Source organism: Epinephelus moara, chromosome 6 (assembly GCF_006386435.1).
Source record: "Epinephelus moara isolate mb chromosome 6, YSFRI_EMoa_1.0, whole genome shotgun sequence".
NCBI lineage: Eukaryota > Metazoa > Chordata > Actinopteri > Perciformes > Serranidae > Epinephelus > Epinephelus moara.
In genome coordinates this window covers 22,551,235-22,623,323 of record NC_065511.1, presented here as the reverse complement: position 1 = coordinate 22,623,323, position 72,089 = coordinate 22,551,235, and the positions used below count along the sequence as shown (strand labels likewise).

At 41.0% G+C, this 72,089-nt stretch overlaps 3 protein-coding genes across 4 annotated transcripts in view; 1 reads left to right on the top strand and 2 right to left on the bottom strand.

Annotated features, from left to right (window-relative positions):
• hacl1 (2-hydroxyacyl-CoA lyase 1) overlaps positions 1-1,726 on the bottom strand; it is a 7,498-nt gene extending 5,772 nt beyond the window's left edge. For both annotated transcript variants that reach the window (XM_050047623.1, XM_050047621.1), the window contains exons 1-6: positions 1,516-1,726; positions 656-760; positions 517-557; positions 350-430; positions 171-243; positions 18-95 (exon numbers count right to left, since the gene is read on the bottom strand). In XM_050047623.1, coding sequence (XP_049903580.1) covers positions 18-95; positions 171-243; positions 350-430; positions 517-557; positions 656-760; positions 1,516-1,566 — 429 coding nt within the window. In that variant the 5' untranslated portion in view covers positions 1,567-1,726. The remainder of the gene's footprint in view (positions 1-17; positions 96-170; positions 244-349; positions 431-516; positions 558-655; positions 761-1,515) is intronic.
• Positions 1,727-4,982: 3,256 nt separating this feature from the next.
• ankrd28b (ankyrin repeat domain 28b) lies at positions 4,983-24,620 on the bottom strand. The gene is made up of 28 exons (XM_050046978.1): positions 24,416-24,620; positions 19,865-19,948; positions 19,286-19,364; positions 18,052-18,122; positions 17,744-17,944; positions 15,786-15,873; positions 15,068-15,210; positions 14,645-14,857; positions 14,143-14,221; positions 13,911-14,025; positions 13,626-13,708; positions 12,241-12,304; positions 12,050-12,118; positions 11,810-11,950; positions 11,522-11,633; positions 11,385-11,411; positions 10,402-10,476; positions 10,095-10,296; positions 9,902-9,989; positions 9,694-9,811; positions 9,210-9,429; positions 8,800-8,887; positions 8,620-8,703; positions 7,317-7,462; positions 7,119-7,201; positions 6,871-6,953; positions 6,607-6,698; positions 4,983-5,420 (listed from the first exon to the last, which is right to left on the bottom strand). The coding sequence occupies exons 1-28, from the start codon at positions 24,440-24,442 to the stop codon at positions 5,137-5,139; spliced, it is 3,159 nt and encodes a 1,052-aa protein (XP_049902935.1). The 5' UTR covers positions 24,443-24,620; the 3' UTR covers positions 4,983-5,136.
• A 19,318-nt stretch (positions 24,621-43,938) lies between these two features.
• Positions 43,939-69,432, top strand: hdac9b (histone deacetylase 9b). The gene is made up of 11 exons (XM_050047558.1): positions 43,939-44,469; positions 51,792-52,033; positions 52,400-52,568; positions 54,852-54,975; positions 55,091-55,212; positions 60,801-60,932; positions 61,283-61,398; positions 62,853-62,975; positions 64,267-64,444; positions 64,580-64,794; positions 67,423-69,432. Exons 1-11 carry the CDS (start codon positions 44,361-44,363, stop codon positions 67,756-67,758), a joined length of 1,866 nt encoding a protein of 621 aa, XP_049903515.1. The 5' UTR covers positions 43,939-44,360; the 3' UTR covers positions 67,759-69,432.
• The last annotated feature ends 2,657 nt before the right edge of the window (positions 69,433-72,089 follow it).

Here is a 72,089-nt window from a genome sequence, read left to right as displayed (position 1 = left end):
TTAAGCTGGTATATTACCTTCTCTATCACTGAGGGGATGGCTTCCAGACTGCTGGGCCTTGCAGAGAACTTGCTATAAAGGCGACATGCTTCCACCTAGCGACAATTGAAAAACAGGGTCAATTTGATGAAGCATCAGCTGACAAAAATCCACACGAAGGCATGCATTACCTGAGGAAACTCCTGAAAGGCTCCTGCTGTTTCCTGGTTTCGATCCGAGGAGCCTCCAATAACAACCACCGGCCTGCACAAAGGCAATATACACTTGATAAACGACGTGACCAGGGTCCACAGGAACCACGTCAAAACTGTACATGCACCACAAGCTGCATCAGTTTATCAAGTCATACCAGCAGTTGATGTTAGCGTTGGCCATTCCACCCAGAGCATGAATGAGTCCAGGTCCAGACACCACCAGGCAGGCACCTGGTCTGAATACAACCAACCACAAGATAAGGCAACATGTAAAATGCATCCAGCTGCTCCGTTTACTCTGTTGAGTTAATAAATGTCTTACCTTCCAGTGAGGTATCCAACAGCAGATGCTGCATAGCATGCCTGTTGGGTGACAGAATTTATTTTACATTAACATATCCTTGTGTTCTTAAGGATTATAGATACGGGTAAGCGATGTACCAGAATATTAAGTGCTTTACCGCTTGTTCATTACGCATTCCCACATATTTGATCCCTTCAGCCTGAGCAGCCATGGCCACTTCCATGATAGGAACACCAACGATCCCAAACATATACTCCACTTTCTGCAGGTAGAGAAAATGTGCTTTTACAAACTGACACTGCAATGTAGGTACACCATTCATCATTATCCTCAGCCTATATCAGTAATCAGTGCTTAGGGAGGCACATATCCTGAACCTTCAAGCTGACACTGGATAATGCCAAATTGTCGATTACACAGCACAAAAATTAATTTATTCCGTCCTCAAAATACTAAAATACTTCATCATCAAAATACTGCAACCTGACTATTTATTATTTGGCTTGGTTACACTTGGTTTACTGTTAGAAACTGGCTGACTTTATGTGGTTTTGCTATGGTTTTTCAACTAGTCTGATTTTATCAGGTTTTATAATGTGAAACTATTGTTTTTATTACTTTTATTATTTATGAAATGAGTGAATTTGGGCGCCTCCAATGCAAGTGCTCCCCTGTATGGTGTCTATGTGTCTGTGTTTAGGGGTGTATGTTGTATGATGCAGCGGCTTTGAGTCCAAACCAAATTTCCCTGTGGACAATAACGTATACCTTACCTTACTTTACCTGTACTAGTTTTAAGAAGGAGTGTGACTGCACATAAATTAACTGCATTTTACAGGATTAAAAGTTTAAACTTGACTGCGCAGGACTTGAACTTTGACACACTTTTTGCATAACGTGCATGCGTGGTCACACTGTTACCTTTCAGTGCAGACACCACTGCTAAGTTAAGTTAAAGGTAAAAAGCAGAAGTTAAAAACTTCATACATATCCTCAATGTGTTTTAAACGGTCTTACCTGAGCCTTCAGAGACTCAGCTATCAGCTGAGCTCCTGTCACGTCGTCCATGGCTGTCCGCAGGCTGTTAGCTACGGTTTGTTACACTGTTGTCTGTCTGCAGAGGTACAAGTGAGGCCAAATTGTTATAAACTGTTATAACTACAGCTACACGAACAAGTTATTGACCCTCGTTTGCTTCAATCCTCTACCTTCCCCTTGAACCCGCCCCATTCCTATCGCTTCCGGGTTTCAAGCCAATCAGAAGCGCTACGAGCGTGTGACCTCACACCAAGGAACCAATAATATTATAGGTTCCTTGTCATGATTCATAAACACTATTTTGCAGATCACTACATGCAGAAATATATTTATAAAGCATGAACACAAACTGCTTTTTCTTTGATGAACATTTTGAAACTGGTTTATAGCTTTTTTGGCGTTATTCTCACACCAAGAAATTCTGAAAGGACTTCTGCAGATTTATCAGGGACCTTATCTGTAAAGACTCTACTTTATTATGGGAAAATGTGGTGTTAGGTTTCCTCAGGTACCCAAGAAGACAACGTTTTTATTAAGTAATTTAGTAATGATTCTGGCAAAGTATTATATCCATATGTAAGTTTAGCAATAATAAACCTCACTACACGAAATTGCTCTTTGATTCCACCAACAAAAAGGCTATTAAGACACTTGCTATCTGTATGTCTTATAATATCTTTGTGTAGTGCGATATCTCCCTGGCTCTGTTATTGATATGTTTGTGTTCTTTCAACTGGATCACTGCTACACTTGAAGAATGAAGAACGAAGAATGTTACCTCGCCCCACACAAGGAACATTACACATCCTCTGGCAGGTAAATTTAGCACTGAATATAGTAATGCAGAGCCAACTGTACTCACCTCACAGGCTACTGTTTACACATACATTTAAAATGAAAAATTCAAACTTAAAAATGTGTTGAATCTCCTTTGTTATTTGTTGTGCAATTCTAAATTTAATTCTGCTATCATACTTTAACCTGCCTCAGTTGAATGTGTATATCAACAGTATTTCAGATTAGTTAACTATTTGTAGTTTAGTTACTGGTTTAACTACAGTTTGCAGTGCTTCTGTGGCGGTTTAACTGCATTAAAATCTCAGTGGCCTTTTAGTTAGTTACGTTATCTGGGTTATGTAGTTTATGTACTTAATTACAAACTACATATTCATAGTATTGTTGTGATGTATTTTGTCATGCAATGGGGCACAATGCCACAGTGTACTAGCCACAGGTGTCATTTAATTACAGTCACCTGCTATTTTATATACTATGAATTTCTCTAATTGCTCAGCATTTTCCTGATTCCACCCCAACAATTACCCTCAATATTCTCTTTAAAACTCATCCTCGGGCTGCCGTGACCGTTTTAATGTAGTTTCCTGCAGATAAATTACACAACTGATCATAACAAATGAAAATGCAAATGACATATAATACCAGCTTTAAAGACTTTCAGGCAATGTCTTAAACAGCTCTAAATCGTATTGTTTAAATCATTGCCGTTTTAGAATAAGGCTGATGAGTACATCAAAACATCTTAATGAATCATGACTCTTGCCATTGTCTGCAATAATAACTGATATGTGTGGCCAAGGCTGAACACACAACAAAAAAACTTTACAAAACATAAATAGCACATTGTAATAGATGAGAGATTAATCAGGGATCAGTACGAATAAAATCTGAGGGATAATGTTAAACTGATAAATATCAGCAGTCACAATATTAAGAGTAAAGCTTTAACACCAGTGCATATTAGTTACCCTAAAAATATAAAAAGGAAAAAAATGATAGTTCACTCATATTACTGCCTTGAAATGAGCTGTACACCATTGTTATGCTGTTTGTCTTTTGACTTTTCAAAATCTTAAAGCTGTTAGTAATGACACCAACTATGGCTCTTTTCTGTTGACATCTCCCAGTAAGCTCTGACAACAAGCCCACATGAACAATACCATCAACCCATAATTGAAGCAGCTAAATGGAACATCATTTATTAGATTTTCACTCATGCTTTACACAGTGACATCTCAAAATGTGTCAAACTGCTTCAAATGCATCATGTAGTTTGACAGAATCAAAAGGCAATACTCCAAAGAAGACTCATGTTCATTATTAAATAACTCATTTCTTTATTACTCATAAAATATACAGCAATCTCAGTACTGAAAGAATTCATTGGAGCGTTGAATTCACAGTCATAATTTCTATGTACATGCTAGTTTCATCCCTCTTCAAGAAAAAGCAAGGAAAAGGGAAAAAAAACGTCTTTTCCGTTCTACAGAAACTAGCAAATGTATTGTACATATTTCCAGTTAAAAGGATTTTTTTCAACAGACAGAAAAGGGGGAGATTTGAATCATGGTAGGATCGAGTGGTTTCATTTTTTCCTGTAGTTAAAGCAAGCAAAACCTGTCAACAAACATTGACTAATATAAGAGCAAAAAATATCATTCAAACAGAAGGAAAATCAAACGCTGCCCTATCATTGGTTTACAGTGTTTCTTCTCACAAAGCTGAGCCTCAGATACCTCAGTACAGGATCAGTGCTTCTTAGAAATGTCTCATTACTTACCTAGTGCGCATCACTGTACTTTCACAGCTGCCTCAACAAACTCATCACTTCTCAGTAACTAATGAAGGCACAAAATGAACACATAAATAGGAACCGAAATTACACAAATAATTTATTCTTGAAAGACTAAACCGCAATGGACAGGTCAATATACAAAGGTAAGGTCGATCAACTTAAAAATTACCTGGTGCACATATCAAATGTTTTTGAATGACTCAGGTCAGTAAATCAGATTTTTTCCCCCCTAAAGAGTTTAAGACATGAACATGGGTATATTAAAATTTTGATCTGAAAAAATAAATGATTTTCCGCCTGTAGGATTTACAGACTTGATGACAAGTGCATTCTGACAGATGTAGTGTGCGGATATCAACCTTCTCTAACTCATCAAGACATTTCAAAAATGAAAACTGGCTCCTTTTCCCCCCAACTAACTAATAAACCCCAAAAAATTCTCAGTCGCATTTACACAGTTAAAACTGGGTTAAAACACATCCATGTCTTTTGGTCCCTGTCGGTTTAGCTCTCTGTGAAGTGCTACCATCCCTCTTTAGCAAGTTATTGCCGTACAAAAGTCGCTGTCCGCCCAACGAGTACAGTTTTTAGCACTCAAGAAGTCAGTGTTGGTAAAGCAGCGGTTACTGAGGTCCAGTATCAGCTGAAGGACACCTGGTGCTGGATGAGGTCTGGATGAGTGTGGGCCAGCCTGCTGCACCTCCTCCCTCTCTTGCTCTCTGGTGGGGAGGGGAAAGGGGGGGGGGGGGGGGGGGGACTCTTCTTAATATTACAATAACTTCACTTTTAATTATTTGTTTGTATGTTTTTAAGGACATCAGTGTACAGCAATATGATTTTCTTCCNTCGTTTGGGGGGGGGGGGGGGGGGGGGGGGGGGGGGGGGGGGGGGGACTCTTAAGGCTCCTGTGGGGGCTTTTCTTTCTTCTTCTGCCCTCCCAAGCTGGCGGTGGGTGATTTTTAAGACACAGTGTGTGTGTTTATGCATTTGTCGCTCCCTCCTGCCCCTCAGTACGTCTCAGAGTCTGAGTCATTGAGCTCTTCGTCCTTGTAGAGGCCGTCGTGATGGCTGATGTTGTTGAAACTGCAGTAGGAGCTGTGCTCGTCGCGCAGCGCCGGCAGGCTGTCGAAGGTGACGCTCTTGGAGGGGCTGGTAGTGTAGTGGTTAATGGCATTGAAAGGGAGGGTGGGTGCCGGGGTGCAGGGGGACACAGGCATCATGGTGGCCAGGATGAGGGCTAGGCAGTCTGCCACATCTTTGTTGGGGGCACAAGCCAAGGCGGGTGTGTAACCTGAAACAATGACAGCAGAGTAGTGTTACATACTCTGTTAAAGTAATACACAGCTTCGATTTCAGGCATTGGTGTTTCATCTGTTTAACGTCCAGTGTGCAGGATTTAGCTGTGAGGTTGAAAAACTAAAATTTCTCCCCTTCACTCCTTGGAAGAGAACCTGCTCTGTATGCATACATAAATGGCTCATTAGAAGGTAACAAAAACACAACTATTTTTATTTTCAGGTGATTGTAAACTAATGAAAACACAGTTAGGAATATTATATATAATTTCTGCCAATTATTGCCTCTAAATCCTACACACTGAATTTTTAACAATGAAAGAAAAATCTGAAGGCTGTCCGTCATTTTGACAAGTTAGAACAATGAGGGCAATCTACAGTAATTCACACCCCCGTCCAGATGGTGGTGTGTGCATATTAATTGGCTATTATCTTATCTTGTCTTTGATCTCATGTGCATGACCTTGTTGTTTAGCAGTTTTAGCCATCACACTGGTAGGCTGTAATGCTACACAGCAATGCAAAATGTCTCTGCTGTGACTGCCGAAAAAAATCATTCATTTCCTGTATGTGGTGTTGGCATGAAAAGTGACCGCACAGTCAGTGTCTCTGGTCATCTTTTCTCCCCATGCCTTTATAAATGCAAAATCTATATGCCATATTGTTAAAAATGAATTAATGAAAATTAAATACTATTAAATATGTCATTATCATTAAAAAAAGATGGGTAATGATAGATTATACAACTCAAAATGAAGACAAGAAGAAAGTCTAATGCAGCCACTGCACTGGACCTTTAAATGATTTGGCAGTAATTACATGGCTTTTCAGATTCACTACACATAAAATCATAATGGGCCTCAAAATTTCTCATTAAGCTGATCTCAAAAATCCATGTAAGACCTGACTGAGGCATATTTTAATTGCTTGGTTATCAAATTATGATCCTGTTTTACCTGGTCTGTCTTATTATTTATTCCCTAAATGAACTTTATCCACAACATTAATCACGTGTTTTAAAAGGTTAACACACAGCTGAAATGTCTCAAGTGTTGAACTAATTTAAACTGAATATAAAAGCAGCCTGTATGCTTAGTTGGCCCTTTCTGACACACTTTAAAAAAACAAAATATATTAAAGACAATGGTTATTAGTAAGAGAAAAACAAGATTGTGAATTTACCGTTTTCATCAACTGCAAGTACACTGGCTCCCTTTGCAAGCAGCTCTTGCACCACCACAGTTAAACCATTTCTTGCAGCCACGTGTAGAGGCCTTAAAAGAAACATAAAACATGGATGCACCAACAGGAAAGTCAATATTGCGCAATTTATATCTCTACATTAATAATTCAAATCTCCAGAGTAATCTACCCACACCACCACTCCATTCCATCACTCAGATGCAGCAAGAGACCAGACACTAATGTCACATAAGTGATACATACGTCTGTAAGGCGGCGTTAGTGGCATTAATGAGGTTTCTATCTGTAATCTTCTCCAATATCAACAAGGCACTGGTTTCATGTCCCTGTGGAAAACAAGTAAAGTGTGATCAATATCAAAAACAACCTCACAGAATAAATATGCAGTAAATATAAAATGTTTATCGCACTGAAACACATGCTCGCAAGACAATGCTGTTTACTTGCAGCTGCAGAGTGTAAGAACAGTGCCACCACATGGCCATACGAACCTTACTGCAGGCGAGATGAAGTGCAGTGTTCTTCACAGCATCCTGCAGAGTGAGATCTGCTTTCGCACTGCTCACCAGCAGTTCTGATCGTCAAACACAGGAAACACATTAAAGTTAATTCAATACAGTGCTGATTATTACATCCCCCAGAGATATTTATTTTCCAGTCCGGTGGGTAAAATAGAAAAACGTTCATACCAACAGCGTTAGTCTGGCCATTTTCAGCAGCCATCATAAGCGGGGTCTTCCCTGCGGCGTCCACACTGTTGACCTGAGCATTGTGGCTCAGCAGCAGCTGCAGACACTCTACATGGTCAGTGAAGGCTGCTGCATGTAGTGGGGTCCTGTAAGAATAACATAAGAACAAGGCTCATTTTTATCATACAGTCATTATGTGAGCTTTTTATTACAGTTACAAATAAGGCCGAAACTAATCAATAAAATTGATTAAAATCGATGAAGAAAAAAAGGTTGGCAATAAATTTCATCACTGATTCACTGGGTTTATGTTATGACGCACGGCAAACACTGCAACAAAGTCTCCACTGTGTTCAGCAAGTGAGTGTGTCGCATCATGTAACATGGGACACTCTGTCCACACTGAATCCGCTGAATATGCACTTCTGTTACGTCATGTCATACTCCAGATCAGACTGGAGACGTTACTACTTAAAAGATGGGTAAGTAGCCTACTTGTTATCTTTCAACGTTTGTACTTTTTAAAAGAGAAAACTGCTTTTATAATGTTATATTTGCTGGAAATGACAAACAACATATCCAACAGCATGTAGGCTGTGATTAGCAACAGTCATTTACCAGAAACTCTCAGCTCTCTGGTGAACACCCTCTAGCCAGGTGCCACCTTATTTAGGTTATTGTAGTGAAATACGGAGGCATTGTACAGAGAACTCATTTCAGCTTCACCAATCAGCCGTTCCTTGTCCATTGTGGCACTTTCAAAGCGAGCGACAGGAGTAAATCGAGTCGCCAGCAGCGAGTTAGGATATGCCAATAGGAAACAATGCAGTCAAACTGATTTTGCCTCCGACACTTTCATGGCATCGCATTAACAGTGTACACTTTAGGTCGGACATTCATGCCATAAGTCAGAGACAGTCCACAGTAAATCATTAATTTCTTCACAACAGAAACTTGAGCAACATCTTATCAAATATATAATAGTTACATTTACCCTTTAATATCAGTGCATTTATACATTCCCAAAGTCCATTTTTTTTTATTATTGTAGTGACCTTGACAGTTTTTGTTTTTTTTTATTATTTGAAAGTTGCATTGTACAAGAAGCCGAGGAATAAGTTTCATTTTTTTTGTATAAAATGCTGAAAATAATAAAATTTGGCTTTCTTTTTATTTGGTTAAAAAAATCAATTAACTGAAATAATAACCAACAAGTTAATTGTTTTTTAAAATAGTCATTAGTTGCAGCCCTCATTTCATACCCCCTGAGGCTGTTACACTTGTGTCTATGATGTGTTTGTACCTGTTTTTACTGTCTTTGGTGTTGACAATGGCAGGGCCCAGAGTGTCTATCAGCATCTCGGCAGCGCCTTCGTTGTCATGGATCCTGAAAAAGAAAAAGACGTGCACAATTATGTCATCCGTTACAGGTCTTGTCCTGATGCATTCGCTGATCAAAAGAGGAGACGGCTCAAGATCTTACACAGCACAGTGGAGGGGGCTGAAAGAATTGCCTTCGGCCTTGTGAAAAACCTCTTGTTCCAGCAAAACCTCCACGCACGTATCGTGACCTGCGGGAAAGAAAGCATTAACCAGATCAGCCTTCCTCTGAGTGCTCACAATCAGCACTCTGTTAAAACATCTGTCCTTGCCAGCATGTGTCAACATTTAGCCTTTGGGTGCAAAAGGATTTTCATGAAAACACAGAATAAAGAACAGACAAAAAATAAATCATCCATGCCTATTTCATATCTACATTTGCTTGAGTGCTCATTTTTGCTTTCTTGGCAGCTTGCCTGTCTTTAAGAGCATACATTACCAAACATCTGATGTACATTCCCATAACTATATTGATTGCTTTTTAAGGAGCTCTTCAAAGCCTCATCTCTGTACCATTGTAGCAGGCCCAGTGCAGTGGGGTGTAGCCTTGGTTGTCTGTTAAGACAGGGAGTGTTTCCACTGATTGGGCAGCATGCAGCAGGCCTCCCAGTACCCCAATGTGTCCGCATGCCGCTGACAGGTGGACCGGTGTGCGTCCTTTACAATCCCGCACCAGGAAGTTGGCGCTGTGCTGAAGCAAGGCCTCCACGCATTCCTCGTGACCGGTCACCGCCTGAATCCAGATAACAGTAGATGTTAGTGTTATGACTGCTGACTGATCATATCCTGAATGATTATGTGTTTCAAATGTTTGATGAAAGCGGACCAATGTTTATTCCTTCTGTTGACATACAGGCAGAGCTGCACAGTCTAAATCAAAATCTGAGATAAGGTGACTTGCTGCCGTTAAGCAGAAAAAATAAATCCATATCCAAATGTGGTCCCTCAGTAAATACACATTATGTGTCTGTGTGTAAGAATGGGAACGTCTCCTTACCCCTCTATGTAGGGCTGTCCTGCCCCACTTATCTTTGGCTTCTACACTGGCTCCCTTATTTAGCAGAGAATACACACAATCTGTGTGTCCACTCAGGACTGACAGCATCAGGGGGGTTCTAGGAGACAGAAATAGAAAATAATGTCAGCAATGACTTTAGAACATGAGTAAGGAACAAATAAATACATCACAAACATATTTTACTTACTGTCCATTCCCATCTTGAATGTCGACTGCACTTTGAAGATCAGCATTTCCAATCAGCAAACGCAAACACTCTGAATGACCATTAGTAGCTACAGGGAAAGAATGAACACTTATTGTTCATTATATAATATTGTATGCAGGTCTGAAATTTCAGATGTAGGCAAACTCCCGAGCCATCAACTCCAGGTCCATACCTGCAGCATGGATGGGGGTTCGCTTCAAGGTGAAGTCCTTAACAAGGATGGAGGCTCCCTGGTTGATCAGGACGTCCACACACTCTACATGGCCCTTAAAAGCAGCCAGGTCTAGGGGCGTGCGCCCTTGGCTGTTTCTCACATCCAGATCCAGCAGAGACTGCACCAGAACCTCCATTGCTTGGTGGTGACCGTGGTATGCCTGTGTGATTAATTTACCATGAATATGTTACCATAAAGAAGCTGAAACTGAGGATAATGCCATAATAAGGATAGTAGGATAAACAGAATACATATGATTACTCACAGCAAGGTGCAGGGGGCTGACGGGGGCTCTGACATCCGAGTCATTCAGGATATCTGTCCCTGAGGTTTCCATTAGCTGAACAAACCAGGTACACAAGTTAGAACCTACTTCAGATTTAAGGATGCACTGATTGTGAAATCCTGTGCTGATACTGATTTAAAAATAACACTTTGGCTGACAGCCAATACCAATGCTTTGTTGCTGTTTCTCACCAAAAACTAAATTTTACAAGATTACATCTGAAAAAAATCATGTTAACGTTAATTTTTCGAATAGCGCTTGACACATAATAACCTAACTCTATGCAACCTCCATCAGCAGTTAGTTCAAGCTACCAGTCGCTTGGAGTTGATGACAACTAGCTCTACTTCTGCTGATGTCAACATGGATCTGCTGTTTAAAATGTACATTATCAGGCAACAATAGGGTGCATCCCCATGACGCGTCAATACTGAGATTACTGTGTCCTTTCATCCTGAAGGTGTCCTTGGATGTAAGATATCTATTTTTCCCCAAACACATTTTCTATTTTCTCCAGGACGACATTAGTCTGGAGCCCACTTTTTAGCCTGTGCAAAATTGATGGGACACAAAAGAAAAACATCGGCCGCTGCCATTGGTGAATGTCATTTTGTTTGCCAATAGGCTGATGGCAGTCAGCGAGGCGAAAAACAGCCAATATCGATGTTCAGCTGATAAATCAGTGCATCCTTAAAGTGCATTTAAATCACTTGCTTAGACGCTAAGCTCAGTACTACAGATGACCTTGGCATTGTTGCCTACTCTGAAGGCAAAAGTCAGAAAAAGATCAGCTCACTGTACTTATATCTACCAGCAAATTCAAAATAACAGAGCAACTTTTCAATCTTGCGAGATCTTGAGATCTTACTCAGGCAACGTAAAATAGCCATCACAAAGCAGAACAAGCAAACTATAAGAGACGAAAACTAGGAAGTAGAAAAAGAAGTACAAATTTAACTCACCACATCTAGGGGTGTTTCACTTGCAATCTGAAAAAGAGGGTGAAAGAAGTAGTAAAGCATTAAAACATTATAATAGAGCAATACATAAATACAGAGATGCTGATTGTTATGCATCGTGGATGCAGTGAATTTCTCACCAGCTCCAGACAGAGGCGATGTCCATACGCCGAGGCGTAGTGCACAGCGTTGTAGCCCTGATTGTCCCGGATCCCTGGATTTGCATCATTTCGCAGTAAATATTCCAGGCACCTGCAGAAAAAACAAAGAGGCTGTATTCAAACAACGTCATCTTTCAAGTCTTGAACCATTACTCAGCATAACCAATAACACAACTGAGCTGTTATCTATAAAAACCTCAAACACAACCTGCCTCCCACACAGCCACCCGCTCCTTTAACAAACTGAATTTTCAAAGTATTACTGACTTTCCATCTGTGTCAGAGGCCGCGGCGTAGTGGAGAGGAGTGCAGCCCCGCTCGTCTAGGTCATTGACGCTGGCCCCAGAGCCCACCAGAGCAAACAGGCACTGGTAGTTACAGTTGGCAGCAGCATAGTGCAGAGGGGTCCTGGAAAAGCAAACACAGCTCAGTTCCCTCTCCAAATCTAACAAAGAAACTGGGAGAGAACAATCTATTGATCCAAAGTCATAATTAAATGCCACAAACCTGCCAAAGCTGTCCTTTCTGTTAAAGTCTGCCCCAGTGTTGAGGAGAAGATTGAGACATTCCAGGTTTCTGAGGGATTATAATATAATGAACTGATAAATATAATAATATTCTTTTTGTTATAGGTCATGAACTAAACGGTAATGCTCCCAGTTAATATTAAACATGTTATTCAGCTGTCCTGTACTCACCCTCCAGCAGCTGCAGCATGTAAACAGGTCCTTCCAAAGTCATCAGGAGTATCAATATCAAATCCTGCATTAGAGAAAAGACAATGAACAAGATCCTGTATACTGTATATTAGGAGTGGACGACTAGACAAATCTATTGGCTATCTGTAATTGGCTGAGTACATCGGCAGTTGCTATTATTTGTGTGATTTTTGTCATTTTAGTTTACTGATTTATTTTATTGGTCTGCCTCTGAGGACTGGAGGAGGAGTGAGAGCCGCTGCTCAGCAGGCAGCTGCTAAGCTGGCTGTAGGCAGAGAGACAGCAGGGAGAAACATCATGTAGAGCCAGCATATTTCACAATCTAACTTGATGAATTAAAGGTCAGGTGAGTAGGATTATGGGGATATGTTGGCAGAAATTAAATATTACATAATAAGTATTTTTTCTTTAGTGTATAATCACCACAAAATAAGAATTGCCGTGTTTTCGTTACCTCAGAATGAGCTGTGTATATCTACATAGGGAGCTGGTCATTGTCTGCAAGGTCAGCCATGTTGCACTGCAATGTTTCTACAGAAGCCCAGAATGGACAAACCAAACACCATATAGAGGCCCCTCCACGATGAGCAGTGTCAGGAAAAAATTTGTAAGGTGAAACTGCTTTATTCAATGTTTTTCTAGTTTAAATCACTAGCTCCGTTTGTTTTGGGGAGGAAGAGACCTCTCCGGATAATTTGTCTCCCGGTAACAACCTCCGGAACATTTGGGCCTTAAGTTATCAGAGAAATATGGTGAGTCCACATTAGCAGGTGTCGGGCTAGCCGAAGGGACCTCTGCAGATAATTTGGCTCCAGGTAAAAAAATTTCCTGAACAATAGAATCTGAAGGAATCCCAACTAGAAGTTCACACTTGGCACATGGGAGACATTTCAGCTGGTTGCAATCTGCAGTCCTCACCACTAGGTGCCAGTAATTCCTACACACTGCTCCTTTAAGGGTTTATTTCGACCAAACCAAAGACGGTGATTGTTGTAATAGAGAAAAGACTAATATTGATGGTTTTGGTGAGTTTTTTAGTTTCTCTCAGGTTTGAGTGAAGTGTGCTTAACTATGAGTTAACAAGGCAATTAAGGTAGTTTCAGTTAAGTGAAAGAGATGAATTCAGAAGGTGCATGGTTGTACGTGTTTGTGCACACACACATGCATGAAAATATCGATAATCGCCAGTTGTTGGGCTGATGGAGGCCGTTGCCCAACCCTAATGTATATGAAGTTTTACAGTGCAGACCTTGTCAAGAATTCTGAGTTACTAACCTGCACTAATTGAACCATTCAAATACAAGACTTCCATAATTTTCTGCTGTGACTATTTGGGTCAGTACTATTGATTAAAAGTTGCTCACCTGAAGACAGGAGCTTTCTGCAGCAGTCAGAGAACCCACTGAGAGCAGCCAAATGCAGCGGGAACATACCATGAACCCCTCGTCTGAAAAAGACACAATCATGTTACTTAGTATCACTCAAATATCACTGGTGCTCAGGGTAGGAACGCACTATTAATAGTACAGAATCATCTGCATCAGTTACATAACAGACATTAAACCTATACTTTGGAAAGGTTTAAACATGCAGCTCTGCCACGAAAAGTAAGAACAGTTGCTGAAAAAGGGGCAGGCAGGCTCACTTACTTAGCTGTATCAGCTCTGTTGGTGATAAGGGTGTTGATGAGCAGCTCGTGTCCGTATCGAGCTGCAATGTGCAGTGGTGTATTTCCGTTCTTATCTTCACAGTCAATCTCAGCACCTTAAAAAAAGGAAACAGACCAAGCACTTAGCTAGTGTTACGCTGAGAAGCAGTTTGGGTTTTACAGTCCAGCGTGAGAAATAAAGTCAGCAAGGCTGCATTTTAAGAGGAGCTCACCATTTTCAATGATTGCTTGAGACCTAGAAAACCTCCCATGGATTGCTGTCATGTGGAGCGGAGTCTTACCATCTTTACTCTGGAGTGAAATAAAAACATGGAGGTATCACAATGTTGATCATGACTATGGCTTTTGGCTTTAGAGTATATTTCCCAAACAGGAGGCTCCAAAAAAACTCCAAAAAATTATGAAACTGCATTTCTGACATCTATTAAAAGTCAAGTAGTTTCATAAAAATACATAAACAACCCAAATAAACACTTTGAGTCACACACAAGCAGCAGGTGTGACTGTTTAAACACTGACTCTTAACCACAACTATTCAGTCTTTGTTTCAACTTTTAACTGTAACGCTGGTGTAATGATTTCTCAATAGCAGAGCTGCATCTGGTAAAGGAGTGCCGGTTATGCAGTAACTGCTTTCCCACATCACACTGAGCAACCCTTTTCCAAGTTAAAAGTTCTCAAAAAGCCTGAGGCAACATTCTGGTTTTTACTCACCTTGATGTTGACATCAGCCCCGTTGCACACTAGGAGCTCCAAACAGAGCGCCCCGTGGCGTGACGCTGCGGTAAAATGGAGAGGAGCAAAGCCCTTCTCGTTCACCTGGTTGACATTAGCTCCGCACTCTATGAGCTCATTCACCACCACGTCCTGCCCGTTGTAACAGGCCACATGGAGGGGTGTGTTGCCATATGCATTGGGCTCATTGATCTGGACAACAAGAAAAACAGGGATTATACTTTCACTACTTTTACTCACAATAAAAATTATTAACAAAAATTATGTTGAGTCATTACCCAAAACATAAGAAGTGCATCAGGACAGGTTATGTGTTATTACATTTGTGTTCGCTCCTCATCAGATCATAAGATAAAGCAGGGACTGCAGTGAGATGACAATAAGCTTGTGGGTGTAACTTACATCCACCCCCAAGTCCAGGAGGTATTTGACAACACTGATCATTCCACTGGAAGCTGCTGCATGTAGGGGGGTGTAAGATTTCTTATCTTTGCAGGCCACCTCGGCCCCATGAGATGCCAGCAGCTTCACCACTTCTATGTGTCCTATAATGAAAGAGAAATATTTGATTACATAAACATAGATGTCATCAGCTGTTTCATTTGGTCACACAGGAACATGAGTATTCATTTTAACATTTGAGACCTTTACAGGGGCTCTATACGGAATTCAGAATGTATGTGTTATCTGGATACAGTTCCCAAGATGGAGGTGGCTGAGCTAGTGGCTAGCAGCTAATGGTGCTAACTCTATAAACAGCACTAAACAACAGCAATAATGCCAACAGAGTTATCTAGAGGGGGTAGCGGAGGTTGGGTGCTACGTTCCCGCAACTACACTGTCCTGATCTGCACTGTGCTCAGTGGCAGCAATGAGCTGGCCAGTGGGATACACACATGCACTAAGATCCATGTGCAGCCAGGCCAGCTTACTTACTACAACAAACCACAAAGAAGCTTGGATTACAACACACAAAGAGCGTGACTTCATTCTCTGCTCAGGATGCCATTACTCCACCATATCTTTAAATAGCAAATGATTGTTTGCTGCTGTATTAATGTTCTGAATGTCGTACAGTTACATAAGAAACTAATAATGTGAGGTAAACATGATTTATTACCCATGTAGGCTGCCCAGTGGATTGCACGGCGGTCCCTCTTGTCAAAGGCATTGATGTTTGCTCCTCTGGAGAGCAGGATCCTCACCATCTAACAGCAGCAATGGAGAAAAAAGAGCAGTCAGGAAAAATGTCAAAGGAAGTTACAACCTGAACAAATTCTGCTGCCTTTCAGTCAATGTGGCAACTCATTTAACCACTGTGTATACATGATGTTTAATGGGGCTAACAGGCTGAATCTCTGGTCTACACCACATGCATGCGTACAGTTTACATTGATTTAATCTTATCTTGTGAATTAGATGAGCTTCCATAAGGCTTTAAATCAGTTTTTAAATGCTGAGCATACACTCAATACAGGTGCATCAACAGGACAAGAAAACATTGAGCATGAAACTCTGAACATACTCTACAACTGCCGTGCTCACATCTGTATTTGTTGGTGTTTTACTGGAGCTTTGCTGCATAACCAAAAGGTTTCTCCAAACAGCTTTTATGCACTTGATTTGCATAAGCACATTTCCACCTTTAAGATAACTCTTTTGCATGTTAGTATATGATTCCAATGATTCATTTGCATGCAAGCACGTGATTGGACAAGCACCACACTGTGCGTCAAGCATCCTCGAGTGAGCAACCACAATTTATGACTGACAGCCCACAGTTTGAGTTTGTTTCCATGTGGATAAACACTGACGGTCTGATAATGTGTTATTCTCTAAACAAACTGCGACTGGTTCACTGGAGAGCGGATCCATCGTTTGACGAGCTGTGGCTTCTCCAACTACAGAGTTTGTCACAGTGTTTTTGTGCAACTGACTACCAGATCGAAAGGCTGATAATTATTACCTTATCAAAACTCTGCTACACACCAACACAGAGGCTCAGCTTAGTTGTGTGTCTAAAATCGGAAGTAAGAATAGGCGGCAGAGTACGCCAAATACTGTCAGTACAAATACCTTACTGTCATTTGTTAATTTTTCACTGTGTGCAGCACTAAAAAGCTCCATGACAAAAAACTTGAAACTTAATCAGAGGAAAAAGATACTAAGAGGAAGACTAACAACTGACTACATGTTTCTCTAACTAATGCAATGTGTATGTAGCCATCAAAATAATAATTACTGCTGCAACTAACAGTTACGTTAGTTACTGAATAATCTGTACCTTATTGTCTCAATTAATTGATTAATAGTTCTACCAAACATTAGAAAACTGTGAGAAAAGCCTGTTACAATATCCTGGAGCCTAAAATGAGTTCATCACTTGTCTTGTTTTGTCTAAACAACACTTACAAACCCCAAAAAATCTTCTAAAATGAAAGACAAAGGAAAGCAGCAAATCCTCAAATTTGAGAACCTGGAAATGTCACAATTTTGGTATTTTGCTTGAAAAATAAGTTTAATTTTCTGTCAGTCTAATGATTTAATGACTAATCGTTGCAGCTCTAATGGCATGACATGATTTATTGTGGTTATGACAGTTATGGTTATGGCTGGCACAGCTTTTAAACACTGGGTCGTCAGCAGTGCTTTAAGGGGATGTTGACTGTTTCACTTCAACTTGTTAAACAGGCAATAATGTGGCCATTGTTCACTTGTTCTGTATTGCAATGCCCATTGTGTTAACTCATTTATGGGGCAAGCAGAAACACTTCCTCTCAGTAAGAGGAGAAGATCAGGAGCTTATACCAACAGCCGCTAAACACACCCAACATCAAGCCTGTTGTGTCAATATGAGCAATACTTTTAAAGACACACACACACACACACTCACACAAAAACAGGACAGACTGTACAGCCACACAATCAGCAATAACTCTTAAAGTTAGCACACCTTTTGTTTCTCATAGCGAATGATATTCAAATGTGCTGCCATTTCTCTCCATTAAGATACAGCTAAATCAATACTGAAGACATTAAAGTACTTGGAGTACAGCTCACAGCTGAATCAAATATTACCTCCAGATGACCGCTGAAGGCTGCATGGTGCAGCGCGGTCCTGCCTGCCCTGTCAGACACATTCACATTGCTGAGCAGTGGGACGAGGGCCTCGGCGCAGCGGACTGCTTTATTCGCTGCGGCGATGTGAAGCGGCGTCTGCCAGTTCTTGTCTCGGGCGTTCACGTCTGCAGAGTGTTTCAGCAACACCTGGACAGCCTCCTGCAAGAAGTTGTCACATTAAGGTTTAAGTTCCACGCTGTTTAGATTTGTAAATCATTGCTCAACAAAAGTGTGTGTTACACAGAACCAGAGGAACCTTCACATACCTCGCTGCAGGAGGCCACAGCCCGGTGCAGAGGAGTGAGCCACTTGTTATCTTTGGCATTTACTCTGGCACCTAAAAGTCAGAGGACACTGGCTGTTAGACTTTTAAGGTCACACCGTTAGATGACACCTGGTGCAACGTTTCAACAAAAAAAACTCAAGCCTTTATAACAGTTATAAGTCCTATTTATCATATCTCCATCTGCATATTCGTAAGAAAAGCGAAAACTGCAAAGGGTGCACGTAGAAGTATTTTACAATATTGAATGCAGATGCACCATCTGGCCACACAGGCATTTGAAATATGTCATTATGTTCTCAGACAGGTTAACGTTGCTGATCATTTACCAGTCCATTCAATACCAAGAAAAAAAAAAAAAATTGACTTAATCCTGTCTATACGTATACAGATATTTTTGTAAACTGATATTTTCCTCCACATTTGGCCTCTTGTCCACATATGACTAAAACAGAGATTTTTTAAAACGCCTTCTACTGTGAAGAGTTAACAAAACTCTGGTTATTGTTAATGTGTGTGAGCACTTAAAACAGAGCATTTGGGAAATGATGGCATCATCTTTCCAACAGACGCATGCCCCCTCTTGATTTATGTAATGAACATACACTACAAACCACAACAACAGTGGTAGACTACTGGTTCGCAAACAGTTAGCATTGCTTGGTCTAATGGCGACTTAACACTTGAACTCTGTGTTGCTGCACTACTTCACAGACGAACGGAGCTGTCTGCGGTGTCCAATGTTTCTGCCCCATCTCAGTGTCCACGGTTTCAAGTCAGCCAGAGACTATGATTTTGGATCAGGAAGAGCTGAACTAGCAGATGGTGGGACACTTTCCAGGGTGGGATTGTTGTCGATGAGGAACAGAAGGAAAGGTTTAGTATGTCCAGAGCATCACTCGTATGTCTGAGTGAGCCCTTTCATCCTTACATTGAAGTTGGTGTTTTGAAAAATGTAACAATGGCTTGTATATTTTACTGTCTTTGTGACGAGGGGAGACTGCTGAAGACAGCAACAGCAACGGTAACCTGTGAGTGTTCGGACTCATTTTTGAGTTCTTGTGTAGACAGAGATATTTTGTAAAATGAAGGTCGTGTGGACAATTTTTTTTTAAAATGGAGGGGAAAGATATCTGTTTTCAAAAATATCTGTAGACGTGTAGACATGGCCTTAAACAGCTTTTGTACATAAATCCTCCTCCTTTTGAAGAACATACCTGAAAGAATCAGCAGCTCAATAATTTCTGCATCTCCGAGATAGGCAGCAGCATGTAATGGAGTTCGCTTCTCATTGTCCTGTAACAAGTGAGCATTAATGACATGAGTAGGATTAGACAGAAAGAAAAACACAGTGACATTATAATCACATCTTTTCTTTTCGATATGTAACATTACAATGCAGGAACGGAGCGATAACCATTAGATGTTGACAAACAGTCACTGTTTATGGCAAAAAGAAAGTGGGCTAAACACAAATTGAGTAACCCTAAAAGCCTTCGTGTGAAACACAAGCAAATACAAACCAGCTTTATTTTGAAACAAACACCCCCACCAAGGCAGTAATAGTGAGGAATGCAATAAAAGAGGCAGAGCCAGATCATGCAGTGGGAACTGTAAAAACAAACGATGTGCTTTTTGTACTCAAAAACACTAATATCTGAAAGAGTCATATGAGGCCTTTCAAGGACAATTACACATTAGAGGTTTTAAATTCTGTGTCGCTGGGATGTTTTTTTAAATATAACAATAATATGAGGAAACAGATGCAGAGATTAGTGAGAGTCGGTTGGGATTACCTGTGCATTCACATCCTCTTTTTTGAATATGAGCGAGCGTACTTCATCTGGGTCCACATTGAAAATAGCTTTCAGCAAAGCAGGCTGTAAAAGAAAGATTATGTCAAAATCAACAGAAACATGAAACACTGTCTCAGACTTTCATTATTAAAGTAAAAAAACATGAATGCCAGACCAACGGCCTGTAAGTGCAAACCTTGTTTGTCAGACTAGAAATTTGAGAAAACAATAACCGTTCACACCTTGGAAGGTTTAGACCTTAGAGAGAATTCAGGGTCCACGTCGTCAAGCACAACAATACACACGCGGCTCATTTGCTCAGTGATTAGCTGCTAAAAAGTCCCTATATATAGTTGTTAAAAATTGTTTTCAAAAAGCAGAGACTGGAGCAAAGCAATGTTTATAAAAAGATACTAGAGCAGGTTGGTGCAGACATTCAAATGTACATTTAACAAAACGATGACTCCACAAATCAGAGGATGATGGAGGCAGACTGTCAGGATTGATACTGACAAATGCTGAGCAGCCACTTTCTAATTCGGTTCTGTGTTTACAGCCTGTTGGCAAGCAAAACCACATCCATCCCACAGCACAGAGAGAAATATCATAATCTTTCAGCGAATACAAGTCCAGCGCTGTGCTCCGAATGACTGATGTGCCGTCCATCATTGCTTTTTGTCCAAAGTCGTGACTGTGCCTGCATCGTAAGCGGAGGCCGACACGGAAAAAAGGAAAACGTCCACAGTTTATGTGGTTCACCACATCCTACATGACAACAGGTGGAAAAGATGATAAAAGTCAAAGTTTCCAAAGTAAAGCTGAAGGAAAAAATCTGGGAGTTATTTGGGAAGTCCGACTCTTATGGATCGTGCCATTCTTGCCCTGGCTTCTTAAAGAGTAGCTACATTGGCTCCACCTTTCTTAGGGGTGTTTCCAAAGGGAAATGAACCACTGTGGATTTTATACAACGTCAGCTGTGCTATATAAGCAAAATACTGTATAATAAACACCATGATGTTTTCCTTATTTCCATTTTGCACAATTATTCATACTTGTGCCTAAAAAACTGAAACCATATCAAAGATTTATTGCAATATGTATTGACTCTCATCCGGTAAGTTATTCATTGTGACTGCTGCAGCATTTTTGCCAACACTTCCTGTAAGACAATGCTCTGTTACACAACTTGCAATGTCTCCAAATAGTGAGTCCAAACTGAGAACCCAACGCTCCAGCACAGCTGATATAAAACTTGTCAGTGTCTACAACATCTGGTCCATGTATTTGCCCACATCTTCACAACTGTTAGCAGTATTACAACCTTAAGCAACAGTTAGCTTTAATATCACATTGCAGCTGCACATTTCTACTTTTAACCACCAGCTAATAAAATCACTCACATGGTGGTAAAGCATAATTTTACCACACCATAAATAACGGGGCTGCATCCCAAATTTAGCATTGCTACTTTCTTGTTCGTGTTGGATGACCTGGTCCACAAAGCACCAAGCTGGCAGCTCTGGTTCAGTCTACAGTACATTTAATCAAATGTTTGCTTGAGTTTTTTTTGTTTGTTATTAACCATTGTTACATCTCTATGATTTGCAAATTGATTTGGAAACAATGCTGGAATCAATGCCCCTATCAACAGTCACGAACTGTATAATTAAGTGTGTTAATGGAGCTCCATGTGTCATGGCAGCCAGCTCAACACTGCTGCACACTCCTATCTGATCTACCATAACACCAGCAGTCTTTGATCAGGCAGTTTTCCACTGCCTGTGGGAGGAGGCTGGCATGGATGGGGAGAATAGTGAGGGCAGGGGATCCCTTCCAGAGGCTGCAACTGGTTACCCATGAAAGACCCAGATGGAACATTCCTGGCTTTCACAAAAAACTTAACTCTTCCCTGACTTTAGTCACGCTTAAAAAACAAATTAACTTGGGTTTACAGCCACAACAACCACCATTAAACATTTTCCTCCCAACAAGTCCTAGCTGTGAAATCTGGCAATGGTAGATATGTGTCAGGTGAGCTATTATGAAACACTTCCATTTACATGTGAGCAATCATAACCTCTGAATGAGCAATGTGCACTCATGTATCCAAAACAAAGTGTAAGATGAAGAAGCAGGAGGGTCCTGTTACAAAGAGTCAGCAGGTTTTAAAATGATCTGTCGTAATGTAATCTTATTAGCCTTTGTCTGCCTTAAATACATATCCAGAGGGAAATACTACATAAACCTAATGTTTGAGGGAAAACAACAACACTGACATAATCTTTCCTTTGAACAGCCCATCGCTCTGCATACAATTATTTCCATGAGCTGGCTTTCTTCCTGTGTACAGTCAGAATGATGTAGCATGCAGAGTACATTCGTTCATTAAGACTTCATCCTTCATTTAACCCACCAGGCTGCCCAGCTAGCTAATTAGCTAATGTGCAGCCATGTAGACTGCACGTACACAACACTTGTAGTTTATATGGCATAGTTTGAGCCACATATTTTGCAAACCCTATCAAATAGAACTCGCTGTGTCTGGATCCAACTAGTCATTCTGTACTGTTTCCCAGTATGTCCCAATGACTCACAACCACATTGTTATCCAGCATTCACTCTAAGCTTTGTGAAAGTCGAGCATGAAACCGAGCACTTTCACCTTTAGCAGACAGAGAACATGCACTGTATGCAATAAACTGAACTTGTCTGCTGCAAGACGTCCGAATTTAACAAACTAAAAAGTCAAACATTGTATGCATTACTGTTTAATATAGTAAAAATCTACTGTGAACACTTAACTGACTAATTCAAAGTATACCTGGCACTGTAGGTAAGATAATTCCATTTGAAGTATATTAAAACCAACAGGACAAGACAGTTATGCCCTTACACAAATTTAAGCCACATGATGCATTTCAGCATTCGAATTCATGCTCAGTAAGTATTTAGAATAAGCCAGACAAAGACAACCATTACCATCTGGGGACCAAGTAGCTTACAGTCCCTTTTTAAAAAACATAACACAATCCTCTCATTCACTTACTATAATGGCCATGAATATCTACAGGGTGCAAGAGTGCTCAGAGTTTCTAGGGACAAATTCAGGGTAACAAACAGGCACTTGTTCCTCTTACACTGTTTCATTTTGAAGATTTCAGTATATCCCCGACAGTGAAAAGAAGGGACAAATCTACATTTTGTTCTTTTCAGTTCTGCAGTCCTGCACGACTGGTGTAGGAGATTTTCTATGCTTCTCTGGCTGCACGACTGTGCACCTCCTCTCCTCATACAAGCCAGCCTAGTTAATACCATCACCATGGAGACAGCTCTTTGGCAACTCCACCGGCTCACATGAGCCCAGGTACACGATCATTCAAGCACACGCACACACACACACGCACACACTCAAACACAATGAAAAACACATGCACATACATATGCTACAAGAATAGCAGGCATGTCCAAAACACAGCCCTTAAATGATAAGGGAAAGCTATTCTCGTTTTCACAAGTAGGTGGCAAGTGTTTAATCTAGTTAGAGGATGCATGTCTAATAATGTCACACAGCCAGTCCCTTCACACATTTATTATAACCATTACACAGCAGTTTGCCTACTGCATGTATACCATTCAAGAAGCCCAAATAAATGTCTTTCTTCCTAAATAGGTTATAAAAAAGGTCAATTATTAGCAGTATTTACAAGGACATAGACACTTGAAACTTGAGATCAAATACACAACTTATCTGTAACACTGTTATAGGCCAGCTATAGTAATTAAACATTAAGAAAATCACAACACTGAGCAGGGCACAAAGGCTCTCGCAGATCCCTCCTGCCACAACACAGTGGTGGTATTCAAACAAGATCAAACATTTAGTGAGGGGAATCGGTGCATAAAAGCTTCATCATTATTTATGTGTTTACATGTTACCCAATCTCTTAGCTTTAAAGCCTCACCAGCTGAGGTAGCTAGCAAATGTCACAAACGTCCAGTTGTCACAGTAACGTAGCTAACAATCAACAGATCGCTTTGGTTGTTATGGTTATCATCTCGTACTACATTACAGAGATTTAATAGCTGTTATCATATCATACAATCACTCGGACGCTACAGCCGTAGCCCAGCGTTGTATTGTTTAGTGACAACATGCTAACTAGTCACTTCTCAACTGAGTGGCTATTAGCATTTCACGCAGGCTCGGGCTAATTGCTGAGATAAACACAGTATCATTAGCTGGTGCAACTCAACAAGCGCTTGAGCATGTGTCTCTGTGTAAATGTGATGCCTTGTAATATCGCCCCAAAACATCAAACACTCCATATGTGATTCGCCCAACAGTATTGTACTTAACTTTCACCTAATACGAGACAATTTATCAGCTAACCCCACGTGAAACGTTTAGGGAAATGCTTCCGTTTCGGGGAATAGTTGGAGAAACTCGAATTACATTCCGCTGGCGAATGTTGAAATCGGGGGAGCTAGCTAACATTAGCCAGCCGACACTAGCTTAAACTTAGGTCAGCTTTTCACACAATGATCGCTTACCTGGTCTCGAATTTTGAGAACCACCATATTTCTGGGATTTTAATTGTTCTCATGCAGATTCATAAAGGGATATTTGTCTCCTTCCGAATAGCAGTGTTTGATCTTGGTAGCTCTCCCGCTGGTCTGCTGGAGGCCTAGCGTGACGCTAGCTTAGCTCTCGTGCTAGCTGCCTAACCTGATGGCATGAAAGCAGAGGAGTAGCGGAAACTCCATAGCATTGCCGCCACCATACGTTGCCTCCCAAAAAGATGCGATCCAATTGGTCGAACCTGCTGTAGGTCCCAGTCAGAGAGCTCGTGATTGGTTGTTGCTAACAGCGCTCTGTGACAGACGCACTGTGTTGAATATTGCATTGCCGTGTACGCTTGTGTCACAATAAATGTTCTTATTTAACAACGAACGAATTAAACTATTTTTCCATGCAATGCATTTAATTCAAATTACGATACAACCATACTGCCACCATGTGAGCAATTATATCGCGCTGTTTGGCTCCGTTTGGTCGGCTTTTCACTAACAGCTGCTTATTATTCTATTTACACACAGTGACTCATCTGGAAGTTGCACAAAAAGCGAGAACCATGCTGGCACTGGCCGCACAGCAACTCTACCGGAGCCCAGGGAGTATAGTGATATATTAGTAACAGTATTCTTGCGGGAAGAGGAGTTTCTCCGGCTGACCGAAGGTAGCCAGGCTGACACAAAACCATGCTGCATGATTAATAAACTCCATGGAAGCAGGCAATCTGTTGTTAAATTGTGTGCAGATATCACTAGCTGAGTAATAGCCTACTCCTCTGGCTTGGCTGTCTCAGATATTTTTTAGCAGCAGCTCTTAGTGCTCAAACTGTTATAAACACAATTTCTCTTTTTCCTATCATGTTAAAAATGGGAGCTGATGGGGTAAGTATTTTTTGATGAGCCACAGTGCATAGTTGGTTCACAAGCTGTTTGGGGAGGACATGCACAACTCAAACCATATAGGCCCACTCCTTCACACTTTTTAAATCATATTTCTATCTGCAGACTACGACACTCTCAATCCATATCTCATGGATTTATTGCAAGATAGACCTTTCTAATGTAAAGTGAGTTCTGAAAAACCCATAGGTCGGTGGGTTTTTAAATCCGCAGTTTGTTTTCAGGTCCTGTGACCTAACATCAAAATGTGATGTAATGTGGCCCTCTAGTGACTTACCTCTCAACTACAAAAAAGGCTTTGTAAGTAACTGGTGTGCATGAAATGGACTACAGGCTTAAATGACAAATACAATATGTAAACTTTTGTGAATTTAAAGCCTAAGTCTGTACTTATTACTTGTAATTTAAGCCGTTTTAATTGACACAGTGTGACTTTTAGTGCTCTAATGATTTGTGTGACTTGTAAAACTGCAAATACTTTGAATTAAACTTAATTAAACTAATTAACTAATTAACTACTTAATTAGTATTATAATACTGTTAATAATATTAATAATAAATATTATATTTAAATAATAAACTTTATAAAGCACCTTTCAAAACACAATTACAAAGCACTTTGCAATAAAAAAAAAAACTAATTTATAATACAAAGACAATTAAATGGATCAAAAGCCAAAAACGCTTCATAAAACACAAAGTAAAAAACCCCCAAAACAAAACAAAACTGAAATGTCATATAAGAAATTACTGAACAGCACTTTGGTTTTTAAACATGATTTAAAAGCCAAGACAAAGTCTGCTGTCATAGTCTTTTTAGCCAGCTCACTCCAAACGTCTCACTGCACAAAAGTCTGATGAAAAACCCTATGCATTAATAATCCTCAAAATATGGGTCTCTGTTGAATAGTTCATTGAATTTACAGCCACAACAGCTGATAATAGGGGACAATAAATTCCTCTGTACAGTGAAAATGACAGGCTGAGCCAGCAGGGATGACATTATGGACAAGTGCCAAAAAGCTTGGATACAAAACTGTCTGTTTTATGTCACACTCAGTGACTTATTGGTTCTGTCACAGACAGTACATTGAGATTCAAAAATTCACAGTGCAACAATTCAAGACTGAACGATCTGCTGTTATATGTAACTTATGGAAGAATTGTGTATATGCTACTGTACAGTAAGCTCATATCATGCACATTATTTGATTTTGTTAGGTATAGAAATAAAACAAGAACAATGTTAATATAGTTTACTGATAATATGTAACAAGCACTAAAAGCATGTGACTTGGGAGCAGACAATAAATCTTTATGCCACTTCCAGAAAAAGTGTTAGAAAGAACCAACACCTGTAAGTTATTCAATATGGCTGCTATGTGTCTCAAGGGGTTAGGCAGGGCACAGAGATACACCAAGAGGCATCTTCTACACCATTAAAAAACAAAAAGCAGTATGGCAAAGTACTACAGTTTTGCGAGTGAGGGAAGTAATGGGGGTCTTGTGAAAGAATGTGGGTTATGCTCACCAGGCAACTTTCCAGGGTAGTCTCACATTTCAAGGCACTGGATACAAAGAGAAGGGAGAGGGAAAAGGTTACAGCAGCTATGTTGATGATTTTGGTTGTAGGTTGGTCGCCTTTGCTGGGGGTAATCCTCCTGGATCTGTCCCTAAGCCCCCTGAAGGTCACAGTAACCAAAACAGGAATACTTTCTCTCACTGGGGAGGCTGAGGTGGAGAGGAGTTCCCACAAATTAAATTAAGGAGAAGAGAAACGGGACAAAAAGTGAATGCATAAATGGAGAAAACAGATGCATGCTTGCATACCTCCCCAATCTCCACCCCTCTTAAAAACTGCACCCTGACCCTGTGTCTCCACCCTTCTTGTTTACTGGGCTCTTTGTGTGAGTGTGAGAGAGAAACAGAGAGAGGGAGAAAAAGCAAAATGAATATGTACTGTCCTGAAACTCTGCTTTCTACTGGAGCTTGTAGAAGCTTTTGTTGGTTTCTTTTTTCAAATATTTTATGAAAACATTCTTTGCTAGACAAAAAATCCAAAGCGCCAGTCTCTATGTATTGCCACCTCCCACCAAAACAGAATAATGTATTAATATTAATAGAAATAATAAAATATGACCAGACAGATTCTTAGCTGGCCCTCTTACTGAGAAATGACATGGTCCTTAGCACCCAGGTGCCAGCTGTGGGGTCCTGCACAGCGATGAGACAGCCACAGTGACATGCATGCAGGCTCATGCCTCAGATTCACCGATGCCGGACTGTGCCCCTATCTGTCCAGCCGTCAGAATGAGGGATAGCAAACAGCTGGGCAGTCTGGTTGTGGGGTGAAAGTGGTGTCACCCACTGGGTCGTTCCCAGCTGCTGCAGGACAGTGGCAAGATGGGAAGAGAGAGGATTTCAGCTCATCGCTTCCCACCACTGTTTCTGGAGTGCTAATGTAGAGTCAGAAACCATATAATCATGTCTGCTAAAAGTCTAAAGGAACATTATGCATAGTGAGGCATAAATATAAATAAGTTAAGGCTTAAAATATTTCAAGAAGCATTAATATTTATGGGGAACCAAAATGAATGAAGATGTGTAACATCCAAGCACACTGAGCAGTGATGTGGGGAACAGGTGAACAGAGGTGAGATTAGGTACTCAGTTTGTCTGCTAAAGGGAAGACATTTGTCCTCCAGGCCAAACAGTAAACTAAGGAGAGGGACTGAAGAATGCTTTGAAGTGACAAATAAAAACGTGAGACTGTGGACAGCTGTAGATTTATGACGATGACAAATCTGCATATAATCTGTGCTAATCACACAGACCTTGCTCCTGGCTGAGATGAAAGCATCTCCCTGTTTTACCAATTGTCCTGCCAGTGGGCACTTATGTAGCCAGAGGAGTGTGAAGTTCTCAGTTGGTATGTTCGCAGCTTATTGTTCCCTTTATATATTTGAAGTGACGGGCCCAGTGCTGTGCAATGACAGATTAAGATATCTTGCAATCCTTGTCAGAGCACGAACTAAGCCACTGGAAACGTAAAATGCATTTGAAATTCATAGAACAGTGTTGTTGCACAGCAGCAACTCATGTGAGACTGCCAAACATTTTGTCCCAGTCAAAACCCCCAGAGGAGTCCCAGCTGATGACAGTGACTAATATGACCAGTAGGTGGCACTGTTTCCATTTTATTAATGTTTCTGTGCACTTGTGGACGCTACAGGTGCTATTTATAGGAGGTGCATCACTGCAAACTCTATGCAGCTGTCGTGGCATTCACATGTTATGCAATAACAAGCAAATAATAGCCTCTTTACAAGCAGTGAGCTACTCCAGTGTCTTATGCCCCTGTTATCATAATTCCCGGTGCACCCATTGTTGGTATTATACTGTAAGGGAGAATTTAATACAGTTCAAATAATAAAAAGGGAGAATATACGATTTTAATAGAGTAAAATACACCAATTCTTTCCATTAAAGCCAGTCTTTTGTTATCTGAGCTTTATAGATGTTTACACAGTAGGCTACAGCACCAGTGAAAGTTAGTCTGCTCCAGTTCCTGTTCGCACGTGGACATAATTGATGAACTTGGGAGACTGCTGCACCTGCTGAGGATAGACGGTGACCGGAGCTGCCCTCGTCTCTCCATCACAGACATTATAGTCGGGGGACAGTGTAGTAGACAGAGTGTTCAGTCCGCCACTATCTTGGCTAGGATTTTTATACCGTCTCCTCCTTTGACCAAGACTATTTATAGCTCAGTCGTCACACCGCCACAGACCCTGACTGCATCCCGCACGTCCTCAAATCCAAACAGCAGCTCACACGTCAAACCCTCAACCCTGTCCTCAAGGTAAATAATAAATAATGTTTATATTTGTCATGTAAAAGTGTGTGAGTGGAAGAAATTCGACGTGGTATGAGGGCAAATCACAGTGTTTCAACAATATGTATGAAGGGAACTTGGTGTTTAACCTAATGAGTAACTAGCTAACCTTAATGTTTTAACTTATGATTTTTAAGCAACATAGCCGATAAATTGCTTTCATGTAACAGCAGTTCTATCCTAAACAGTGAAAGCAACGAGTTAATTTATATTTAGCCTATATTTAATCATTGTTTTAAGCATAATTATGTTTTTCCAGTGTAATGAACAATTAGAAAGCAAAACAGTTTACTAACACATAACGTCTGCGCATTGATATTTGAATTGACGGTTGGTTCTGCGGCCACAGGTGGTCGCTTTGTGATCGATGTGAGTCCGCCCACAAAAGTAGACCGGAAGTGTCTGTGTCATAACATGTTGTACTCAACCATAAAATAATATAAAAAAATGTTTCCCTAAACTTGTGACGGACCATATCATCGTTGCTTTCGCAGACTATTTATTTCCAACATGAGGGGTATTGGTGCAGACCACCATCTATAAATAGACTTGCTTACAGTGTATGATCGCACCAAACGTGCAAAGTGAGAAAGTCCTTTTTCATAATCTCGTTAATTAACCAGACTGCATCACGGTTATCACAGGCTGCACGTGACTGCATTTGACTAATATTTTTTTTACATAGGAAACTGAATGGGATATAACAATCCCTTCGGATTATGATCGAAGTGATGTATGCCTACTTTTAAACAAATGAGTCCACTAATTATAGCCATAAATACTTGTAAAAACACCCCCAGCACACTACCAACCCCTAATTACTTAATTATGCTTTATGTTACAGAATATCCAGTGGTGGAAGTCGTATTCATATCATTCAGCACCATATTATATAGTAAATACTCAATTTCAAGTAGAAGTTCTGTGTTCAAAAGTTTAATCAAGGAAAAATAAGTGACACAATGTAAATATAAAAAGTTAATGTACACATAATACAGAACTTCTCCTTTCAGTGTTATATTAGTATACTGTTAGATCATTATTATTGATGCATTGACATGTAAGCAGTGCTTGAATGTTGTAGTTGGCCAAGGTGCTGCTAATTTTAATGGTTTTATACATTATTAGGTAGTGTAATCTATTACAGCACATCATGTTTTACCTTATAAACACATGTTTTGCATGTAAAATCTCAATCTGAACTAAGCTATAGATGTTCGATAAATGCAATGGAGTAAGAAGTACAATATTTCCCTTGTGTGAATACTCAAAAGTGGTGCCTCAAAACTGTACCAAGATGCAGCACTTGGATATATGTACTTAGTTACTTTCCACCACTGATTACACCCTATGCTACTTTTGTATTTCTATCCTTTAAATTCTCTATATAACATTATACTGCATTATGTCCCATATTGCATGTATGTCATGTTCAATATACATTTTTAAGTATGTCCTATTTATTTAACTGAATTGCACATATTTTTGTTTTTTGCCTCTTTGTCTAAAATGGTTCTCTACTTGAATACACTGTCAATATGCACATTCTGTAGGTATAAGCATTAAACTGCACACTGTTCTGTGTTCAAGTCTGTATGTGACAAATACACATTTGAATCAATCTACAGATACTTTCCTGCTTATTTTGTGTTCACAGATACTGAAGAACCAAAACTACATGCACAAGCAGATGAAGACATGAACATGCCTGGATAGAGTCAAAAGTAAGGAGCTTTTTTTTCTTCTTAAATATGTATTTAGATGCATGTAATGAAAGCTAATTGACAGTGCAGCTAGGTTTATATTATATGGTTAGTTTGATTCTCAGTTGTTTTGCTGGACACCCGGATACTCCAACAAAAACATTTAGCAGGTGTGTTACATTTGAAATAGCTTTTGTATGATGGCTTTGGTGACCAGTGCTCTTTCCACAGGTGTCATATGGTAACAGCATTTCAATCTTCACTGAACAAGGTAATAGAGAAAAAATAAGAACGACAGACCCTTCAGTGTGCACATGACATTTTCACTTAGACAGCAACACAAGAAAAACAGTGCTCATACTTGACATGAAAGCCTTTCTCAGCCACTCCAAATGACCCTTCAGCCAGCTTTCCATTTCAGAATATTTATAATATTTTTACATTGGACTTGTTCTTGGCAGGTTAATGCTCACAGATGTCTGCACTGCTCAGATGGCTTGAGGGGGCAGGTACCATCTGAGCTGTGTCAGAGAGAGAAAGTCATTTTAACAGCACCTTACACTTAGCCTAACACATAATTTCATAGTACCAATGAATGTGTTAATGAGACAAAATGTTTTCGATAGAGCAAATCTTGGCAGGCATCTGTGAATTATTCACTGGACCCGATAAGTTGGCATGTTGAGCTATACAATTGGCAAGCAATACTCACAGAAGCAGCATGTTGCATGACATCCCTGCTGTGTAATGCATGTTAGCTATAGTGGATTATTATTGTCCTAAAGTTGACATCTGGCAGATTTGTGCCTATAAAAATGTTCTAAAGACTCCTCAGAATAATCAGTCAGAGATGACATAAGAAGTGCGAGTGAGCTTGTTTATCAAAGTGAGGAGAATACAATGCCTTTTTCTTTTTTTCACAACTAAAGTGATGGAAGTGATGAATTACGCTTTGTCACTGTGGATTTATTTCCTGTGTTTGTGTGCCATCCTTGACTGACCGTGACAGTGTGAAGGCAGCCTTCATGTCACGCAGTAGAAATTGCCGTTCCAATAGGGAGAAAGAATGCTGTGGTGTTTTGTGCCGGGTGACGTAAAGTATGACATGACAGAATGATTGAGCCAATTTTCTGCCTGAAATGGGCACAAAGGAATTACAGGGAAAACACAATTGTAAGCCTGTGTGTATATGTGTGTGCGGCTGTGTACAGTGCAACAGTGTCTGTGTACAGGTGTGCCAGTGTAACAATATGTCAAAACATACATATGTAATTGACAGTTGTATGGTAGAATAGCAATAAGATTATTTACTTATGAGGGAGAGTAGTGTGTCAGAAATGTGGAGACCTGCCTTCCCAGATCTCATAGTTTAGTGTTTTTACTTCTGCAGTATTTGCTAGATCAGTGGTTCTCAACTTTTTTTCCTTTAAATTGATACAGGTCAGGTAATGGACCCCCATTTGATAAGATTTTTCTTCAGGGACTTGGAAAAGATTTTAATTGTTAGATATGATTAAGACCAGAATTCTATAGTTGTCAACTACAGTTGAGGGGATAATTATGGAGGAAGTGAAACCGATGATCATAAGAGTCACTCTTATGACTCTTACTCACATTGGGCTCACTTCTATAATTAATTAAATTGTATTTATATACAATTTCCTATTTTTGTGGGGACCCCTCAAACTCCTTCAAAGACCCCTGGGGGTCCCCAGACTCCTGATTAAGGGCCACTTGGGCTAAATGACGTAGTATGATTATGTTCTTATTAAAAGGAAGAACATCCATTAATGGAATCATGTCTTCTCAAAATAAAACTGAGTTAATTTTCTTTGACATGTATGACAGAGAATGTCACAAGATATTAATTGTGCATAATGAGTCTCACACTGACATGTTGTTTTTAAGCACAGCACAACCGAGTTTTGTTGCATTAGCCTCAGATTTTATTAATAATTTGCTAGAAGTTTGGGTTGACAAGGTTGTAGCTGTTATTAGTAATGTATTTGAAAAAGGATTTATCAGCAAAAATTATGATGAAGATATTGTGTATGTTGTATGGTACTGACTAGACCCTTACAGCTCACAGTGTATGCATGTTGTTTCCTGTCATGACTTTTTTACAACAGATCATCTGATGTTGCTTTATGATTTAATGAGTTCGTGGAGCCCAAGACAGTTATACTGTGAGACATTATGGGACATTAATAAGAGTCCCTAAACTCATAATAGACTACACAGAGTATGGTGATGACATACTGTGTGTAAACAAAGCAATTCCAGGTAAATATATGGTGCCCAAAAGGCTCATAACACTGAACGCATAATGTATTATAGCCTATTCTGATGTTTTCTGATACAGTTAAAACATCTAGCCTTATTGTGATGCCCTTGTGTTGCATGCATGAAAGCTAAATTAAAACAAGCCATGAGCATGGAGCATTGCAAAGTACTGCGTTATAAAATGTATGCAGTTGTGATGCTGTGATAGGTAAAATCTGCATGCTATCCCTCAGTTCTGTCATGATTCACATATTTGTTGGGATGGGGGCATTTTGTGTAATTCTCTGTGATCCAAAAGACTTAAAAACAGCTTTGGTAATTAGTACCCAGCACCCAGTGCCAGTCTGCATAATGTGTTCTTTAGCTGGATTTCACACTTGGAAATAAGCTCTCATTCTATCCATCATTTCACTTGCAAAATGACAGATGAATAATAATTATGTAATTTCACCAGTGGTTGCAATCACAGAAACACTTTCAAAATTCTTAAAAACACACACTGTGAAGTGAGATTTGTTGCTTGAATGTGCATCTCTCATGATATGTTTCTCAGCCTCATGTTCATGCTTGTTGACACCTTTAAAACTATTTTTTGTGTGGTCCAGGATCTATTATTGGCTCTGGCTGTAAGTGTTTTCTGTTCCATAACAAGATGAATCCCCAACATGGCATTAGGTTACCAGGCAACAGTGTACACTTCACTGCTTGGTTATAATTTTCTTTGTATAGTTATGATGCTTAATAGTAAGTGACTACATGGCAGTCGGCCAAAATTAACCACTGTTAGCAGAACCCGTAGAGCCTGATGTATGTCAGGAGGCGTAGAGCCTAGCAGGCTATATTTGGCTGCTATGTTCCCTTCAAAGAGACGAGTTCTAGGTCTGGACTTGACATTTCTCTTAGACTGGAAAAAATGGGTTTGGGTCAGTGAGTTTTTGTGGGAGGAGGGGTGTTGTTGATGCCCAGAGGAAGGTGCTGGTCTCTGTTCTGCAGTGGCTCATTGTTATTTTCTCTTCATCGGTACAGTACAGGAAGCATAAATGACAGGATAAAACTTGCAGTTATATGTGTTGAAACACAACACTGTCTTTATTACATAAAAGGCTGTCAGGACTTTTTTGTCAAAGGTTATTATTACTGTAATCCACATAAGATACACCTAAGAACAGGACAAATTGTGACTGTCAGGTTAAAGCTTGGTACATGTATGATTTCTCTGCTTTGAGAAAGTTCTCTAATCTCTTAGGCTCATGTAATCCTTGTAAAACTTATATTTTCATGTAAAATACATTGTCAGCAACTGAAAACAACATAGTTCTTCTTGGTTTTTGAAAAGGTGACATGTTGGAGAAACCAGGTTAGGATTGCACATGACTGGATTGTGCCCAGGAGGTACAAGCCTTTTTGTTCTGGCAGTGGCACAACATATTCATAAGTGATGTTTGAAAACAGTCAGCTAAGGTCAGTTCATCTGCATAGGAATCATTGCTAAGCAGCTACAGACCTTAAAGCCTCTAAACTCACTGATCATTTGCATTGCTAGCAAACAAGCATTTTTCCCACTGCAGTGTAAGTAATAAAACCTTGTACTCTATGTTACCCCTATGTTCTGTTTTTGGTTAGTCTCCTCTGCGTGTGTTGTATGTGTTTTGAGGTAAAACAGAAGCATGCAGAGTGCAGTCCTGGGCTTTATCTCAGTGTGTTGTCGTGAAAAAGAGATGGAGAGTCATGTTCACACCTTTATTTATTTTGCTGTTCTTGGCTGCTGCTGCTCCAGTGGAAGTAAGAGTGTTGCTGTACAGCAGACATTGTGCAGACAATCTGAACGTAGCCCAGGTGCCACGAAACTATTCTGACTTAAATCAGTTTCCCTCAAACAGACCGTTAGTGTTTGTTGTTTCTGTTCTTTCTTCCCTTGCAGTTACACGTTATTAACAGCAACTCTGTTCAAGGCAGTTGCACTGCATACAGAAAATTTCAATCAATCCTTAAACCAACCCGATGATGTATCTCCAGCTCTCCTGCAGGGTGAAAAAGTCAGAGGTGTTCTCACAGTGCAGAGCTAGGTCTGGAACTTGGTGAATAAAGGAGTAGGTTGTGGTGTATGTGTGAGGAATATTTTTCTTTGTATAGAGATAGTAGGAGGGAAGCAGTGGCCCAGAGGGGGAGTCTGACTCCTGTTGCAGCTGAGACACAGAGCATGGTGGGTTTAGCCTGGTGCTCTCAGTATTGTTCATTCAGCCCCACTGTAGACCCCAGGGCTCTCTGGGGGACCTACCTCCATTTGTTTTCACTTCCTGTCCAAATGGAGTTGGAGAGATGAATCATTCATGTCTTTGAGAGGCCTCTTGTGTGGATGAAAAATGGGGAGATTTAAGACTCCCGCTTTGAGTATTCAAGATAGATTAATGTGCTTTTTGCCCAAGCAACATATTTATGACTTCCATTTGTGTTTTTTTATTCTCATGTTAATTCTTTGGTCGCCATTTTTTAAAGGCTTGCTATTCCTCTCTGTTTATTTTTATCTTAAGTATGTGTCTTGCCTTTCTACTTATACCCATCTGCTTATCTGTCTGTCAGTATGCCCACTGACAGGCGCCATGTGGAGTGCCCCTGCCCTAACTCGATCCTGCTCTGTCAAATCTGCATGGTGAAATCAGTGAAGGTGATTAATGAGCTGTGCTTCAGAGTCCTTGGTATGCTAAGCCTGACGGGCAGATTGTCACTGAACTGTCACAGGGTGGGACTGTTTTCCTTGATGGCAGAAACAGACAAACTTCAGACTTCACAGGTCCATTAGTTGTCACTCCATGCCATCCCAAGTAGAGTTCTCAATGGACCAAAAAAATTACAACATGCACTGAACAGACCTGTGTGAGCTGAAGTCCAAACACAGCCCATCCAAGATCATCACATAAAATACTGAACCTGAGCCCAACCAAGCCCGAAACCCCAAAAAGCACTAGTCTGCTTCTATCACCCAGGACACACTGGCTATGTGGCGATGGAAGCCACGCACGACTCCAACTCGGTGGTTCACCTACTTTCCATGTATATCTCCACCAGAGAAGCTCCCTGCTCCACCTGGGAAGAAGGACAGAGAGCCCAGCACAGAGCCTGACTGCTCCCTCTCCGTCTCTCCCTGCCTGCACTTTTTAAGATTTTTTTATTTAATTTTTTTCCCATAGCCTGAGCCCTACCCAACCCAGCCAATCAATGCACACTTTCAGCCCAAACCGACTTGTTGGACTTTTCAAGACCCGCCGGGCTAAGGTTGAGATTGAGAACTCTAATTCCAAGCAAGATCCCAAGCATCCTCTGGGGCCCTGACTGGGCTGCCATGCATCATGCTAAACATCTCTTTGTTGTTACCTTTCATCTGTGGGTACCTGCCACCTCTCTCAGCCCATCCTGTGAGTTATGGGACTGCAGGAGGTCATGGCTGCAACCCCTCCCCACTTGGCGTGAAATGTGCAGAACAAACGGATCCAGGAATTACACAGAGATTGGACACACTGGCTGGATATCTAAGAGCAGAGCTCTCGTAAAGGTCTCTGTGGCCAGATAGGTGTGAAAGGGTTACCAGCCCATCTGTTACCGAAACAGAAAAATGTATCCTCTTTGAGGTGACAACCTTAGAGCATTCTTTAAATTCTCTCTTTTAGCTTTGAGTGGCATCATCACAGCAAAGCTGCTGACAAAATGTAAGGTTTCCAAAAGCGTGGCCTTTAGATGTATTTAAAAGCACAGAATAACATCAGTAAATGCCATCTTTTGTCGGTGAGCCGACCAAAAATATGAAGATGCTATGGATGCCTGCAGATGTTTTTCTTTCTCTCATTTATGAGGTCCATTAAAGATAGGAATCTTAGTAATTTATAGTTCAAAAGGACACATCCACACTCTTAACTTCATTTCATCTTTTGATTTCTCACACACAACCTTAAGGAGATCACACAGTTTGAACAGTTTTTGGTTTTGTGCTTGCTGTTTCTCCATGTGTTATAGAGGAGACAGCCAAAGCTTGTTAGGCCTCGTGTTATTGAAGGGGCTGGGTTGAAAAGTCAGTTTGGTTACTGGATCTGAGATGAAAGGCAGAGGTCAGGAACGCTGTAGCCACTCCCAAGCACAGCATGGTGGGATTGCTATGTGCATTTGTGTGCATGTGTGTTAGTTTGTCTGTTCATGTGTATTTGTTTGAGTGAGTGTCTTGATTTGTATTTCAACAGTATCTGTACTCCTTGGATCTCTGTGCTGTCCAGTTGCTTCAACACAGTGTTTGCTGTGTGTCAGAGTATTTGTCTTCCTGGTCCTTGGAGTATGGAAAGTTCACAGTAATATCTCCAGCATGTCTACCCGTTCTTGGTTACTTCATTTCTTGTTCCTGTTTTAATCAACCTGCAGGGTGCACTGTTGCTGAAGGATCCACCAGGGGCTTTACCCCGCTTGGACAGTGTCCCACAATTACAAGTCCTGCTGCCTTAGTTACCTCTATGTTTTCTGCTCTCAATCAAGGTAATGAAACTCACAATAGGACAAGTGAGACAAAAGGACAGAGAAGGAACTTGTAGTTTCTTCACTATTACAACCCATGCAATGTCAAACACCAAAACACAAGATAATTGTGTCAGTGTAATATAATAGTGATTTGACAAATTTAAAATGAAGAGAAACTGGGAGATTTAGAGGAAAAACAGCATGAGAATGACTATTTGCACCATACAACAATTCATCAGTGGTTGACACAACTTTAGCACTGCTGTTGTTTTCCCACCGAACAAATGAGATGACCCCAGAACCATGCCTTCTCAGGGGAGAAAGGAAATAGAGAGTTGTTTGAGTTGTTTTGGTACTCTCATAGGAATTGCAAAAGTAGAACATTGTTTTTACAATATACTTGGGAGTTTGTGTAACATAAGCCAGTAACTTCACTGCATATGGATAGGATAGCTCACCGGGGTGAATTTGGAACTGTGGTGGAAAAATATATACGAGTGTGATGCTATAATAAGACCCAGAAACTCAAGGTCACCCTTGCAAAGTGTTTAAAAATACATCTAGAGCCCCTCCAGGTTTATGCATATGGAGCAGCCCAGACATTAACATTGTAACAGAGGTGGCGGGTGCACTGTGGGACATTTCCACATGCATAGCACTGCCTTAATAATCAGAGGAAGAGCTATTTTTCGGAGGTATTGTTGCGTCCGAGACCTTTGAGACACTACAGGAGGTGAGTGCTGTGACTGTGCTGTGGTCAAGTAGAGAAGTGGTGGCGTAGGTGGAAGTGGCTTGGACAATAAGCGTCAGCCCACCCTTCCCATAGTAAACTTGATTTCCTGTTGCACTGTTTTTAGTCGGACCTTTAAAATCCATGAATGGAGTTTTGCTTGAGTCTTTAAAGGTCATTGATGAATCTCGAATAACAGTCAAGCAGTTAGCAGAACCTATTAAACAACCACAGGTTTTATTTTGTTCCTTTATTCCCTGTACCTAACATATCCAGGTCACTGAGGTGAGATTTGTCCTTCTAAAAGAAGATCTGAAAACTGCATGTACTACTACTACTACTGTGACTACAATAACAATGCTGGTATTTTTCAAAAGGGCAAATGAGTCTAATAAAATGTGTTTTCTGGTAATACCATATTGATAATACCAAAATACATATTTTGTTAACGTATTAAGATAATAGCTCCAAGGCACTTGGGAAGGATGATGCTATGATTATCCACTCATAAATGGGCTTGACTAGCAGGATGTGGATTGGAAGGATGCCTCTGAACAGAGAACCTTTGTTTTTATTAATCCCTCAGGGATTTTCTAAGGTCAGCCAAACTTGGCTGGATTCCATCACAGTCACATGTGACTGTTTGGGCCTACGTGTTTGTATGATACAGATGAGGTGTTTGACTCCTGCAGGCATTTCAGTGATGTAGTTCTGAGAGCCACTGATGCAATAATTCTGCATGCTGTGGTTTTATGCACAAAGTTTCCTCTGAATCCTACGTCATGTTCATTGGTTAACAGCTTGCTAAAATGCCAGCTGACATTAAGAATGATCTTTCAAAGGCTTAAATCAATGCTAAGCCTTTTGGTGTTAGGATATCGTCAGAAGATCAATAGTTGTGTGTTGCTTTGAGAGAAGGGGGACAATGTGGAACATGAAGTGGGCTTGTCATGACTGAATGTAGGGTGGAAGTTGTACAACAACATCATTGTCAATTTGATACAAACAGTGGATCAATGGTTTCCAGCAGAGATGAGCACATTGATCAGTAAAAATACTGAGAGCTGCCCTCTGTTTCCAGTGGGCCTTTGTGCTCCATATCTATTTTTAGAAAGCCTATGGCAGTAGATGAAGGCACGGCATCAGGGATCTATTCAAAGTTAGAAAGTAAACTGACCTCAAGGTCAGTGCACAATAAGTGGATGCTCTGAAACTGTGTTTTTGCCTTTTTGAAACTCTGTTATGGTTCATTCTTTCTCTCACACCTCAGATTGAAGGTTCACCGCAGATGAATGAACACATTTTTCTGAAAGGTTTTTTATTTTTGAGGGTACACGTTGATTCATCTCTCTCCTTGAATAGCACCACCTCTGTCTTTTTTATGTCCGGCCTCTCTCGCAAGAGCAACACATAAAGCTGCATGGGCTCCATCTAACTGTGGTATTAGCTGCAATGCAAAACTTTGTTGGCAATGTTTCAAGATTAAGTACCAAACATGACTGCCTTTAAATGCGTTTTCATGTTATTTGATCCAACCTGTTAAGTGCATTCTATATCACCCTGAAAGTCCAACAGGAAATACCACAGGATGCCAGACAGAGTAACCCAATAAAAACAAGAGCGCCCATATCATTAGTGGGGAAACACGCTCACATAACACATCCAGATGTACAGGCTAATTGGATTTTACCATCAAATCAACAGTCATAGTGCCTTTGTGCTTTTATGAAACTGACCGCAAGGTAAAGGGAAAATGGGCTGTTTGAAGTGACAAAACTTTACCCGCAGCTTTTAGCAGGTAGGATGGCTGGGCTTTGTTGCCAATATAGCATGCTGTACTCCACATGCAGAGACTGGGGCAGCAATGTGCCATGGCCTCACTCACTAAATTGATCTGAGAACTCTTCCACAGTTTGCATTGGTGAGTCATCAGGGGCTGATGTAAGTAAGATGGCGGGCATTGAGGTAATTGGTGTGGAGAGGTAATTTCCCTCCTGTACCAGGGCTGCCCCTAGAGCTGTCAGGTGGCCACAAGAGAGAAGAAACTCAGGGACAGGGGGGAGGCATGGTTACGTCAGGAGTTGCTGTTATTATGCGCTATCCCCTCTCTTGGGAGGAACATCCCCTCTGACTGGAGAACTCAGCACCTGACAATGATCACATCCGCCACAGTCCTCCCAGGGTAGCATGATGAAACACTGCATCCACACAGGTAGAAAGACAAGCAATAGGTAGGAAGTCAGAGAGGTGGATAAAATGAATTTGATTAAAACAGATTCTCATAAACATTAATTGATTAATATCGCGTAAGAGGGCTATTAGAGTCACTCTGTGATGAGTTTGTGTTACAATAGACAACCCCCCTCTGAGATACACGGGGGCTTTGAAGTTCAGAGAACACGGAACAACAAAACATGGCTGACTCATCCCCTCCCACACATGGATCATCCGCTATTAAGGGGAACAAAACATTTTCTTGCTGGATCAAATGAGTTATAAGGAGCACTGTTGTCCACCCCTCATATCTGTTGCAACACTTAAGTTCAGCTCCCTTCCTTCTCCAGTTTGCCTCCCTGCTGGGTTTCATCATGCACAGTGTGTCACAAGGCAGCAGTGCTATGGTGATTAAGCTGCAGAACTTGGGAGTTGAGTTTGGAACTGGTACAGTAATTGTGGTAATGTGAGTAGGCTTATTTGGGAGAAAAAAACAAGTCTCCAGGTTATGACCAGTGTTTCTTGAAATAGAACGGAAACAGCTGAGGTACCGTGGCGGAAAGTATCTCTTATTGTCTTATTATATTTCTAGTCCCAGTAGATAATTTAAATTGGCTGAGTTGAAGTAAATAACATGATTTGTGTGACGTGTGTACAGATGCATGTGTATGTGTGTGTTTGCTGACATCTATAATGGCCTTTTGTTTAAATTTGGAAATTGCTGGGGGCACTTCATCGGTCTGGCCCACTTGTTCCCTCATCTCTAATATTCCCCCCACTCTGTGTCAGTGCTCTGATGTCAAAACATACACACATGCACAGACACAGACACACACACACATGCACACACGCACACATACACACGCAGAGTTTGTGTTTGATATGAGGGAGGTGACAGACAGTCGAGCCCATGCCCCGGAGAGCAGAACGGAGTGGCTCTCCAGCAGGGACGCTGACGTTCACACTTAAATGCTTTAATAGGACTAAAGTAGACAAAGGCCGCCAGTGACGCAGTAGGAGCTATAATGGGCTTGCCACATTGCAGGTTTACTGGACCCTGCCTATTGGACAGAGCTATTTCCAATCCTACAATCCCTCATCAGCCTCAGGAAGCTAGTTATAAATAAAAAGTGTAGGTTAATCGCTGCTAACCTGCCCCAGTGAATTGTTTATTTTTTCTTGTTTTTTTAAGGAGCAGTAGGTCAGGTTGTCTGGGTATTTTCTGGAAACTTATTACTTACAAGTGCAGAGAAATTTGTTTGATTTCTTGTACTTTTGTAAGACAAAATAAAGCTAAATCTATTTATATTATACAGGGCAGTCTGTCAACAACCACTTAACAAATAGATTAACAAATAAATAGATAAATAAATAAAACTAATCCACAAATGATCAAAATTTAAAGGCAAAAATAGTCTGAGTAGCGGAAAATCACAGTAACAGGAAGATTGCGAAATATGACCTCCTAATTTCAAGACAGATCTTACTGTCATGTCATATAAATAGGGATTTCATTGTCATGATAATTATCAATCATGTGATGGCCTTACTTCCTCTTTTGATCAATTACGCCTCAGCCTATGTTCAGGTCAGCCTGCAGGGTCAGAGCTTGCCTGCTCTGACAGATACTGTGACAGATGGAGCTCTGGGTCTTTAGCCATCATTACCTTGGACTTGAAGGCTTGTTATCTCTCACACCATCTTATCCAACTTCACTGCCAAAACTAATTCACGAAGATCAGGAGTTTGCTAAATCTGTTCAACTAAAATGTGTCACTAAGGGGAGATTGGAATAATAATTTCTTGACAGATTTGCCACAGTGTTCCATGTTTGTGAAAATCATTCTTCAGCTATTACACAGAGTAAACAAGGATGAAAAACATTTTATTTAGATAATTAATGAGTTTTGACACTACAGAGAAGCGGTGGGGAATGACAACAAATGCACGAGTCCCCTTTTTGTATATGAATAATCAAGTAGCGCAATATCATACATTAGCTTCAGAGTTGTTTTTTGCCTGGGGCGAGCCTGCAAGCTGTGCATTTCCTTCTTGGCTTCTTGGTTGTGCTGTGATAAAAGGACCGAGGGGTTAAATGTTTGTCCAGCTGAAACAACACAGTAAAACTCCTTCTCTGTGTCTCTGTAGCCGAGTCGTCAGAGCTCAGGACCTAAAAATAGCTGTGCTGGCTCCACGCCCCTGGCTGGGGGACAGGTCAAATTATGAAGGAAGATGAAAAATTTAAAGGCACAGGCTGCTTGGCCACAAACCCAGCCCTGCATCAGTGGTCAGATAGAACATTTGACTTGACTTTTATGGGCTGGAGTCAGATTATATTAACTACAGATCTTGGCCAGATTGGGATGTAATATTAATTGAAAAAGTCCTACTACAGAGCTACTTGATGCTCAGAATTTAGTATTAAGGTGTTTGAGATTTATATGTGTACAGTAGTGTGTTGTTTTTGATATTCTTCTGCTGCTTCATACAGCATCAAGATGGTTCTCGACACAGTTTGAGAGGTTTATGTAATTGCGATCATGGTGTTATGGCATCTTACAGTTGGCTTCCTTGGCTAACTGAAAGCATGCTTCCTGAGTAACAGTACTGCCCTGGATACACACTGAACCCCACACATACACTTAGCTAATGCAGTGAGGTAACACTCTGAGTCTTAAATGAACGCAGTGTTCATTTGGTGTCTGGCTTGACTTAACACATCTTGTTGTTTTTTGTCACTCATGCAGATTTTTACCTAAATGCCACTGCATTTCTGTTCGGTTGCTTGTTGAACTATATCACCATATTTTTTGTACTATTTGCCCAAAAAATGTCAATACACTATTTTTATGTTTTGTGAATCATATAAAAGACAAGCAGCCCTTTTACAAAACCTTTGACATAACATACGCAGCACAAAGGTGAACTTTACATGTGCCTCTTTCAGTACATCAAGGCAGAAATGGATCAGTCCTCCCATGTACCTGAGAGAACAAAATGAAGACATAAATAGAGTGAGTGAGAGAGACTGGTTCAACAAATCATAAAAGAGAGAGAGAGAGGAATCAAGCCTCCATCTGCAGAGAGGGAGTCAGGAGACATGCCTTCTGGCAGGAGCAGAAGAAGACAGCTGTGTTTGGTGTGGTATTTTTAAACGCATCAATGCTGCTCCAATCCCCGCGCCTCGCCTGACCTATTTTTAGCCAGGGCTGGCCATTGTTCTATTTCTGTCACCTGTGGGCCACGCAGTTGTTGATTCACATGCAAATGAAGCTTGCTCCCTCCCTGGCTTGCATTACTGCCTCAGCGAGGTGCTCAGTGCTCAGTACACGGCTTTCCTAGCAACTCAGCTTTACATTTTTCTCAGTCTCTGCTCAGACACTTTGCTGAGGAGAGAAAAAGCCACTGAAGAGGAATAGGGAGAGAGGCAGATAAGAAGAAAAAAAAGCTGGACTTGCCATCCTCTCTGAAAACTGTGTTAGTGTTTGGACCAGATTGAAGCAGGCACCGGGAGAGTGGCAGCCCTGCAGAGAGTGTGCAGTTTGTGTTATTGCTCTTCAGTGAGAGTGGTTTATCAGAGGAGGAGGCAGAGGAAGGGAGAGAGTTGCCTGTTGTCGTGGTCTCTCCCCTGAGTGGCTGAGGGGTGGCTCTTGGTGACAGGAAACGCAAGGCTTGCAATGAGACCTGAGCGCTGAGTGGAGTATGCTGCAGACGATTTACGAGGGCGAGTCAAGTTTCTCCACAACAGAAGGGCACGTTGGACACCAGCAGCCCCTCAACCAGAGCAAGATGCACAACGTGAACAACTCAGGTGATCACATAGTCCAGTGTTTCTACTCCTTTTGAGGAATCTCTGTTTTTATCCCTTTTTTTTCTCTTCTCTGCCTTTCCTCTATCTCTGAATCTGATCCTACTTCTCCGCTATTTTACATCGTCTGTGCCTCTCGCACGCATTCACTCTGTCTCTCTCTCCCTCTCTCACATACTCTCAACTCTTTGCGCTCAGCCGGTCTCTCATTCTGTGTGAAAACAGAACTCAAAGCTTCTCAGCACAGCAACGTGGTAGGATCAGGCACTTCTTCCTGAATCAAGGTATTTGCTCTTGTCATGGTAAAGACTGCTTTATGATTTGTCTTTCTCAGAAGGATTGTGACCTTAATGTGTGTTAAACGATGTTTTGTGAAGAGTTAAAAAGTGCTGTTTAATTTTATGTATTAAACACGCACAGAGTGTTGTAATTCTACTAAAATGAGGAAACGTGTTAACACTATTCCCATGCTCTAGTTGCCTGAAATGAGTCACTGTGAACATGAAAGGGATGTTGTGTTTTGCCAGCTTCCATGTCAGTGTGCACTTTTCAGGGAACAGAAAAAACTGTGACAGAAATACTGAGGGGACAACTGAAAGGTTTCTCTCAGGATATTTACCACAGACATTGACTGTTCTATTTTTGACCTGAGAATTGAATTGAAGAGGACATGGCTGACATCAGTATGACTAACGTCTATTCACTGTATTGACTCAAGATGAGTCACACCTAATTTACTTTTGTTTTTTTCAGCATGTAGCTATTGATAAAATGTGAAAATTGTCTCCTGAAATTAGTTCAGAGTTGAAGCATTGTGCTCTGTAAACACATTGTGATGTGGGCTGCTGAGAAGCATGTGTAATGAGAAAGTACAGACTGAGTCATGTGAGTGCTTAATTTACTGACAAATATATATAGACCTTTGAGTTGTCGCTGCCTTATCTACAATTAGCCAACAGCAAGAGGGGACAACACAATGTTGAGTACTTCAAACTAATAGTTAGATATTTTAATTTGATTCAGTATTTTTTATGTAAAATATAAGTAAGGAACTCTCAACAAGAAATAAAAAAACAGCCCTAAGTCTGTCTTCAGGCAAGCAAAACGAGTGACTGAAAACCTCCAGAGGCACTGGGCTAAACGTGAGGAGATTTAAAAATAAGACGGGGGATGACAGGGAGATGACACATTCCATGTCTGTCAATAGAGCAGGTTATTTGACTATCAGGCTACAGGAGCAGGGCTTTCTTCTCCTGCCTTAGCGGCCTGTGAGCCAAACAACAGATATACCGAGCGCCTGAATTCGGGCTCCTTGCTTATTCTGTGGGTCAGCTATTCTTAGGTGAGTTATTTTCAGCTTATGGCATTAGCCTGCTAAGATTAGGCGTCTGTGCGTTATCATTCCATCTCGGCATGCTCCTGATATAACAGTGGTTTGGAACAGATATTTATAGAGATTTCTGTCATTTGCCGGTTTAATTTGTTCTTTCCACTTTATAGTAAATCACTTGACAGTGACTAACATTATCTGTCTAAAAATGCTACTCCAGTACGCCTTTGTGTGAGTTTACTAGATGTCATGTGAATGTTGTTGGTAGAGCACACATTCCCTTTAAAACAGACATGGGGGTGGGCTTATTTTGTGCTCTGTATTAATGTTTTAGGATGTTAATTTATTTGTCATGGTTATTGTTGTTGAAGTGATCTTTGTGTGAGCTAAATAGTTTACTTGTGAAATGTTGTATAAAGCAAACCTCTTGACATTTTATGTGATACTCTACTTCTCTGTTGTTAGATTTCAAGTGGAACATGAAAATAAAGGGCGTAATCCCATTTTTATTGTGATCAGTGTTAGTAACATCAAAGTTCTGACAAAAACAGTCCTCAGATGGGCTCTCCAACAAGGGAAAACTAATTAGTTTCCCCTGGGTTCAAAATATTATGTAAAATGTCACGCAGTCTCCTTTCAGTAAGGGCCTTTCAGACAATAACAGTGCTGCACCTTTCAAGTCCTCTTGTGTGTATCTCATATGCATTCAGGTTGTCTTGTGTTTTTGGTGTGCTCACCTCTGAAGAGGTTGTGCAAAATAACACAAATGAATGAGATTTTCTTTCAGTATTGCTTAACAGCTGCTCATTATAGCAATGAGGTAACATATTATTTGAAAACCATCAGTAATTGTAAGGCAAACAGCTTATTGGACAAAAAGCTCAGCTGAAAGTGTAGTAACATGTGCATATTTTTTCTTTTTTTCCTAATATGCATGGCATTGAAAAGCACAGTTTATGGCTTTTGTTTTATCAGTAAGGCCAAGGGATGCCTTTCCTCTGGAGTGTTTGCTGTGGCTCAAGGCATCAAGGCAATTGACTGATTGATTTATTAGGAATGTTATTGACTGTAGGATCTGGTGCCAATGTTGTCCACTGAGGAGAGGATAATGATTTAAAAAAAGTCTTGATGGAGGGACTTGTTAATTATCACCTACAGTTTCCTGGGTTTTCTCCATGTGTTTGCTTAGATAGATAGATTTAGTATGTGGTTTGAGTGTTGTTGTTTTGTTAGACAGTTTGGCATGATGGCAGGACAGGCGACTGGACTGCTGGCTCCCCTCAGCGAAAGGCCCGTGTTGGTTCAGCTCAGCCCTCTTTGTTAGCAGATAGCTTGCAAGCCACAGCTCTGGCTCAGCTGCAAGGACGAGCCTGAGTCTTAAAAATAAAGACCTGTTTCTTGCTTTAGACATGCCAGCTGCTCAAAATAACAAGGCACTTAATGAGAGATCCAGCGCCACATTGCAGTCCCAAGCATCAGCTTATTTTTGCCCTCAAACATCTTCTGTATCTCTGGTTCTATTTATACTGTCAGACAGGGAATTTAGATCAGCAACCATCTCTAGTGCTCACTGAATACATGCAACATACAACATGTTTAAAGTGTAAACAGAAAACAGACTGTGCCATTATGTATATTGCCAAAACTGTTTTTTCATTTATAACATAAACACTGAATCCATGGTCAGTAACATTGAGCCATGTATCCTTATAACACAGTTGTTTCACTGGAAAACAAAAGGAGCAACGGCTCTTTCAGCGCTAATGGTGAGCTACACTTTAAATTGTGGCATTGTTTTGGTTGTTTTACTAGTCTTTGTTTTTTTTGCCACAAAGTAGTTATGAGGAAATCTGTGAAAAGCAGGTTACTGAACTGTGACAATCCATAACCATATATATCATAGTATTTATGTGCATTGATTACACAGTTTATGTGCTGCAAAAAAATTGAGACTGAGACTAAGGACAAGGTAAATCAGCTCATTTGTTTGTTTGATTCTTAACATGTAGGATTCAAGTGATGTTTTTTAACTTCATGTGAATGCAACTATTGCAACATGTGCATTTTTATTACTGAAAAACCAACTTAACTAAGCCTAAATTCCTGAATAAATATTTATGACTATAAACATCACTTTTGTACATTTTCTTAAACCTCCACAGGGCCCAAAAACTGTTTATTCGGTTATCAACAATTACCCATCAACACTAAACTCAATGTGTTACAGCAAAATTTAAGTTTTTTCTTTTTGAGGATAAAATCTGAATATTATCAGCCTTATTCGGTGACACCAAAAGGTACCTCTAGGTGTGAACTAACTTGTTAAGATGTAAAAATAGCTGTGCCATTTTCAGTATAAACAGCTCTTTCTCAAGTTAGTTGTCAGTTTAAGTGCTTGCGGGGAAAAAAGATTACACTGAAACGTCAAGGTGTTCTTTAAAACTACTAAAGTCCAACATGAGGCCGACTTATTTTGATAATGTTTTACTATAAGTAGCTACGTATTTCAGACTCTTCGCATGTAATAGTAATGTCACTGGTGATGTGTATCTATTCTCTCTCTGGGGTGGGAAGACTGCTAATGTGGCCTGAGGCAAAAAAAAGACAGCCATCCAACATCTCAAATTAAGGCTGTGATTGTCACTCTAACCACCACCAAGGCTAATGAGAGGCAGATCGGTTATAGAAATAAACACTTTGGGGACACTGGCGGTGCGATGCTGCAGTGGGAGTGTGGTCACAGGCCATGAGTCACCCTATCCCCCCTTGGCAGACCCTCCACAGGGAGGAATTTGGGCATGGGGCCGGGTGCTTGTCGCTCCCTTGTGCTAAAAACAAATTTGGGACCTGTCATTCATAAATCTCTTGTTTACCAGTGCCTAGAGACACGTCTGTGCACTTTCTACCAATCAGAATGCACCTCACTTTCACCCGAAAAAAAAAAAAAAGCATTCATATCAGGGGTCATGATTGCCAGTGGCACTATAGGACCACTGAACCAGAAGTGTCAGGCCCTTCTTTGCGAGCGATCATTTCAAAAGTGACCCGAAAGTTACATAAATGCAACACTGCGCTTTTATTTTTGCCCGTGTTAAATTGAGCAGGCGGCCTCGCAACTGTGACAGTCTTTCGCACATTGTCTATATTAAGACCCTGCTCAGAAAAGCATTTATATTTAGCCCTAGTTACTGGTGGTTCCGTATTCTCCTCTGCCTAAGGAGTATTTTTGTTATATAGAAGCAGACAATTTCAGTTTCAGACTAGTTTCAGGGTGCATTTGACTTTAATATGTCAACTAGATATGTAGGGCTAATGTATTCTGTGGTTGAGTGAAGTACATAGACAGAGGCATATTTTAACTTTTTCTTTGTCTCAATCAGCATGGAGATTAATGTCAGTCATGAGGAATCTAAGTTGTAAATTATGCATTTGGTGGAGGCTTCAGCAGAGCTCGAACAACGCCTGCCTACCTTAAGGACCTTATTATGTTCCCTCAACATTGTCATCCCATCCAGCGTGATTCTTGCTAACACAGTGGACAGACAGCGGACAAGAGTAGAACAGGCACATGCGGCTGTTGTGGTTTCCTCAAGGGCCATTTCATACAGCCTTGATTATCAAAGGTGGCTTAAGCTTTCACACTCCTCTTCCTCCTCCCCCTTCCCATCCTGTTAAACCACTGTCTGAGATTTTCTGATGGAGGCTCAGCTTGATGTACTGATCAAAGTGGAGATCCTTAATGCCAGTCACAGTGAGGGTACAGAATGAAATATGAGATTAATTAGATATCTCAGTGGTGAATTCTCCCAGGCAGCAGGTGTTTTTTGTTGCTATATTTAGGTCCATTAGGCAAAAGTAGCACCAGGGCTGTCTGACTCTCTGAGCCCTTCAATGGTTCACAGGTTCTCATCTGCCCCTGGAACATTGCCCGAGACAGAAGAGTCCTTTGTCAAGTACTTACAAGCTAAGATTAATATTCCCTGTCAGGAGAGAAGGGTCTGTTCTACAGGTGCCTGTTCTCTGCGCCTGCCGAGCCGTTGCCCTCCTCTGTCATTTCGTGGAAGCTGTTTTTAGAACACAGAAAGAAAAATTACAGTACGGGAGTCCCCTCTAGCTGTCTTCACTCTTTGAACATGTTTTAAGACAAGTTATCACTTAACCACTGAATCTCTACTGTGTGTGTGTGTGTGTGTGTGTGTCTGTCTGTGTGTGTCTGTGTGTGTCTGTGTGTGTATGTGTCGGAAGGTTTTGTAATGCTTTCTCTCTGTCTCTCTCTGCTGGGGACTCCTTTCTTATATAAGAGCTGAAAAGCTGATATAATAGTCAACATGTCACATTGCCACTGTAGGCAGGAGATGACATGCAGTGAGACTCGATATCTGCAGGATGGGGAGACATAATTACGTCGCCAGCGTTGCCATGGCAGCGGCAAGTTAGGGTGGTGGATACTAGGGTGTGGGGGTTGTCACAGACCAGGATTGCGCCACTTGCTTTTATGTTTCTATTTATAATCATCACCGCCGCATACACATGGAATGGTGGCAATGAAAAACAGGCTACATGACAAAACAAATGGGCGCCAGTGAGCTTCACAGCATCAGTGAACAGGAGGGCACTGCTTCCTAATTGATGGCTACTGTAGACTGACGCTGCTTCTTTTGGCAGGTTTAAACTCCTTTTTATTGGCATTTCATTGTAGTTTATGAGGATAAATGCATGACAGGACCACCACAAGGTTATTCATGTGAACATATAAATCCTAACGTGTTGGTTTTCTCTCATGCTTCCAAAGAACAGGTGATGTAGTAACATTGCTTGTATTTGTTCCCTCAGATGTGACCCTTGAGAAGATTACAGCAATGAATGCACTCAATAAATCTCCCTCTAGCCACAGGAATTTTAAGTAGCTTTGAATATTTCTCTGGTCTCAAAATGGAAGAGACATTATACAGTCTGGACGATACGTACCCGTCCTTGAATGTCACATCATGATCAGCATAAATAATATGTAATTTTGACATTTTTGTTTAATTACTGATCAAAGATAGGTGAAATGGTTCAAAGATGTAATTTTGTGGAAAGAAAAAAACATTTCTTACTGTAGCAAGGAGTCAATTAAATACAGGGTGGATGAAAACAAGCATAAAAATGATAAAGAAAATTATTATACAATCACTAATCATCCTCTATGGAATAGAGAGATGAAGTAGCCCTGTCTCCCATGTTCTTAACTTGCAATCGATTTTCTCTGTGGAACAACCTATATATAGAGCTCGGAGACCAAAGGGATGCCCTCTCACTTTGTATCTGGCAATTACTTATAATGGAGCTAGTTGTCAAAGACAAAGGCAGTTTTTACGGATGCACACTTTGCAGCGTCTGCACTCAAGAGCAGAAATGGAAAGATCACAGGAACATGAATTCATAAACATATGCGGGTTCCATGCACAAAAACATTTTGCCTTAAATCATGTATGTTAACAAGGGATATATCTGCATGATGTTCTGGTAGAGACATGGAGGCCTTCCTTTTATTTATTCATCAAACAGTGGGAAGATAGGGTTTATGTAAATACTTTAAATGACCACTTGAACATTTCGTGCCAACTGTCCATTGAGTCTGTTATACAGCTGCTCCCAGTAGACGCACAGTATGCTGACGGATGTGATCCCATGTTTGTTTATAGAAACTCTTATAATTGCAGGTTTGCGAGGATCACAACAGAGAAAGCTGTGCTCCTCATTTCTGACCCTTCTTTCGCTCCCCTCTCATGCTTTATTTTTTTCATTGTTAAAACACCATGTCTCTTTTTTAGACTCTTAATTTTCCTGTCCTCTTTCACTCTGAGTATGTTTTACTCTGCAGCAATATACTGCCATATACAGCTACCTCAGGTTGCAGGATTTGAGTTGATACAGTTAAAGGTGCAATAAAGGGACTAACAAATCTCCTTTTTCTCTTTTTTTTCTCTCTGCTTTCATCTGTGGCCTGCAGTAGACATTAAGTCAGACGTGCCATTGGCTGTGGAACCCTTATCTCCGTTGGACCTGCGTACAGATCTGAGGATGCTGGGGTCAGGCTCGGACCCGGGACTGTGGGAGAGGCAGCTGCAGCAGGAGCTGCTCCTCATTCAGAAGCAGCAGCAGATCCAGAAGCAGCTACTAATCAGCGAGTTCCAGAAGCAGCATGAGAAGTTGACCCGTCAGCACCAGGCTCAGCTCCAGGAGCACCTCAAGGTCAGCATTGCACCGAACAGTTGCATGGAGGACAGCACAGCAGTGTACACAGTGGCTCAGCACAGCACCACAGTGTACAAAACGGCAGAGCACAACGCAGCATGGCATACTGCAGATCAGTAGAAAACATTATAGCTCAGGACAACATTACAGAGTGCAGAAAAGAAGAAACAACTTAGCACAGCAAGGCAGGGTGTTGAGCAATACATTACAGAACAGCGTGAGTTATGTTTTTACAGACGAGTACAGAATAGTCCATCACAGAAATAGAGAAACTGCAGAAGCTCACATAAGCCATTTTCATTTCAAAAACATATTTGTCAGTGTGCTCTCTTCATGCTAACTTGAGGCCTGCGTGTTTCTCAGCTCCAGCACGAGCTCCAGGCCATGAAACAGCAGCAGGAACTTGCAGAGAAGGAGCGTCGTCTAGAGCAACAGCAGCAGCAGAACCAGCAGGAGAAGGAGCAGGAGAGGCATCGGCGAGAGCAGCATGTTTCCAGCCTGATCCTCAGGGGCAAGGAGCGCTCCCGGGAGAGTAAGAGCTTGACACCGTCATCATCACCATCTCCTTACCATCAGGGGTGGAATTAGTTATTTTGTGGGCCTGAGGCAAAAGCGAGCATGGGGCCCCAAATCGTAACCCTCGCATTTCCATTATCCTTTTTATGCATTACTTTAGAGTGGGGCCTAAGCGAAATATTAATGTAACAGCTGGATAGCTTTAGCTTTAATAGCTTTACTGCAGCTGAAAACTCCACTTGTATGTTCATATTGGGTCATATACATGTTCTACATCATTATTAATAGGATAACAGCCTTCGATTCATGTGGCAGGATATAGGTTTACTGTAGCCTTTGTAGGCAAGTTAGCCATAATTAGCCATAAAATGCTATTTTATTTTCATAAACTACATTGGCCTGATATTAAACTGTTTATTCAGATCTCCCTTAGCTGATGCAAAACCAATAGCTGCTCATCGCGGTGGTAATGTGTTTACTGTACCTTAATAAAACACCCACACAATAGTATTTGACAAAGCTAACTGCAAACCACTGAGATAAAAATGTAAGGATTAGTAAGGCTTCTTGCATACCCCTTGCATGTAGTCACGTAGATATTTTCGGTGTTACTGTTTTAATATATCCAGCAGCAGGGCAGTTGAGGTAAAATATTGTGTCATTGCTCTGGGGTGACAGCAGATACAGATATCTCAAAAGCTAATGTGTATAAAACCAGAACTATCTGCGAGTACTGTGAGAAAATGTGTTTTTACTTGTTCGGTGAAGCAGCCCTTTAAGACAATATCCTCTTACTTACTAATGGCAGTTTCAGTGGGATCATATTATGCAGTATAGCAGTAAGGTTAAACATTCACGTATAGACTAATGTTCTCACTGCATGGGACAATGTGATTGCTCTTCATAAGCAGGGCTGTTCTGATTTCATGTCTTCGGCTGTTGCAGACAAGATTTGTCAATATAAGATCTAAGTGTCCTGGAGGATGTCTGGGCACTGGGCACATTACTAAGCTGAAATGAATTAAGTCATCAGATGAACAGGAATATCCAGCATCAAATATAATGATATAATGATGACATGGTACTTAAGCAGTACGTGCTGCTGATGATGACATAAGGTTGGCCAGTGACATTTAAGCTTAGAATTAAGGAGAAAATGTCTTTCTATAGCTCGATGAAAATAGCCTCAGATATAGCATTTCATTTCTGTTTTTACCTTATAGCTAATAATAGACAGGATTTATGACTTTGTCAGGTCAGGTAATTTGAAACTGTGCCCTGCAACTGTAACCCTCCAAAGGGAAAGAACATCTCTCTGCAGTATCACTTTAGCAGCTTGAAACTAATATAGTGCTCTGAGACCACTAGGGGGAGATCTTCCTACATAAGTGGTGGCTGCTCAGGAAGACAGTGTAAACTCAGTATGAAGAAATAAAGGAGAAAAAAACCTCTGGAATTTATCTACTTCAAGACAGTGTTGAATTCCAGCAGTAAGTAACATGTGATACAGCTGAGGGAGTCTGTTACAGTAGGGTTAAAGCAGTGGAAGTATTCAGTATTCAGACAGAAGTACTAATACCACACTGTGTAAATATTCCAAGACGAGGAAATCCTGCATTCAAAACCTTATTTAAGTAAAAGTATTATTAGCAAAATGTATTTAAGGCACTAAAAATACTCATTGTGCCGTAAAATGTGCCCTATCAGTGTTTTACTATTATATACTATGTTTCTGGATTAATATAACTGCTGCATTAATGTGTGTGCTGCATTACTGCTTTATGTTTATTTTGTGTTAATTTTAACCCCTTTATATACTATTGGGTAGTTTAATCTACAGCAGTGCATCATATTCTGTAAGATCATCATATGTTTGTGGTGTCGCTCTCCTGTGATAATGGATCTTTGAAAAGTTAGCTAGTAATAAGTTAAGAAAAACGGCCCTCTTTTCAGATTTGTGGCGATACATTTTCCAGCTGATCCAAGACAGCTTTGCAGTAGGAGAATTTTTTGACACATAAAGTAACACTTTCTCCTTCACAACACAAGTGGAGATACTGATTCTGCCAGAAAAATGTAGTGGGTTAAAAAGTACAATATTTCCCTCTAAAAATAAAGTATAAAAATTAAAATACTACCTTGAATATGAGCTTCAGTTCAGTACTTGAGTAAATGTACTTTGTTGCCCTCCACCACTGGGATAAAGTTTGATATGTAGTATTATCTGTGCAATAATATATCATGAGTAAGAGCCCTAGGGTGACCCCAATCCTGTTGGTTCCGTCTTTTGGTCTCACAGGTGCAGTGGCAAGTACCGAGGTCAAGCAGAAACTCCAAGAGTTTCTGTTGAGCAAATCCGCAAAGGACCCCACCAGCAATGGAGTCAATCATTCTTTCATCCACCACCCAAAACTCTGGTACACGTGAGTATTTTCTGTTATTTATAAACACACAACTACTATATTTAAATCGCACAGAAACATAATCCACATCATTGTATCGCCCTCTCATGAGTTTGATCTATTTTTGTCTGATCAGGTCCTCTCACCACACATCACTGGACCAAAGCTCTCCACCTCTGGGCGGCACTTCCCCCACCTGCCAGTACACTCTGCCATCACCCGTAGAGAGCAAGGACGACTTCCCCTTGAGGAAGACAGGTTTGTTAATGCGCACACACACAGCACAGGCTTCAAAATGCAAATACACGTATATACATGCATGCATAAATCTGCATAGACACACAGCTAGTGAAAAAGATTGCAGTTAAAAATATTTCAGTGTGAGTGTTAAGATGTGACCTTGTTGTAGAAATTTTCCATGTACTACGCTGGGTTATAAATACAGTGAGTGTCTTTTTGACCCTTGTCAGTCAAGAGGTCGGTGTACCCATGGACTATTTCCTGAGGTTGCTTATGACCTGCTAATAACATCAGTTAGGCTCATTATGGACCCCCCACCCCCCCCCCACCCCGCCTCATCCCTCCAGGGCTCAAAACTTTCATAAGAGGTGACGCATGCCAGAAAAGTAACTTAAACCTTCCTTATTCCTATCGGATTATTCTAAAGCACACATGCAACAATACAGCTAAATTGTATGTTTTCACTTTATAAGTTAAAATTTTAATTAGGCTTATTTGTACTGAAATTACCTTGCCATTATTTAAAAGGAACTACATTTGTCCCCATGTTACAATAATAAACACAGTTCCAAGGCCTCTTTGAGCTGTTTAGTGGCAAATGGGAGAATTAGATCGGATTAATTTCTCCTGAGTTATGGGCTTTAAAAGCTATTTTGAAAAGACACAGGTTCCCACCAAAAAGCAGCTCAGGTTTGTTGGTTTAAAGTTCGAGGAATCCTTTGGGGATGGTTGTATAAATAAGAATAATTCCTGCCTCTTGGTTTGCACAAGCACAAGCTCGCCAAGCTAAAAACTTCATAATTCTGCAATGAGGTCACCAAATTACATTATGTTCTCTTCCCTTCTGTGTCTCTTTTAATTACATGGGAAAACAATTATACTTGTTGAGTTATTTAACTGCAGGCCTGTCATGTTGCGTGTATACATAATTTAGAGATCAGGCAAAGGAATTATATCTTGTAAAGTCTCTGCATGGCAAAAATAAATATTAGAAAGGTAAATGAAAGCTTTGAGAGCTTTTATTTATTGTAATCTCTTTTAATCAAAACATCTTCCCAGAACAAAGAAATGCCTCATGTAAATATATATTTGCATCTCTGGGATATGCCCTTAGACCCATATGGTAAGGAGCTGGCTCACAAGTATAATAACTAGCTGAAGACAGTTTTCTAAAATAACAGAGAGACTGTTTATGGTAGCATTGTTTGTCTTTCACTGTGAAGACAAAAAGGCATGTTTAAACAAATAACCGGCCAGATTGAGTTTCAGTCTCAACATTTTCATCTTTTTATTCATGGTTAAATCGTCTCCTCGCTGCTGTGCCTGCCTCTCTCACACTGATAAAACTATTTCTTGCTCTTTGGATTCCTGAATCTATATGTGGTCATTTCCTGCTTAGGCCTTCCTCCCCCACTTCCTGTCTGTCTTTATTAAAGTCCTCTGAGAGCTTGGCACCCGAGGGGGACACACAAAGGTAGTGTTGTTCCCTGAGCCACTGGCTGTCACTGATAGCTGATTGGCAGGTGTTGCCGAGTTAAGACGGGCACAAGCAGGATGAACGTCGACAGGACTGTTTGTTTAAGCAAAGATAGCTCTCTCAAAACAAAGTGGAGATGGCTCCAATGCTCCACGTTTTAGACTCTCGACTGCTTTATTCGGCCAAAGGGCTGAGCGCCATCTTTTTATGGTTGAGGTTCACAATGAGTTTATGATGGCTTGTAGCATGCAGTTTGGTGGTCAATAAGTCTCTTTAAAAACTGAAATAAAATTTGGCTTCAATCCATTTTGAGCACAACATTTAGTACGTACAGGAATAGACATTATAGTAGAACCTAAAAGTCTCCAAAAAATACAAACATAATCTGTAGAGACAACTGTTTCAGCTATGGATCAGTAAGTCCTGTAAATATCCCCTCAAGTAAACACTGTGCTTTGATCTCTACTATTAGGTGTCCCATTAATAGTTATATCATCCTTAAAAACAACAACAGAGCTGTAATGCCCTTGGCTTTATTTCACCCGTTCAAAAACTAGTTTAAAGAACCTCACATAATTAGCTTGTTTACTTGGTACATATCCTCTTTGTTTCACTTCCAGGGCCTAGAATAGACTGGACAGAGGGCACGCGATAGTCTGTGGCAAGAATAGTTGCAGCTTAGCAGTAAGAAGTGCAACACCCTCTCTGGTCTTGACCCAGTTACCAAATGTGTGCATTCAGCAGGTGCAGGAAAGATTTTCAAAAATAATCCCACAAAGGCAAAACTGTACAGCCCAAAGCGTATCAAAGTAAAGTTTGTGTGCAGTTACCTGATCTTGTGTATCAGAGGCATTGATGAAGGAATTGAAGTTGCTGATCTGACAACACAGAATATATCAACTCTGAAGAACTGTATCTTAGCTTTGGTTTAAGCGTTTATTTTGTTACAGAAACAGCAAACACTGAGCATTAATTCATCAGTGTCAGCATCACTTTAAACCAGAGTGTCAGGGAAAATGCATAGCAGGCCTCTTTATGTACAGAACACACACCTCAGCTTTCCACACAGCCATCTGTCCAGATCCACACTCTCATGGACGCAGACACTCAATGTGACAGCGGAGTTAAAATTCTGATTAAGCCGAGATAGCATAACACATTCACTTGCACAGCCACGAGCCCTGCAGCACCACTTTCAAATGTAATAAGGTGATTGATTTATGACTCTGGTATATTGCAGCCATTACTGTATGTTTCCGTTAACTGAGAAGTCGGAGCAGAAGTGACCCAGGTGTTCAGTGTATGTGCTTTGCAGCTGCCATCATTGCCTCCTGTTGCACTGTGCATCAGGGCTTTTTTTTCCATGGAGACCAGTGAGAAAGTGTTTGTTCCCGAGGTGCTGTCTGGCGTTCCCGTGGCGACCAATTGGGATGCGTAGCTTGGTGGCAGCAGTGTGTAAAAATAGAAAGCAATCAAGGCAGCAGGGCGTGAAGCAGATTCATACGACTCCCAGCAGCATTTTCTCTCCATTTATCTCTGCTGCCTCCTTTCTTCCTCCCTCGCTCTCTTTCATTCTACCTCACACCCACAGGATTAGAGGTCTGTGCCACGTATTAGGGAAGAGGGTTTTGCTGCTTTTGACAAAAGCCAGAAATAGCAGCATCTGGCCCACTCTCCTAGCTGTGCCCCCATCACCGCTCCCTCTCCTCCTCCTCCCTGCAGTCATAGCCTCACTTCCCCATGTATAGCAGTATGTTGTACACGTCGCAAAAGACCTATTTAATTATTGATCTGAACTAAATAATTGAAACAGGTTGGCTATTGTGTAACAGGTTTACATAACTTCAATACAGCTTTGTGCTCTGGCTTTCTGTCAAAAGACCAGCTTATCTATTCTGCTTGTTTATTTGAGTGTGTAAGGCTAGCTGTGGGATTCCATGTCCAAAGGGTTGATGGGAAGTCCATATGAGACGTGTTGACCTAGTGAGTCACTGTCACTGTGACTAGACGGGAGCACGACTCAACAGCCAGGCACAAAAGACTTGCATTCACATAACAGATGCTTTCATTATTAAAGCTTGTTTCCTGCTTGCCTAGATTCAACCTCCACATTATTTCACATCTTTTGATTTATGTAATCTTTCCATAGCTGCATCTGTGCCACACACATCACATTTTTCAGACTGGTTTACTAATTAGTGATATTGTCTTATTTTATGAGAGGTTGGCAGAGCTGTATATGTAACTACCATTAGGCTGCTCTGTTCATTAGTCGGTCCACAAAAATTTCCCCACCCTTTGGCAGCCGCAGTTTTTTCCCCAGGTGGTTGAAATTTGGCATGGAGGTCAAGTGTGTGTGTGTGTGTGTGTGAAGGTGTGTTTTTGGGTTTCTGCTAATGGCCTAAAGGGGAAGAGGCACTGGGAACGGCCTATGACAAAAAGGCACATAACTTCTAAATGGATTCAGATAATATGAGCAAACTTTATAGAAAGACACACACAGACAGACAGACAGACAGACAGACATATATACTCACACCATTTTGCCATGTACCCTTTCATAAGTAATGAACAGGTTGTCTTAGAAGACATTATTGCACTAGTTACAAGTGTTTGTGAGGTTGTGTGTCTGTGAATGTGTAAAGGTGTGGATGCATGCACGTACATGATTGCAGGTGTTGCAAATCTGTGCTTATTTGAATACTTAAAATAAAGTGAGGCTGTAAAGCGGTGTTGTCAGTGATAATGTCCTGAAATCTCATTTAGCCACTTGTTAGTAACCACCTCTTTTAGGACACGTAAAAGCTTCAAAACTCACAGGTGGGGTATTAACTGACATATTTTATGTTGTAACGTAAAAGTCTCATGAGCTTGTGTTAACCACAGACCTTATTTCAGGCATCTAACAAAAAACCCATTCAAAAATACCATTTACTTCAAGACAAGGGAAGTGGAAGTGCAAAAATGCCAACTCATTTCTAGGTTTTAGGACTAATTTTCTGCACCACTCTATTACATTCTCAGTTCGCAAATTTTATCATAAAGTAAAGGGATTATAAAGACATGTAACCTCAGTATTTCATAAGTTCCTGGTTATGCCCCTGTGTAGTATTTAAACTTTTCTGTAAGTTGTTTAGAAGTAAAGGCAAAGGCAAAAAACGTGGGTCAAATAAGACTTCGTTGTGCAATGACTACACTTCCCCCCTATGTTCAACTTTTCAGTTCAATGTCATCAGCTTTGTTTCAGTACGTCACGGATGACAGTCATCAGTTGTGTGTAACAGTATTAGCGTGGAATAAGGCGTTCCTGGAAAAGAGCATCTATGCTCAGTGAAAATACCGTGGTTGGAGAGAGGTTTAAAAATGATTTAATAATATAAAGTGAATCAAAATGCCAATTTTTGACAAATGTTCTTAAATCCATCATTATTACCAGCTGAAAAGTTTGAAAGCAATATGTCTATTGTGAAGAATATTACATCAGCAATTCTGTCAACACTGATGGACTGGATTTGTAAATCTGGATCAGTTCAGGCCAAGCTGTGTGTGTGTGTGTGTGTGTGTGTGTGTGTGTGTGTGACATTGGAGTGTGTTCAGACTGTGTATTTGGGTATCTCTGTTTTGCATTAGTAGGAGGGGGCGTGGGGAGAGCCTGAAACATCTGCCATGTTTTTGTGTTAGTTTAACTGTTGCTACTGTATCAGACTGTGGTCACCAGGGCGGCAGGTAGCGGACTATTTCACTTAGAGCCTGTGTGTTGCTCAACCTAATTTAGTCCAGATGAGGTGGAAATGGGCCCAATCCTGACTCATTTAATTTATCTGAAACCTGCTCTGAATTTCTCTGAAACTGAAATTGTTACATGTCCAAGCGTGACAACATTGCTTATTTTTTAACTGATTTATAGTCTCTTTATTTCTCCTTAAGTTTCCTCTTATTTTACAGTGTTACTATTTTCTTTGATAATGTTCATTTCACTCAGGCAGTATCAAAGCACACTGTTTGACTCTGTAAAAACAGCACACTCACAAGACTATATAATCTATCTCCATTTGGTGGGGCTTCTTTATCGTCCAAAAAATGTGAATTGAGACTAACAGGAAAAAAATGTCTGTTTCTTCACTTTTAGCCTCAGAGCCCAACCTGAAGGTACGATCCAGACTGAAGCAGAAGGTAGCGGAAAGGAGGAGCAGCCCGATGCTAAAGAGAAGAGATGGAAACATCATGACTCCTTACAAGAAGAGGGCTCTGGAACTAATGGGTATGTAATGTTTCTGGCTATGTGTTGACATTTTTTTTCTTGTTACAACATGTGCTGAAAATTGTCTACAACTTATTATCTAGTGCTTTAAATGTTCTGCAAGAACAATACAATCCTGTATCATAGTTGTAGTTGTTACAGAGCTGCATAATAATCAGTCATTTTGCAATGCAGTAGCATATTATGGTCATTGCACTTTCATGAAAGAAAGACCATTGTAATCAGGCAGCCATGACCGTACACATTAAACTGTTGTGAGGCTGCAGCTGTTGTGCCAAGCCTCTGTGTATGTGTGTTGTGTGTAGAGTGTGAGCATGCATACTGTGTCTAAACTCCTTGATGTTTCGTAGACTCTACGCCCACTAACAGTGCCCCCGGCTCCGGCCCCAGCTCTCCCATAGGGGCCTCCAGTGCCTTGGGGGCTGAAAATGGGCCCTCCTCTCTGCCTACTACCACAAAAACTGAGGTATGTCTATAAATCATCAACACTGCTTTTGATTTGCCAAAAAATGAAGCAAAAGTCATATGGCTGTTGTTATTCTGCATGCAAATCATTTGAATATCAAAACTATACTTTGATGTCAGGGCACTAAATGCCTGTCTGCCCTTCTGCTTGCAGCTATAAAAACAGCCAGTTGTCCTCTGTCTGTTACACTCCAGTGAAAATGGCTCCCCACACTGACATTAAAGAGGCACAGCTTGACCCACATGTCTGATTACCTCAAGTTTGCTTATGTAAAGATGACACATTATGCAGTGCAAAAACAACAGTAGAAATTAATGCTGCACATTAAAGCTGCACATTTTGCTATCCAACATTTTTCTTCCAGATGTGCTGTACAATCAGTTTTGTGTTTTGAAAAAAAAAAAAAACATCTTTAGTTTGGCTGTAAGGTTGCTGTTGGCTTGTCATTGTATTTCTGTCATTGGCTTGGCGGCATGCCTCCTCTGAGTTCTTCGGAGGCGTTTTGCAATGGATTCATGGCTGAGTTACCGACCAGAGCTCCCCTTGGACTGAGCTTACAAAGCAGACCATTATAGAGGGTGGCAGATATGACACATCTCTGAACAATCTTAACAGAACAGCTGTGTTTTCCTTAACCGTCGATGTTTACTCTCCCAGGGATGTCCAGCGACACAGAGAAGGGGGAGACGCCCTGACACCGGGCTGAAGGTTGGCGCTTAGGGAGGCAGACGAACTGTGGAGTTTAATTGATATCCCAGGCACTGGTAGCCAAAGACACCCACATGCTAACAACATAAACACACAGGATTGCTATTGTATCAGCCCGAGCTGAGGCTTTCATGAAAGTCATTGGTGGACTGTGGGGCTGCCCGTAGACCTCATGCCTGTTGCAAAAGCAAGGCATGTTTGCGCACCGTTACATTAGGTATCCTTTTTCAGAGGGAACGGGTCCCTCGGGTCAAATATGGGCCGGATATCCACATACAGGTCACTGAGTACTGGTAGGGGTTGGAAGGATAAACATGGCTGTTCCAAAACCACATGCTGGCCTGCTTCTCTGCTGGGTACAGGAAGTATGCCCCAGTGCTGATGTTCTCTGAGAGAGTAGCCTGAGGGTGGGGACCGGGGAGTAAGAATAGGCAGCAGGCCGACTGGGGACTGAAGAACTGAGGGTGGAGCGATAGATTTAGAGGTGCAGTGTTTTGTAATAGCGTATCATCCTCCCTGGTGCCATTCTGTGACGCTCCAGGAAACTGTTGCTGCATGCCACTCCTTTATATCATGAAAACTCATACCTTTCCCTTTGCAGCAGGGCGGGCTGTTGTTCGTCATAGTGCATTAACATTTATGCCACTGCTCATGTTGTCTTTTGAAATTGTCCATAGTGGATTTTTAAATCTGTCGCCTCCTCCTAAATCTCTCTGTCTTTGCTTTGTCCTGTGTGTTTGATGCAGAGATGGCCTTCCCAGCCCAGATTGTTCCGACCTGAGGGCTCTGTGTCGATGCTGAGCTTATACACATCTCCCTCCTTACCCAACATCTCCTTGGGGCTTTCCACTGCATCCTCGCCCATTAGTGTAAGTACAAATTTTTCAGATATTCTTAGATAACGTGTGTTTTGATTTGATTTGACATGATTTTAAATCTTCCTTAATACACCAGTTTAGTGGTTCACGAGTGGCAAGTTTTTCTGCTAAGTCTATGAGTTGAAAAACCTGCCATCAGTGGCTGTCTGGGTTCTCTGTACGACCACAGGTCACTGACCTGTGGCCCCAAATGGTTTTATCGCCCTTAGATAAATATTGTTCTGCAGTGTCTTGTGTCAGGCATGCTCTTATCTTCCTCTATTACCTCATTTATCACAGCTTTTTAAAAGGCCAAGTCCACTCAAGTGCAATTCCTGATAACACAGCACATGATATATCATCTTTTAGCTCTCAGGCACATTCCACAGAGGCCTGTTCATCAGCTGCAGGGACTTCTAACCATTGATGGTCTCTGATTTCATCATTGCCTCATTTGTAGCTACAAGAATCATTTTCATTCACAAAAAAAACAGTTGATACTATTGAATTTGGCTTGTCAAAATGAACCCGTTTGATCTAACCAAAATGAAAAGAGTCTTTGTCTGTCTGTCTGGATGTCTGGATGTCTGGATGTCTCTCCTTTGATTTCTCGACAACCGTTCATCCTATCAACTTTACACTTGGCGGGTGTATTGCTGAGGACCCAAGGAAGTGCGGTGTGGCATGTGAGCTCTTGTGATCAGACATATTTACGAGAAGTGTGTTACTACTGTCAGAAGTACACACTGTGTAGTGTATTGAGAGGGGAGCCCTATTTATCGGTATAACGCCAAACTGCATGCTGGGTACAGCTCGCTCTCTGTTGTTTGCTACAGCTCACTTCCTGTTGCTTGCCACACTGCATTCAAGAACAGAAGAAGAAACAGAGACTGTAGCAAACTCAAACATTTCACGCATGAGCCTTGTAACTTTTGTTCCCAGAAATATCCTGGCTTTTACTTTATCGAGGCCCTAAAATGTTTGTGTGAGCTTTTACATTCAAACGATGATGTACTCTTGTGTTGTTAAGGGAAGCAACTATGTCATGGCAGGTGTGTTGCTCAGGACTCAAGGAAGTGCAGTGTCAAATGTTAGATTGTTTAGATGAGCGGTTCTCGAGAAAGTTGCAAGCAGCAATACCAGAGGCCAAGCAATTAGCCTGTTCTGAACAGGCACAGTTTCAACAGGCACTGTATGAGTGTCCCACAAGTCATTATAAGTGACTACCAGTACCAGTACTACCACATGTGTAGTGTGAATTAAAGAATAACCATTACTTTGTCGTCTTGGTTTCTTCTCTCAGGCTGCCATTGGGTTGAAGGACAGATCGACAGAAATCAAGCATGGGCTGCCCGGTCACCTGCTGGGCCCTGTGCCCCTTCAGACAGGCCTTGAGTCTAAAGTGAGCCCCAGTCACCAGGCCCTCCTCCAACACCTCCTCCAGAAGGAGCAGATGAGGCAGCAGAAGATGCTTTCCTCTGGTGAGACTGCATCGCATGATGTTAAACATTACATTAGGTTGCCATTCATCATGCTACATATTGCTGTACTTTAAATTAAAGTACAATTTGACTTGAAAAGAAACTTAATACTAGTTTCGATTTTTTTCTGTCAAGGCCAAGGCACCATTTCCTCCCACCCTCAGTCCCCTCTGGCCATGAAGGATCGCCCCTCCAGCAGTCGGCCTAAACTACCAAAACACCGGCCCTTGAACCGGACCCAGTCTGCGCCACTGCCTCAGAACACACTGGCCCAGCTTGTCATCCAGCAGCAACACCAGCACTTCCTGGAGAAACAGAAACAGTACCAGCAGCAGATCCATATAAATAAGGTATTGTGCTGCTCATCAATATTCAAGTCACAGGGGATGATTTTGACTTTCAGATTGCTTTTCGCAGCATTCCCCATTTCTCTTTAGGTCTCGTGAGGTCTTACTTTACTGCAGGGAGTCTGATTTAATCATTTTAAGCACACAAATGCTGATCTATTTTTAGTATTTTGTAAAAGCATTTGTGGTAGCTCAGGTTTACAGACTCGAGCTGTTGTCTGTTCTTCCCTGGAATCCTGGTGTTATTTCTGCGAAGCAAAGTACTTCTGCCTGACTTCAAATGGGGAAGAAATGCTTCCCCTGCACTAATTCTGTTATTATAGCTTAAGGCATCAGTGTTGTTCACATGCTAACTCTGTGAAATTCAATTCAGCTAAGTTCAAATGAAGGAAAAGTGCCCAGAATACATTTTGTTCCTCTGTGGCAATATTTGTGTTTCTGTTAGCTGGCCGAGGTGACCTCGCTATACACAGAGTGTAATTATTCTGGTGAGGGACGTGTGTGAGGTGGCAGACACTGTGAAAGGCAGCATTGTGTGAGCTCACATACTGATGTGTCCCAACGCTGGGCCCTGAAAGAGCCATGGGAACTATAGAGCAACTCTTACCTAGAAGTAATAAAAAGCACAAAGCACCACAAGCACTTATTGAGTTGTACAGGTCAGATGTACAACATATTCTGTTTGAATTCCTCTGTAAAACTAAAAATAGCCAACACGTGTCAGTGCCAGGCAGCTGAAATTAGTTTTAATATCAGCTGTAATTATTGAAAAGTACCCCGTGAAGTTGATTTGATTTGAAAAGAGCTTTGGAATAATTGCGACATCTTGTCTAGAAACACGTGAACAGGCCCTGCTCTGATCACTCAGGCCAATGAGATCGCAAGTAAAGCCTCTTTAAGTGGAGGTTATAAATGGCCACTAATCAGGGATGAGCCCTCAGTGTTTATTGAGAGGGATCTCCGAAACATTGCCCTAATTAATTTCCTAGCAAAGGCTTGTCTACGGTTGTTTTTAAACGTCCTTCAGTGCCTGCAACAGTAGGGGGCACTGATGGAAATTTACAAGAGCTTAGGGATTTTAGGAAGCGGCATGAGCAGTGTTTACGAATGCCAAGCTAAGAAGGCTAATTCTTATGGCTGAAAGGGTATTTTTATAAGGCCTACATTCTGTAGACAGTAATGTTGTTGGTTATCAGCTGGGGTAGGCGCTTCTCACTCCTGCTCTTGGAGCCCTCTTGTGGCAGACCTATTAAATCATGACACCATTACAGTAATTCTAAACTGAGCAGAGCTGCCAGACACAGAAGCATCCCTCTGCACAGAGTTACTTTAGACAACAGACATACCTCTGCTTCTGGTAACGAATATTTAAGAGCAAATTTTGCATTATTTCACTCTGGAAAATCTAGTTTTACAGCTATTTAACTTGTTTTAATGAATGCAGAAATGTCCTTTCAACATTTTGATGTCTCTGCTACTTAGCTACAGGTGCACCTGTCAATCAAAAGAATTAATACTCTGATTGATTAAAAGATCTTTGATGTAAGTAAGATGAAACACACATAGATTTGGATGATGACAGGCTTTTAAACTGCTGCCTTTACAGTGTCATATGCTCTCTTCATAGCCTCATCAGCAAGCCTAAACAATAACATGCTCTCTTCACCTTGTACCTCGGTGCCACTGTTTGCAGAACATAGCCTCAATTTACCGGAGAAAACATGATTTACTGTAGGCAGGACTTTGTACATTCTGAACTGGTCTTTATAAAATAAAGCAAGTGAGTGACACTGATCCACTTACCTGGGGCAGCCACTATTTATGAAAAGTGTTAACTCACATAAAAGCCTGGAACAATGGCTATTCTGTTTCCAGCTCTAAACCTCCTAAAATATAATTTGCTAAAGCCACTAGCCAGAAACTTTGTCAGTTTGACATTTGCCTTTTTAAATGATTAAAGCTTCAGTAGCTTTATTACATGTGGGTACAGCTGGTTGTTAGCAGTTGTCAGTACAAATACTCATGCCTGTCAAATAAGAGCTTAGAAGTTAATGTGGATATGACACATTTGTGGGTTATTTATATGGTAACGGAGAGTGTTAAGAGTTTGATGTAGTGATTTCATTAGATATTTGGCATGTGAGGATATGTCTCAGTAAGTGTTTTTGTTTGTTTTTTGACATCCAAATAGATTGAAAATAGCAAAGTATTATTAAATGGCAATGAAGAGGGAGCTGAAGACTGTACCTTTGTTTTAAAATGTCTTAAACAAATCCTACTGCTATTCTTTGGACCCATTTGCATGTTTAATATTGTTTATGACAATTATTAAGTCAATTCGGGGGTGCCTGGTGACCTAGTGGGTAGAGCAGGTGTGCCATATATGAAATAGTGTCCTTCCTGCAGCAGCTGTGGGTTCAATTCCAGCTTGTCAAGGATAGAATATAGTGTAACTCAATAGTTAGAGTCAAAATAAACCTAAAATGAGAAATTGAAGGAGAAATTACAAGAATTTTGGTATGAAATATAAAAAAAGAATTTTCTTTCTGCTTTGCTCTGATAATAAATTGATATTTAAAGATCATTGGCTGCAGGATGTCATCATTAATGTGGAGCCGCTGTGTTTTGCAGCTGCTATCCAAGTCCATTGAGCAGTTACGTCAGCCCAATGCACACCTGCAGGAGTCGGAGGAAGAGCAGGAGGAGCAGCAACACAGAGAGCTAACAGAGAGTATGCAGGAGGACAGGCTGCCCCCTGGAGGAGTCATCCGGAAGCACACGCTGAGCAGCAGCAGCAGCAGTGGCTCGAGCGGCGAGCTCCCCGACGCTCACTACGGGGTCATCAAGGTCAAGGAGGAGCCGGTTGACAGTGAGGATGAGGGTCTGACCAATCAGGGCTTAGAGGCAGAGCAGAGCACCTATCTCCACCAGGTCAAAGGACGGCTGGTGATAAGAGCCATGATCTGAGAAGGGAAGAGGATGAGATCACACACTTGCAACATTCGCAGATAAACAAGTCTCCACAAACATCTACATCCCCTCAGTTTATACACACACACACACAAACACACACACACACACACACACACACACACAGACACACAGCAGCCATTGCACAGTAGGCCAGCTCTCCCTGTCACGACATATGACCCCTTTTCACTCAGCTGCAGCCCACACTCTAAGACTCTCTGTTTGTGATCTTTGTGTAGTGATTTCTGTAAAATATGTACGTTTCACTTTTGTGTATATAATAAGAAGACAATTTAGACCGTTCTTTTTAAGAGCTGCTTTGGTCGTCTAGACTCCTCTCAACTGACAAAAAGTTGTATGTACATATACTTTGGATTTAGCATCAAAGATGATTTCTAGAGGGGACGGTTGAACAGGTGTACAGCTTTGAAGAGCCAACTTACGTCCCCATTGTGTACATTTTTGCCATTAAATATTTGAAAGCTCTTCACTTTAACTTTGAGAGTTATAAAGTTTGTTAAAGAATTTAAAACACTACATACTCCGCTGTTCTCAGAAATCTGTGATGATGTTCCACATTAAGTGGTCTCAAAACTGAAATAATAATGAACATCTGTCTTAGAGAGAATGTATACTTAAATCCGAACCGGGGGCGCTCCCTTAAGGCGGACTTTTTGCGCTAGGAGTGATATTGCCATTGGAATATGGTCCGCTGCTCATATTGCAATTTGAAGGATAAAGCACTAAATCCCTGCTTGGGTGTGCAGGCATCTCCCAACACACCCCGAAGTCTCCATGTCTCTCTTTCAGAGCGGTCCCAGAGCCAGGGCCCTGTGTTAAGCCGAGCTCTCCTCCCTCTCTCCCTCTGGGTCCAAATCAAAGCTCGGCGGGTTCCTGCCCAGCTTTCAGCAGAGGAGTCAGACAGAGAGAAAGAGAGAGAGGGCCGGGCAGGAAATGCCTTCTAGAAGCCAGGAGTTGGAGTGATTCATGTGTGCAGGAATGTTGAGAGAGGAGGACCTAGGGTTGGAGGAGTCCAAGGGGCCAGGCTTGAGAATTGATTTACTGTCAAGGCGAATTACAAAGTGAGTGGGGATATGGTTAAGGGAGTCCCTTTTAAAGGGAATCGCTTCCTTCGTATTCCCTCATGGCATGCTTACCTCAACAAGCAGGTTTGATGTTACTTCAATTAAAAAAAACCCGGACGGGACCTTGCTTCTTCTTTTTTCTTTCTTCGAGCCTGTTTTCCCCTGAAAGTGCCCATTGCGACATGTATAGTCTGTCTTAAAGTGATCAATCAAATGTATTGCATAGCCGTAAACCTTCCTGTTTCATTTGTACCGTCGACTAAATGTAAAAAAACAAAAAGCAAAAAAAAAAAAAAAAAACGCTAGTATGAGGTTCTGTGTTTGGATCCATGTGAAAATCAAAACTGTCTGTCTTATACTGTACATTCAGATTGTCCGGTTTTAATGTTTTTAGTGTAAGTAAACACAATCAAAACAATGTGAGTCTTGTTGTCTTGCTCCTTTGATTTGTTTGTAACGAGAACCCCTTTGCTGCCAGTGGGGGGGGGAGAAGAGGGGGTTGGGGAATCCTGTGGTCTGTTCATAGCAGTTTGCATTTCTTCTCTTTCTTGCCTTGTGTGATAAACCTTTCTTTTTTAAAATAAAGTTCATTTACCTCTGACGTTCTGCTGCAAATCATTTCTTCGTGTGTCCGTCGCATTAAGGGGTCGTATGGAAAGAAAGCAAAAACACATTACTCCATTAAGTCTTTTAGGAAACTTTCAAACTTTCTGTTTTGCATCTTAATTCACAATTATATTCCTAATAATTTTAATATCATCTCAAATGGACTGCCTAAATCATTAGGCCGGGTTGCTTTTCCCACACTATAACCCAACTCTTTATTTTCAGGGGATCTTTGTAACCCTTTAAAGGGAGCTCAAGAGGCTTTCAAAACATGTCTTTGATGTTAGCAAGCAAGTCTCCTTGTGGCAGTATTAGAGCAGTCAAGATAAGGTGAGCTGCAAGAGGGTGATATATTACTTGCGCAGATTCTTTCAAACCAAGCTTAAGCAATTTCACAGCAAGCTTAGTTCATGGGACTGGCCTGATATGCTATACACGCAATGATGAGACTGGAAAAGTTCACTCATAGTCTAATGTTGCTCTCTGCAGAGCTGAGAACATCTTTCAAATGACTGCCTGCTCTTTGCTTCACTTTGTACATAATGGCTCATGCCAGACCTTTAATCGGGTGTTATATAAAACAATGCATTTTATACAAACTCTTTTATAAAACTTTTATGAGAGCTCCTAAAGTATTTTCACAAAGGTATAGAGTTACATCACATTAGGAAGTATTTGAGTTGAATGAGACACTGACTCTTTCTTAAGTAGATTCCATCTGTCTTGGGCTTCAGGCCCTTGTGATTTTAAATGAGCTGTTACAAAGGCAGAAAAAATAACGAAGCCCAAATCCATCTGTGCTGCCCCTCCTTGGCTGCCCATAGAGCCAGTTGTAAAAGCAAACAAGCATTTTTAAAGGTGTAAGGAAGTAAGGACGACATAAGCCCACCTATTTCCCCTAAATGGATTAGACTCTAAGTGAGGCCTGAATTTTTATCACCTACAGTGCTGTAAAAACGAGGTTTTTTGGATGCAGTGTGCTCGTACATGCAAGAATGTGTCAGAGACGGCAGTAATGATGACTTTGCAGAGTGTAAAATCAGGTGGCTTTATTTCTAATGCACAAGGATAAACAGGAAAACATGTTCTTATAATTGAAAGCCTGCCAAATCATGAAATAATGTCTCAGTGTTTGGAAGGACAGTGAGAGTGAAATCTACTCTAAGCACTGCATTGCTGACAACGCTTAAAACCCAGGGGCTTAAGTATATATTCTTACCACATGAACGTGGCCTAATAGCACAAACCTCATGAATTAAGTTAAATTTGTTGTGTCAGCTTTCTATACATGTACTCTCTTGTAATTTATCTCACTGGATCCATCTGATTCTTACACCAGAGATCCAAACTAACTGCAAATAACTGCCACTGACAACTGCTAAATATTGATTAAAAAGAGAAAGTCCTGAGTAGAAGTAAACCACGTACCCCTCCACTGGTTGAGTAACGTAGCTTTGAAGCTCAGGCTGTTGGCTGGAGGTTTAATGTTTCAGCATCATGGCAAATACACACCCCACACATTACACCCTAACCTCTGAGGAGAGGAAATACCACAAGATGACAGGTCTTGAACTTAAAAATGATGAATCTTTTACATTTCTTTTCCCGCTTCATATCCACCATGGGTGGATTATTAGAAAATGGGCCCCTGGGCACTGATATGCAAAGGGCCCCACCACCCCTCCTATACAGAGGAAAGACTCACAGACTTTGTGGTGGTTTTGTGTGTCTCTGTAGTCGTTATGCAACTTTTTGTGGGGTTTTTTGTCTCTTTGAGGCAAATTTGTGTCGTTGTTGGTTCTTTTGTGTATCTCTGTGGTTATTTTGTGTCTGTAATGGTGTAATGTAAGAAAGTAATAATACTTTGCTGTAATACTTAAGTATTTTTTGGGAGTATTGTACTTCACTTGACTTTTTTTTATACTTATCCAACTTTCACCTTTACTCCACTACTTTTCCTAAATAAAATGTACATGTTTACTCCATTACACTGGATTAAAAATATCTTGCACCAGCTTTACACCAGTATCTATGAACTTCTGCGTCCTGAGCATTTTCTTTACTTCGCTACTACAAAATAAAATTGAAGGTGTGGTGTGTCAGTGGTTCTACCTTGCAAATTATATCATAGGTTAATCCCAAGGACAAGTGAAAACAAGTGCTCTCAAAACCGCAGCAGAGTTTGGATTTCCAGTCAACCCCTGGCTGCATGGCAGATTAGATGCTACATACTAGGGACTACTTTCCATTTGACGATGAGACTGACTTCATGATGGAAGCAGAAAATGACAGCAGAGAGGGGGAGTAATGACTCAAAGAGATAAAGATTTGTGACAGGTAACTCTACTGCAGTGTGCCAGCCCTGGAAACTTGTATTATCCATCCTCTCTGAGTTTCTCTCTTTCTTTTAAACACATTAAATATGTAAAACCTTTTTTTAATCCAGAAATATAATCGAATGCTCTGTATTGATACCAGCTTACACCTCTCATGGTATAGGGACATCAGTGAGAGGTCATCGGGATCCACATTAGCCTGAACTGACAGTGTCAGCCAGGCCCTTATCAGTGACAGGTTTATGAAGATAAAAGAATTCTCAGCTCATCATCAGTTACTGACATTGTGACCTGAAAGAAG

Coding starts and splice junctions, on each gene's coding strand:
- ankrd28b (XM_050046978.1), bottom strand. CDS start 24,442: ATGGTGGTTCTCAAAATTCGAGACCAG. Junction 18,123..19,285: donor TGAGCTGCTGATTCTTTCAG/GTATGTTCTTCA, acceptor TCTGACTTTTAG/GTGCCAGAGTAAATGCCAAA. Junction 7,463..8,619: donor ACCAAAGACAGTAAAAACAG/GTACAAACACAT, acceptor TTATTCTTACAG/GACCCCACTACATGCAGCAG.
- hdac9b (XM_050047558.1), top strand. CDS start 44,361: ATGCTGCAGACGATTTACGAGGGCGAGTCAAGTTTCTCCACAACAGAA. Junction 52,034..52,399: donor AGCTCCAGGAGCACCTCAAG/GTCAGCATTGCA, acceptor CGTGTTTCTCAG/CTCCAGCACGAGCTCCAGGC. Junction 52,569..54,851: donor CAAGGAGCGCTCCCGGGAGA/GTAAGAGCTTGA, acceptor TTGGTCTCACAG/GTGCAGTGGCAAGTACCGAG.